The sequence below is a fragment of the Pleurodeles waltl genome, chromosome 7 (assembly GCF_031143425.1).
Source record: "Pleurodeles waltl isolate 20211129_DDA chromosome 7, aPleWal1.hap1.20221129, whole genome shotgun sequence".
Taxonomy (NCBI): domain Eukaryota; kingdom Metazoa; phylum Chordata; class Amphibia; order Caudata; family Salamandridae; genus Pleurodeles; species Pleurodeles waltl.
Window position 1 is genome coordinate 1,372,867,300 of NC_090446.1, and position 72,089 is coordinate 1,372,939,388.

Here is a 72,089-nt window from a genome sequence, read left to right on the forward strand (position 1 = left end):
TCCAGCTCCACTTGACCCGTGTGCCGCTTCCGCCGTCCTGTAAGTAGCTTTTCTCAGTTTTCTCAGTTGTTTTTCTCATTTTTCTGCGCCTCGCCGCCGGCGCTTCTGCCCCCGTTGTGCCCCCCTGATTGCTGTCTCCCCGATCGTGTACTGTGCCATTACTGTATTTCATACTGTGTGTTTCATATTGTGACTGCCTTTAATTTTGCTCGTTTTTTGTGCTTTTTGCCCCTTGTGCGCTCCCCCAAGCTCTCCGATCCCTGCCGCTGCCTCCCTGCGGCCCCGCCCCCCTCGCGCCCCCATTCGCCGCTCCCTCCCACCTCCCAGCTGCTCCTCCCTCCCCCCTCCCTTCTTAATGGCTGGCGCTGCACGTCGCGAGTGAGCGACCTCTGACCTGTTTCAGGTCCTGAGCTCGCCCCCCACGACCGCAGCACCAACCTGCTGCCTCCTGCCTCTGTCCCCCGTCCACGCCGCTGTTTGCGTGTTCGAGGCCCTCCTCCACCCGCAGGCATCCTGCTGCGCCTCATCCCTGGTGTCTAGTGGGCTCTGTCCAGCTCCACTTGACCCGTGTGCCGCTTCCGCCGTCCTGTAAGTAGCTTTTCTCAGTTTTCTCAGTTGTTTTTCTCATTTTTCTGCGCCTCGCCGCCAGCGCTTCTGCCCCCGTTGTGCCCCCCTGATTGCTGTCTCCCCGATCGTGTACTGTGCCATTACTGTATTTCATACTGTGTGTTTCATATTGTGACTGCCTTTAATTTTGCTAGTTTTTTGTGCTTTTTGCCCCTTGTGCGCTCCCCCAAGCTCTCCGATCCCTGCCGCTGCCTCCCTGCGGCCCCACCCCCCTCGCGCCCCCATTCGCCGCTCCCTCCCGCCTCCCGCCTCCCAGCTGCTCCTCCCTCCCCCCTCCCTTCTTAATGGCTGGCGCTGCGCGTCGCGAGTGAGCGACCTCTGACCTGTTTCAGGTCCTGAGCTCGCCCCCCACGACCGCAGCACCAACCTCCTGCCTCTGTCCCCCGTCCACGCCGCTGTTTGCGTGTTCGAGGCCCTCCTCCACCCGCAGGCATCCTCCTGCGCCTCATCCCTGGTGTCTAGTGGGCTCTGTCCAGCTCCACTTGACCTGTGTACCGCTTCCGCCGTCCTGTAAGTAGCTTTTCTCAGTTTTCTGCGCCTCGCCGCCGGCGCTTCTGCCCCCATTGTGCCCCCCTGATTGCTGTCTCCCCGATCGTGTACTGTGCCATTACTGTATTTCATACTGTGTGTTTCATATTGTGACTGCCTTTAATTTTGCTCGTTTTTTGTGCTTTTGCCCCTTGTGCGCTCCCCCAAGCTCTCCGATCCCTGCCGCTGCCTCCCTGTGGCCCCGCCCCCCTCGCGCCCCCATTCGCCGCTCCCTCCCGCCTCCCAGCTGCTCCTCCCTCCCCCCTCCCTTCTTAATGGCTGGCGCTGCGCGTCGCGAGTGAGCGACCTCTGACCTGTTTCAGGTCCTGAGCTCGCCCCCCACGACCGCAGCACCAACCTCCTGCCTCTGTCCCCCGTCCACGCCGCTGTTTGCGTGTTCGAGGCCCTCCTCCACCCGCAGGCATCCTCCTGCGCCTCATCCCTGGTGTCTAGTGGGCTCTGTCCAGCTCCACTTGACCTGTGTGCCGCTTCCGCCGTCCTGTAAGTAGCTTTTCTCAGTTTTCTCAGTTGTTTTTCTCATTTTTCTGCGCCTCGTCGCCGGCGCTTCTGCCCCCGTTGTGCCCCCCTGATTGCTGTCTCCCCGATCGTGTACTGTGCCATTACTGTATTTCATACTGTGTGTTTCATATTGTGACTGCCTTTAATTTTGCTTGTTTTTTTTGCTTTTGCCCCTTGTGCGCTCCCCCAAGCTCTCCGATCCCTGCCGCTGCCTCCCTGCGGCCCCGTACCCCTCGCGCCCCCATTCGCCGCTCCCTCCCGCCTCCCAGCTGCTCCTCCCTCCCCCCTCCCTTCTTAATGGCTGGCGCTGCGCGTCGCGAGTGAGCGACCTCTGACCTGTTTCAGGTCCTGAGCTCGCCCCCCACGACCGCAGCACCAACCTGCTGCCTCCTGCCTCTGTCCCCCGTCCACGCCGCTGTTTGCGTGTTCGAGACCCTCCTCCACCCGCAGGCATCCTCCTGCGCCTCATCCCTGGTGTCTAGTGGGCTCTGTCCAGCTCCACTTGACCCGTGTGCCGCTTCCGCCGTCCTGTAAGTAGCTTTTCTCAGTTTTCTCAGTTGTTTTTCTCATTTTTCTGCGCCTCGCCGCCGGCGCTTCTGCCCCCGTTGTGCCCCCCTGTTTGCTGTCTCCCCGATCGTGTACTGTGCCATTACTGTATTTCATACTGTGTGTTTCATATTGTGACTGCCTTTAATTTTGCTCGTTTTTTGTGCTTTTTGCCCCTTGTGCGCTCCCCCAAGCTCTCCGATCCCTGCCGCTGCCTCCCTGCGGCCCCGCCCCCCTCGCGCCCCCATTCGCCGCTCCCTCCCGCCTCCCGCCTCCCAGCTGCTCCTCCCTCCCCCCTCCCTTCTTAATGGCTGGCGCTGCGCGTCGCGAGTGAGCGACCTCTGACCTGTTTCAGGTCCTGAGCTCGCCGCCCACGACCGCAGCACCAACCTGCTGCCTCCTGCCTCTGTCCCCCCTCCACGCCGCTGTTTGCGTGTTCGAGGCCCTCCTCCACCCGCAGGCATCCTCCTGCGCCTCATCCCTGGTGTCTAGTGGGCTCTGTCCAGCTCCACTTGACCCGTGTGCCGCTTCCGCCGTCCTGTAAGTAGCTTTTCTCAGTTTTCTCAGTTGTTTTTCTCATTTTTCTGCGCCTCGCCGCCGGCGCTTCTGCCCCCGTTGTGCCCCCCTGATTGCTGTCTCCCCGATCGTGTACTGTGCCATTACTGTATTTCATACTGTGTGTTTCATATTGTGACTGCCTTTAATTTTGCTAGTTTTTTGTGCTTTTTGCCCCTTGTGAGCTCCCCCAAGCTCTCCGATCCCTGCCGCTGCCTCCCTGCGGCCCCGCCCCCCTCGCGCCCCCATTCGCCGCTCCCTCCCGCCTCCCGCCTCCCGCCTCCCACCTCCCAGCTGCTCCTCCCTCCCCCCTCCCTTCTTAATGCCTGGCGCTGCGCGTCCGCCCCGGAGGCGCGCCAGAGGCAAGCCCGTCTGCGCCCGTCCGCGCCTGGACCGCGCCCAGCGCCACCCCCCCTGGTCCGCGCGCCCCGCGCATCCCCGGCGTCCGCTACTCAGCCAACGCACTCCGCACACTCAACCCCGGCCCCTCCGGTGAGTGCTTCCTGGCGTCCCCGAAACACACTAAAGGACCTTTTTCCTGCCGCACCTGCAACTTCTCCTGCGACAGAACGTCAAAGCCTACAACTAAAACCTCCAACACTAACCACCTGAACTGCATCCTCATCAACACACGCTCCGCACGAAAACACGCCATCGAGCTCTGGGACCTTCTCGACACCACGGCCCCTGACGTGGCCTTCCTGACCGAAACCTGGTGGAACGACTCTTCGGCCCCGGACACCGCCATCGCCATACCGGACGGATACAAAATCACTAGAAGAGATCGAACCAACGGAATCGGCGGCGGAATAGCCATCGCTCACAAAGCTACACTCAAAATCCACACCCACACGGACGACACCCTCAAGACAGTCGAACACCTCCACTTCCAGATCCACACGGACCCCAACACGACCCTCAGAGGAACCCTCATATACCGACCTCCAGGACCAAGAGCCCCCTTCAGCGACACCGTCGCCGACCTCGCAAGCACCCACGCCCTCGCTTCCCCAGACTACATCCTCCTGGGAGATCTAAACTACCATCTGGAAAATAACAACGACGCCAACACCGCATCACTGACCTCCAACCTCCTCAACCTCGGACTCCGCCAGCTAGTCAACACTCCCACCCACATCGCCGGACACACTCTTGACCCCCTCTTCACCTCAAGCAACCACATCTCTTTCAGCCACACCTCCGAACTCCACTGGACCGACCATCACTGCCTCCATTTCTCCTATAAGAAAATCACCGAACAACACCGCATCCCTCTACCTCCTCACCGCCGCTGGGGAAAAGTCACCCAAGACCAACTAACCAGCACCCTCGTCAAAAACCCTCCACCCGTCGCTGCCGCCATCAACCTCCACCAATGGATCCTCGACTGCGCCAACACCTTAGCCCCACTCAAGAAACCCACCGCCAACCAAGGAAAGAAAAAAACAGCCTGGTTCACAGACGAACTGACCGCCTCCAAAAGCCTCTGCCAGAAGCTCAAGAAGAAATGGATCTTAGAGCGCACACCCGACAACCTCGCCTCCCTCAAAGACGCCAACCGTGAACACCACCAACGGATCCGCGTCGCCAAGCGCGCCCACTTCACCGAACGCATCAACAACAACGCCCACGACTGCAAAGAACTCTTCGGCATCGTGAAGGAACTCTCAAATCCCAACGCCAACTCCAACGACATGCCGCCCTCCCAGAAACTCTGCGACGACCTCTCCACCTTCTTCCACCAGAAAATCAAAACCATCCACGACAGCTTCAACACCGCTCCGCCACCAGGCCCCACCCCTGACATCTCCGCCCACGCCTGCCGCCTCACCGCCTGGACCCACGTGGACGACGCCGAAACCATAACAACCATGAACACCATCCACTCAGGCTCCCCCACGGACCCATGCCCACATCATGTGTTCAACAAAGCCAACGACACCATCGCCCCCAAACTCCGCGAGATCATCAACCTCTCCTTCAACTCCGCCACCTTCCCGGACAGCTGGAAACACGCAGAAATCCAACCCCTCCTCAAAAAACCCAAGGCTGACCCCAACGATCTCAAAAACTTCCGCCCGATCTCTCTTCTCCCTTTTCCAGCAAAGGTCATCGAAAAAATCGTTAACACACAACTCGCCAACTTCCTCGAAGACAACTCCATCCTAGACCCCTCGCAATCCGGATTCAGACGAAACCACAGCACCGAGACTGCACTCCTCGCCGCCACAGATGACATCAGACATCAAATGGACAACGGCGAAACCTCGGCCCTCATCCTCCTCGACTTATCAGCCGCTTTTGACACAGTCTGCCACCGCACCCTACTGACCCGCCTCCAGGTAGCCGGCATCCAAGATAAAGCCCTCAACTGGATCTCATCCTTCCTCTCCGACAGAACTCAGAGAGTCCGACTCTCCCCTTTCCGCTCCAAAGCCACCGACCTCATCTGCGGCGTCCCCCAAGGCTCCTCCCTCAGCCCTACGTTGTTCAACGTCTACATGGCCCCCCTCGCTAAACTGGCCCGCCAACACCACCTCAGCATCATCTCCTACGCCGACGACACCCAGCTCGTCCTCTCCCTGACCAAAGACCCACTCACCGCCAAAACCAACCTCCACGAGGGACTAAAATCCATCGCCGAGTGGATGAACAACAGCCGCCTGAAACTCAACTCCGACAAGACGGAAGTCCTCATCCTCGGGCGCACCCCCTCGGCCTGGAACGACTCCTGGTGGCCCACTGACCTCGGACCCCCACCCACCCCAGCCAGCCACGCAAGAAACCTCGGCTTCATCCTGGACTCCGCCCTCACCATGTCCAAACAGGTCAGCGCCGTCGCCTCCTCCTTTTCAACACCCTTCGAATGCTCCACAGAATTTTCAAGTGGATCCCAACAGGAACCAGAAAGACGGTGACACAAGCCCTCATCAGCAGCAGACTTGACTACGGCAACGCACTCTACACAGGCATCCCAACTAAAGACATCAAACGACTCCAGCGTATCCAAAATGCATCCGCCCGCCTGATCCTTGACATACCCCGCCGATGTCACATCTCCCCTCACTTGAAGGACCTCCACTGGCTCCCCGTGGACAAGAGGATCACCTTTAAACTCCTCACCCACGCTCACAAGGCTCTCCACAACAACGGACCTACCTACCTCAACTCCAGACTCAACTTTTACACCCCCACACGCCAACTCCGCTCTGCCAATCTCGCCCTCGCCATCATCCCCAGAATCCAGCGCAAGACATCCGGCGGAAGATCTTTCTCCTTCCTCGCCGCCAAGACCTGGAACTCCCTCCCCACATCACTACGCCAGACCCAGGACCTCCTCACCTTCAGGAGACTCCTCAAGACCTGGCTCTTCGACCGCTAAACAGCTCACCCTCCCCCCCCCTCCCAGCGCCTCGAAACCCTGACGGGTACATAGCGCGCTTTATAAATTTATGATTGATTGATTGATTGACTCTAGCCCAGTACAACCCACTGCACTCTAATCCAGCCCAATCCAGCTCACTCACATCTAACCAAAACCACTCTAATCCAGAGGTCTTCAAACGTTTTGATGCCAAGACCCCCACGTCAAACCTTTTGAGCATAAGGTCCTCCTCCTGACAAAAAATTCTAAAACCTTGTACTCCTCATCATCGCCAACCATCACCAACTATAAACGCCCCCAATTCCCATGGCAAATCATCTTTACGGTGGAGAAATATTATTAAACAGCGTTTGGCAAACCAAAGGTTAGTATGTGACTGGTTCGATGTAAGAGGCTTACTACACAGTTCAAACAAAAAGTTTTCAGAAACAGTTACCCCAAAATGCACAATAGTACGTTATTTGTAATAAACACAACATAATTTGCCAAAACTTATTTGGTTGATAACATCTTCCTGAACTAATGTCATAGAAGTGCCTGTTTTTCTCCAGCGAAATGGTCAATCTATGGTTGCACCTCATTAGTACCAGTTTAACACCCAAATATAGCAATAAGCAACAAAACAGTGACCATTCTAGCTTTGCATAGTGACGTCTACTGTGCAGCAGCATGTCACTCATTTTAAGTAACGTTTGCACCGCTTCAGCTATAAACAAAATGTTTTTTGTTAAAACCAGCAGATTATGTGGCAGATGAATTATGTGGCAATTGTGGCAAAGCTATAATTATGCAAGCATCGCTGCAGCCACAAAATCACATAATTTATTTGGTCCTGTGTATAATGGCTGTAACGCATGGGCTGCAACTTTAGTGCACAGAATCCGAGGAGAACCATACTATATTTCATAGGATGCTGACCACTTGGCTTTCACAGCTGCATGGAACTGGAGGTTGCTGAACATCATCATAATTAAAACATACCATTTACAATCATTGATAATGAACAGTAAGGTCCAAGTAGGGTGCTTTCTTTAATTCCAAGGGAGGAAGTGGTCTCTTAATTTTCTTTCACACTGTTTTTCTGAAAAGCTTTATATTGTTACCATTATTAAAAAAGATGCTTCTATTTGAACAAGAACTGACTCCCGGTTCTATTAGTTTGGTGCTGTTGTTGATTTTAGTTTTTAGGTCTTTCACCATCAGGTACCAACATATAAAACATCGGACAGCGTAAATGGAAAATACATTTTTAAAAAGTTGTTACTTAGTAGGAAATGCAATTTACGTTATGAACCCTCCATTAATTAATGTACTGCAGAGTTCTGTGTGTAACCAGAGAGCCACAGAATTAAATCTTGGTTGGTGCAGTGGAGAATAGCGAGGTGTATGTTTAGGGCTACAAGGTCACACACAGCCTGTGACTGAAAGAACTGTGAATATGTAAGTCATTATTTTATATTTGCACTACACAAAATATAAGATAGATTGCTACAAAATGTTTTACGATACAATGGTACTTCCAAATATAGATTTTAGTAATACCCAGACCCAACGTAATAACATAACTGTCCCTTCAATCCCTCCTCTGGAGTAGTAGGCGCGATGTAGATACAATTAAAAGCACACACTTCGTAGCTTGGTTGGTAACTCTTTGCACCACCACTTGAAATTAATAAATCTTTGTCATTACAAAGTTTCCTTTGATTCGATCAGTTAAAGCCAGCACGCTATCCCTTTACATTTTCAGATTACACTTTACATTTGCAGAATAACTCATAGCACACATTTGCATTTCTTTGAGGCAAGCAGGCACCCTGGCTCAGCTTCGGTTTCACAGCACACTCCCTGAATGATACTCCACGTAAAGAATTTTAACATTGGAATTAATCGTCCGGGACGGTTGTCTTTTGAAGAGCAAACGTTTTGGATTTCAGGCAGAAGTGAGGCTGGGAAATGCGCACCCCCCTTTCAATGACTCCACGCCCCCGAAGGTCACGCCCCACAGATTGAAGACCTCTGCTCTAATCCAACCCACCCCTACTCCAAAACATACACCACGTTTCAATGCAATACAAATAATACATTCATTCAGAACTAACCCACCCCAATCAAATACTCTGCTACCCAATCCAATACACTCCAATCAAATCCACCCACTCCAATACAATCCACTCCAATTAAATCATCCCACTCCAATACAATACACTTTAATCCACCTCACTCCAATTCTGTTCAGTCCACATCAATATACATTATTCTATTACAGTCTGCCCCAATCTAAACCAACTTAATCTACACCACTACAATCCAATCCACTCATCTCCAAATAACAAAAAAAAACAACATTCCAAATCACTGAACACCAGTAAAATCAACATAACTCCAATCCATCACTCTTAAGGCATCACTCGTAAAAACATCACTCTTTAGGCTCTGTGGCCTGCTCTCTCTTCTTCCCCTCTTTCTAACACATTAATTTTGCTCCTCTATCTCAATATCAATAACCACTACCTACACAAACTACCTATCTCTCTCCTTCTTCCTTTCTATTCTCTGCCGCTCACACTATTATCTATTTACCATGCAACATAATTCTACTACACAAATACACTACACAACACAGAATCCCTCACCACACAAATAAACAACTGACAAGTTCAATACAACACACATAATTTCACTACACACCATATACATCAACTACACTACAAAAAAACACATTGGTAAAAAGCATTATCATTTACAATGACAATAGCACACTACAAAATAAAACATATAGGCCAATAACTCTCAATTCTCACAAATGTGAGACTGATTGCATTGTAAATGCTTGTTCCATCTTTGTCTTCTTCCCTCTCCTTTTTCCAGTTTGTGTTTTTATCTCTATTTCTCATGGTCTGGGCTGGCTTTAGGGGAGTGCACCTGGTGCAGCCGCACTGGGTGCTGACCTGGAGGGGGAGCACATAATCTGGGGGGGGTGGGGAGGGAGCACTGTGTTTAGTAATAATCTACAATTTAAAAGCACTTGCTGCAGAGTTCCTTGTGCATCCAGCTTTCAAGCAGCAATAAAATTGTCAAGATAAAGCATGTAATTAATGTTCCTGCTACAGAAAGAGATTGATTTTTGGCTAATGGCAGTTTTGACTCGCCACAAATTAGCGCAGAGGGCTAATATGCCTGCTGCAAATAATAGATATGTATTTTATGTGGATAGCTGAGAGGATTAGTAAAGACAGCCTTTACCACCACTTTAAAATAAATTAAACGTATGTGAGAGAAGGACTATAGAGATGAGGGGGGCACTTTTGCTGGGTGTTAGCGAGGGCATCCGAGGAGAAGATCATTGAGTGGAGGCAAAAAAGATTGCTGCGCCAAGTGCCCCCAATCTTAAAGCCAGCCCTACTCAGGGTCAATATTTGACGAGTAAAGTAAGTGCCGGTGAACCCTACCAGCAACCACGGCTCAAATTAAGCACTGCCTATAACTCACCTTTAGCACAGTTCAAATCACATTTCAAATCACATTTCATCAGCATAGCCCATTATCAAAGCCGGTAGTGTACCACAGTTAATACGCTTTGTGTAGTAACTGATTCTTCATTCCTCCTGATGGCTGACTCAGTCCCATGTGTACTAAAGTAGGCACTTTAATGCACCAAACGTCTTGCGTACACAATTCGTCGCCCAGGATTCAGTGTTGCTTGGCAGTAGGTCAATACTGCTTTAAAAATCCCTGAGACTGACAAGTGGAAGGCAGGCAGGAGTCTGAAGCATGGTGGGAGAGTGGGAGGGGGAAATGGCAAGGAGGGAGGTCAGTGGAGAATCACATTTGGGAAACAAAAACAGACAGTGCAAAGTAGAGGAGGTGAACGGCACACGTTGGAAATGACGGCTGAAAGACATGCACTCTCGTAGAGCGCTCAACAAAAATGAAAAAAATGTTCCAGAAAAATAGAAGCATTCAATGAGAGAGAAGGTAAAGAAGCAATACTCAATGGGAGGGACAAAGATGAGATGGACGAGCTAAAACAAATAAAACAATTGAATAAAACAAGCCAATAGGTCACACTATTGCAAGAGTTATTGGCTTTGCCAATATCTTTTAGCCATGTTGCACACCATCGTGGCTGCTGTTCAGCATGGGTAAAAGCTAGTGGGGTAAAGAAGTGTGTAGTGTTGTGTCATAAAGTGGAGTAGAGGAGATTATTATGGAGTGGCGTGGAGTGGCACAAAGTAGAACTGTGTAGAGGTGAGTGTCAGAGTGGAGTAGAGTGTTGTGGAGTGGTGTAGAGCAGCGTGGAATGGTGTACAAGGTGTTGCCTAAAGTGGATTAGAGTGTTGTAGAGTGACATAAAGCAGGGAAGATTGTTGTAGAGGAGTAGTGTAGGAGAGTGCAATGGTATACGGTGGAGTTGAGTGGCATAGAGTGGAGTGAGGTAGAGTGGAGTGACATACAGTGGAGTGGAGTAACAGAGTAGAGTGGCACAGAGGGGTATAGGCATAGATTGGAGTGGTGTGAAGTGGGGTAGACTAGAGTGGCATTGAGTGGTGTAGGATGGCATACAATAGAGTGCCATAGAGTGGAATAGAGTATTGCAGAGTAGAGTGGAATAAAGTGGCATGGAGTGGCATAGAGAGAGGTGCATAGAGCAGTGTAGAGTGGACTAGTATTGTAGAGTTGCACTGAATGGAGTACAGTATTGTAGAGTGTGATAGAGTGGAGAAGATTTTAAGGGAGTAGAGTAGTAGTGTTGTGGAGTGGACTACAGTGAAGGGGCGTAAAGTGGTGCAAAGTGTATTGGAGTAGAGTGCATTAGTTTTGAGCAAAGTGGTGTAGAGTGCATTGGCATAGAGTGCAGTGACATATAGTAGAGTGGTGTAGAGTGCAATGGCGTACAGTAGATTGTTTCAAAGTAGAGTGAAGTGGCATAGAGTGTAGTGCTTCAGGATAGAGTGCAGAGGTGTGGAGGGCAGTGGCGTGGAATGCTTTGGTGAAGAATAGAGTGGAGTGTAATGATGTAGAGTGCAGTGGCATAGCTGGCAGAGTCAAGTGGTGCAGAGAGCAATGGAACAGAGTACAGTGGTGCAGAGTAGAACAGAGTGGCATAGAGTGCAGCGACGTATAGCACAATGGTGTAGACTGCAGTGGTGCAAGGTAGAATGGTGTTGAGTTCAGTGGTGGAGAGTGCAGTCTTTTGGAGAAGAGTATTGTAGAGTGCAGTGGCACACTGTAGAGTGTTGCAGAGTAGAGTAACACAGTACAGTGGTGCAGAGTAGAACAGAGTGCTGTAGAGTGAAGTAATGTAGAAAGCAATGGTGTAGAGTGGAATAGCATACAGTGTTGCAGAGCAGAGTGCTGTTGAGTCCATTGGCCAGGAGTGCAGTTTGGCAAAGTAGAGTGGCATAGGGTGCAGTAATGCAGAGTAGACTAGAGTGGCACAGAGTGCATTGGTTTTGAGTAAAGTGATGCTGAGTGCATTGATCCAGAGTGCAGTGGTTAACAGTAGAGTGGTATAAAGGGCAGTGGCATAGAGTAGAGTTGTACAGAGCAGTGCAAAATGCATTGGCATAGAGTCCAGTAGCACAGAGTAGATTGTTTCAGAGTAGAGTGAAGTGGCATAGAGTGGAGTGGTGCAGGGTGCCATGGAGTGGTGCAGTATAGCCCGCAGTGGCATACATCAGTGTTGAAGAGTGCAGTGGCATAGAGTGCAGTGTTGCAGAGTAGAGTGGCATAGAGTGGATTCATGTAGAGTGAAGTGGTGCAGAGTAGAGTGGAGTGCCCTAGACTGGACCGGTGTATATAGTGCAGTGCAGAAGAGTGCAGTAGTGCATAGTAGAGTGGGGTAAAGTGCACTTGCATAGTGTAGAGCGGTGCAGATTATAGCAGAGAGGCATAGAGTGACGTGGCATACAGGGTTGCTCCAGATGCCAGCAGTGCTAAAGCCGACCCTGCTGGTAGGCCGTTGTTTCTTCAGTGGAACATGTTCACCTATTTCATTGTTGACAATATAAATCTATGGGCCTCATTAGAGGCTGGCAGTCTGAGGACGGCAGACTCGCAGTGACAGTTGGACTGCCGCACTCCAGGCGGTGTGACCGCCACATTACAACCCTGGCAGCCAGACCACCAGGTGACTGCTCTCACCACCAGGAACGTGGTTCCTGATGGTTTGATGGAGGTCTGAGTTGTGCTCAGCCACGGCGGCACTGAACTCAGCGCCTCTGTACTGATTACAACTCGGCTTTCCGCCATGCTTTCGATGGCGGTCACCCCTGAATGAATTGAGTGTTCACAGGTTACTCGTGATTTCCTAACTGTGATACGAATGGGCAAACCACACAATACGGTTGACTGTGGTTATTATTGGCACCGCATGGTTCGATATAAATTGAAAGTGACATTCTGTTTTAGCAGAGCATGTCCTATCAAAACAATTGTTCATCGGTTACTGACGGATTGAACCGCAGCGGGTCTCTTTTATGTTTAATCTTTGAGACTGCTCCATACACAAAGAAGGGACTTATAACAACAAGAGAAGGTTTTGTCTGAAGCCTTCCTATATTTGCATAGGCTTTCGTTTTTCGGTCAGTAAACCTCCAGAGTACTCCTGATCATGATATTCTCTCCTCTAGATATGACTGAGTGACAGGGTAGCTGTATCATTTTTATAGATTATCCTGTTGGGCATGGGCATATAAACTAAATTTTTCTCCTCTGGCAACATATACGCCAACGTGCCTGTGCGTATTAAGAAACTATCGCTTCAGGGGTGTATATATAGTTTATCCAGCTTAGACAGTTGCCTCAGGTGACACCATGCTGCTATGAATCCGCAAGTGGCTAGGACTGGCTAAACCACACACCCGAAACCGGATCTTAAGACAACCTTCGGAAAACATCTTGTATCCAGAAGTTTGTCTGACTTTAAATAATCCCTAATGACCATGGAGTGTTATGCCATCCTCCTGAATAAACAAAGGCCCTCATTTCGACCTTGCGGTCTTTTTTTAAAGACCGCTGAGGTACCACAGTGCTGAAGACCGCCAGTGCAGGCGGTTTTCCGCGCAGCTTATTATGACTGCTGGCAGCCCTCCGTCCATTTTCGGACGGAGAGATGCCAGCAGCCATACTGGCGGTTGGCGGGGAAGTGGAGATTGCTCCACCTCCACGGCCACGTCATCAGAACACCGCCCACCGAATCACGCCCCATGATTCGGTGTGGTGGTGTTCTGGTGACGGGGAGCTGGCGGCGGAGCAGCCCCCATGGATCCCGTCCCCTCCCGGAGGATCAACGGACAAGGTAAGTTGATCATCCGTTAGGGGAGGGGGGTGTTGTGTGTTGTGTGCGTGCATGGGGGTGTGCGTGTGAGTATGTAGAGGGGGTGTGTGAGTGCGTGTATGCATGCGGGGGTGTTGTGTGTATGGGAAATGTGTGCGTATATGTCTGTGTGCATGTGTGCGTGTATGTGTGCGGGTATGTGTTGTAGGGGTGTGTGTATGTGCATGTTGGGGGTGGGGGTGGGAAGGGGGTCCTGCCACCTTTGGGGGGTGGCAGGGGGGTGGGAGGTGTGGGGGGAGGACTCGGGTGGGGGAGACCCCTCTCAGTGCCAGGGAAGGAATTCCCTGGCACTGATAGTGCCTACCGCCATGGATTTTGTGGCGGTTCCAAACCACCCAAAATCCATGGCGGTATGCAGGGTCCTGATACCGCCGGCGGTCTGGTGACGGCCGCTGGGCTGGAGACCGAAGTCTCCAGCCCAGTGGTCGGAGTGGAGAAGTGACGGATGACCATGGCGGTAACCGCCATGGTCATAATTCAATTTTTTTTTCCGCACTGGCCTGTTGGCGGTTTTACCGCCACTTCTCCCCCACAGCCAGTGTCATAATGAGGGCCAAAGTGTTCTTCCACCTTTATTTCCTGTTTTTCGAAGTATATGACTACAGGAATTACCCCCCTCCGGAAAGACCAGCGGGGCCTGTTCCCCTAAGGTGTAGGGTAAGTGACTGCACCACATAGATGTGCCCACGTTTGATACACAAGTGTTATTTAGTTTGCTTCACATGTGAATAGCACTGTTTTTGACTGACCAACACAATCCACTCAAAGCAAGTGGCATGAAGTCCTGCTAACCTCACACAGATAACCAGATGCATGTAATGATGTTCTGTAGTTAATTTTTTGGACAATAGGTGGCTGTTTCAAGACGGACCAGTTTGGTCAGGCCTATTCTTACATTTTGACTGACTCAGGACAATGCGTATGTACGGATCCTGTTACCACTGATGAAGGCCCAAGACCCCTCTGGGATATAAAAGGGCTAAAACATGTGGGCTGAAGAGATGAGGGAGAGATAGCATCCTCACCCAATGATATTATTTTGATCCTGCCCAGTGTTCTTTTGCAATAAAGAGGTATTTTGGAGGGCTAACACCAAAGTAGTTTTATTACTGCATTTGGATACCACCTCTATCCAGAAAAGATTTGTTTAGGATCTCCCTCTCCTAAGAGGTTAAGCCCGCCTTGGTGGTATCATCTTGGTGGTACAATCAAACCAAGATGGGACAGAATCGCCTTTGATGAAACATGCCACAATAATATGGGTGAGGCTTTTCTGTCCATTTTTAGAATGTTCTCGTGCTTTTGGATTCTATAAAACCTCTATAGCATTGAGTTCACTATTGTACATATTGAGTGCATGGTATGGTATGTCCTGTCATTGTATAGTATGTTGTGGAATTATATAGTATGACCTCTCATTGTATTCTATGCAAAGTATGGTATGGCCTGTCATTTTATCTAATGGTATGGCCTGTCATGGTATAGCATGGTATGGTAATCTTTGGTATAATGTACACATTAAGCTATGGGAATGAATTACAAAAGGAACAGCCAAACAAGCAAAAAAAGCACTTGACAACATAATGGTATTTTCACGCTAGAATGTTCTATTCAACCCATAATCGTGCATATATATATACATATATATGTAGCAGTTTAAAGCTCTGTTTTTGCATAAAATATTTTAATCATGCCCAAGACATCCTACTAATCATGAAACAGGTTCAAAAAAGCACTTTGTTACAAACTATTCATTTTAAAATCATTTTTAAAAGCAACACTGCCTGTGGGCTGCTGATGTGGTGCACCAAAAAGTAGGAAGGGGAGTGGATGAAAAGTAAAAGGGAACAAACATGGGAAACGAGAGGGTGAAATCCACTCCTATGAAGTGCTGCAAGTAGAAGAAACAAATGGGCCTGGACACAAACCATACTCCAATGATGAGGAAACGCACAAACAGAAAATGAAGCAACCCTATGCTGACCAAACAGGAGCCTGCAAATAAGACACACAATAAGGCCCATGAAAGTTAAGCAATGGGGGGGCTCTAAGCCACCTTCAAGTTAACAAAATGTATCAGAAGCAGCAGTGCGGTCTCAGGCGAGACCTAGAAACAAAGAAAGGCCACAGCTCTGTATCTTCGTCATTCATGCTTCACTTGGGCTGTTAGACATTGAAAGATCCTTTTGAGGCTGCATCGCCGGTTTGCAGCTGTGTAGGAACAGCACTTGGCGCATCTTCACTACTTGTCTTCGGGAAGGGAGACCCCAACCTGTCGGCGCACCTCCGTCATGATGCTGGCCAAGAGCTCGCTGTCTTCCAGGCTCATCACAGGGCTTTCTTTTAAACCTGGAATCACAAATGTGGGCATGTCAGCTGCAGTCTACAAGTGCTCATGCTTCGTGCTCTGCCAGCAGCCTTTGTGGCCTGGCTGCACAACCCCCTGCGTGGTCTGGATGTGCTGCTGGTGGGCATACTTTAGCAGCATTCATTTTAGGCCATCCTACGAGCAGCACGCCGACTGGTACAGGTGAGTAACCTTTTTTATCATCTCTCATTACTCATCGAGTGTGGTAGACAAATGAGAATGCCATAAAATGTATAATAAATCATTTACTTTAAGATATCTTCCACACTCATTTGTTGGGTAAATAAGATGTGAAGATGAGTGAGTATGTTAGATAATGGATACAGTAATGTGCTTTTCAGACGTTGCCATTTGTCTTCACTCATCACTAAAGGAGTGAGGGGTAATGATGATGTGCCAAGCCAGTCTTGCAGTTCAGTAAGTTGCTAAGAACTGTAAGATACCTGCAGCCATTCAGCCTTCCAGTGTTGATAAATATATTTGGTTGTTAGAACTTGTATTAACAGCTGCAGGAAATGACAATTATCGATAGCTGGCAGTCTATGCTAAAACGTTATTATAAATTAAGCTAAAGGCAAGGACAACTCCCAAATTTCCTTTCTAGGGGGAAGTATCTTTGAGCTGGCTTGCAGTTTAATTAGGGTTCTCATATAGTGGCACAGACTGAAAACATAACACACTTCACATTTCTTCCTACAAGTGAACAACACATTTCCCAATTCCCATCTCTACCGGAAGTGACATCACTGTTTTTGTGTAATGGTTTTTCATTTGAACGGTGAGCATTCATACGTTGTTTTATTTGCGATCGCTGTTACAGTCGCACTCAATAAAAAATCGACTACAATTAAACATTGGCCATAATACCGCTGTGATGAGTCTTCATATAGTTCCATCTAGGCGGAATGATCGTACTTTGAACCGAAGCACTACGGGTTTAACGCGTTTTCACATATCAGTTTCATATCAGTTTCAGCGGCTACGCACAGGGTTGTGTTTGCTTCCAGGTGTTGCTATCAGTCCTCACACATTTCGCTCAGTACGTGTGCCTGAAGGATGGTGGGGGGTTGCCTGCTGAGATAAGAGGTACAGGAAGCTACAGTTCCAGTTGTGTTGAATCTCGGGGTGTCTGACCAGATTTGTGGTTGCAGTATGATAGGGTCTGTTGTCATCTTTTTGTCCCAGGGCATGACGCTCCCCTGCCCTCGCCTGCCATTGGTGTGTGAATATAGCCTCATTTTCCACACCAGTCCGCTTAACTAGTCACCACCACCTCCCCAGTTGTGGACTCACTGTTGACTTCCAGGACATGGTGATTTGTCTCTTAGGTATTGGTGGTGCTCGATCTTGGAATGTATTCTCCAGTTTCCCTTTAGGAGTTCTTTTGTTTCAGCTCAGCGTGCACATTTCCAGTTTGCACGGTTTAGATTTGCCTGTGAGTTCTGAGGGAAATTCTGTACCTGCTTTGCAATATTTGTCCACCAGGAAGACCCAAAGCATGTGCTTGAAGTCTGCATTGCTAGCTGCGTATTTGGGCAGGTGTCCACTGTATTCACATTTATCTTATGTAATTGTTGGGATGTCAAATAGAACCGCCACTGCTATCCTGTGGTGCAGGAGGTATATTACAAAGTACTGAGAACCACAGTGAGACAGGCACCCACGGACGGAAGAGGAAGTGGCGATGAAGAGCATATCCACACATGAGCGAAGGCGTACTCGTGTATCATGACGTGACAGGAGTGAGCGGAGTGATGGAGCGAAGGAAGAGGCGTGTTAAGGTGGGAGGGGAAGGAATGCAATGGAGAGAGAGGAAAGACTGTAGGGCGATAGGCTTCCATGAATGGGAGGTGCATTTTAGAAATGTAGGGAACATAATGTGAAAGGTACTTTTTAGAGATGGAGGGAACATAACATATCACACAGATGGGTGCGCACAGAAGGGGTCAGACTGGGACACAAAATAGGCCTGGGCCATACATGCCAACATTTTAGAGCAGGCAAGTGGGAGATTTAAAGAAAAATAGTCAGGAGAATGTCTTTTCACCATTGTCTTAGACTGAAGCAGAGGCAATCTGCCTGAATCGGGTCAATTGGCATGTAAGGTGGCAATCAGCATTTCATTATTAGCAGTTTAGTAACATAGTGCAAACAAAACTACAGCTCTAGACACTGTTTTTGTATGTGTTCTATAAAATTGCCAAAAATAAAATGTCCAGGTCTTTCATGCTCTAATCTCCCTCTCCAAGAATGAATTGCAAAGCTCTAACCTTTTTTTTTTTTGGGGGGGGGAGGGGGAGTGCGGGGCAAGCATCAGCATTTCACTTTTGCCTTGTTTCCAGCAGCTCATAATTCAGAAACCTGAACCGGCGTTCTGCGTGCAGGAATCAGGAGGCGGCAGACTAGCTTTGAAATCGGTCGTCTCCCGCCTGGATCGGGAGGGTTGGCATTTATGCCTGGTATCAAAATAAAAGTTGTCCTTGTAGCAAACCAGAAAGCTAAACAACGTGTCTCATATTTGCAAATCAGGCCAATTTTGTGCACTTTGTATGGGTATCGTGCAAGAAGTGAGGACTGCATGCATTTGTGTTTGCTGCAGGCAATGCATGTGGTAATATTAGGGAAAAGAGCAGTAAAAACAGGCCTTCCAGGCCATAATCAGGCACATAAACTGCTGAAACACTGTAACACCAACCCATCAGGCTCTGCCAGATTACCCCAAGGGCCAGTCCGAGCCTGCGTACCGAAGAGAAAGGAGAGTAGAGTACTGGTAAATCAGACACCCCGTGAGGGAGGAGGAAGTAGGGTGCAATATGAAGGCCAGCTGTAGAGTAATACAGAAGCAGACTGGGAGCCCAGGGGCTAGTTTTCTGTCGAGAGAGGATATTTGGTTGAGACATTCACCCATGAAATAGGTGAAGTTTGGGGGGGAAGAGGTAGTGTGATTTCCAGGAAGGGAGAGTACTGAGTACAGCATACTTTGCAGTAAAACAGCCTGAACAGGAGCAAATAAAAAGAAACGCTTGGGAGCATTAGTGGATTTAAGCTTTGAGATGATGGGACCATGTTCTACTTGCAATTACATTCTGCTGAACCATCGTCCACAGAAAGCACTGCCCACTTCTGAACACTGATTACAGGACCACTATGACTTGGTAATCATTTGCCAAACTGATTTATTGCCTGCAATATTATGGTTGCAGGGAATCCCAAAAGCTGTTGTATACATACTGTGCTCACATCTGCTCCCTGGCGGCCCTATTAATGAACGTGTGAGGTGTGAGTGGGGTAAGCACATCAGGTGACAATAAAAAAAAGAGCTAAAAGCGCACCTCTGTATGCTCACTTCAAAACCCCACTTCAAAACTGTTACACCTCTACCACAGATTTAGGTCAAGCAGCAGGGATAAAGACGTCAATTCAGAAATATTTGACCGTAGGTAGGAAGACGTAGGTTCTGAATACAAGGTGGTACTACAAAATTCACACACAGCTGTTAATCTCCGAGAGGTATTTTTAGTGCCAGGCTTTAGGGTACCAGAAGACTCTGTGTCACCTGGGACACACTTTTCCAGTCCTTTACGAGTTTGTTGCATATTGAGAGTTGTAGTGCTGCTCAGGGGCGGCTCTTCCGCTACGTCGGAGGAGCGTTGCCCCCCCCCCCCCGCCAGCAGCAGGAGCTGCGAACCTTTAAAAATAAAACAATAATAAACAATGCTTATTATCGTTTTTTTTAAAGGGGCGGGGCAATGGGAGTGACGAGCACCGAGGGGAGTGCACCGAACACTCAACTCAGTGCGCATGTATGTTTGGCCGGCCGATGGCAGTGTACCGGTTACATCCAGAGAGATACATATGTTTTGGTTGATGTGGGGATCAATGAATGGAGGCATAATCTTTGTCCTACTGAAGGCAAAATGTTTAGTGGAAAGGGTTAATTGTGTGGAAAATGATTGTATCAGAAGAGCTGTCCTAAGTGGTTTATGTTTGAGTGATGCTTTGAGATCTTTGTTGTTGACATGATGCAATATGCCTCATAATCTGATTGGTGCACAGGACTTAAAACGTTATTTAGCGTATACTTAATCACAAATGTGAAGGATATTCCACCCTGTATTACTACTGACTATTCTAATACGACAGATCTGCTATCCGCCATGTTTTCACAGAGTATATCTCATCTTGGTAGATAAACAAAGCCCTCAGTGTGTCCAGCATGTGTGAGAAAGGACAGCATTGTGAAACATAGGAAAGGAAGCTCACAACAAAAATGGAGATATAATTAAAGGAAGTCAGACAAAAAGTAAGATATGGTACAATTCTTGTACTGGTCCACAGCACAATGTCATCCAGAAGGGTAGTTTGGTGCACATTAAATTACATGAAGGGAGCGAGGAAGGTGGAGTTCACCTTTGGAGAGAGTTCAAAGGCTAATGAACTAAAGCGAAATGCTGTCAGATTGAAAATAAAAAATGTTGGAAAGGTGCTAGAATTATAAGATTCAAAGACAGGAATAATTCTGAATCCAGGAACACAAAGATAGAGGGTGTTGCAGTGATTATTCAAAATTTTTGTCTTATATTATAGTTTTATTTAGATTTTTTTTTCTTTTTGGTGAGTTATTTTCCTTCTAGATGTTTCTGATTTGTTCTTTCTTGATGTGATCTATCATTGTTGGGTGTTTGTCTTTATATCTCATTTACGGTTGTTCATTGATGTGTGTTGAGGTAGATTGAAATGTTGTAGTGTATTTGGTGTGATAGTTTGTGTTGTCTTTGGTTATTTTGGGTGAGCAGAGATGATGTGGTGTATTCTTGTACTGTAGTTAATTTGTTTGTTTTATTACTATGTTGAGTCATTTGGAATGTTCTGGTGCTGTATACAAAGGTTTGTACTCAGAGCTTTGATAGTTGTTGTTGTGGCTTTTTGTTGAGGCCTGAATACATTACTTTTAATTCCTTCAGTGTGCTGGTCTTTAGTTCAACAAAGAGTCACTCCAACGTTTGCAAAGTGTGAATCACAACAAGGCACCTGATAGGAAAGAATGTAACAGAATGCAGTCATCTGCTCCATTTTGTAACAGGTCGCTGATTTGGAACTTTTGTGGGTACTATATATATCATTTGAGAGGAAGTACGGTCAGTTGATAGTAGTTTTCTTCTTTAGAAGAGTCAGGACACTCTTCACATGGGTCAGGACTCTACTCAAATGGCCACAGTTCACTTTATAAGACCAGCTCTCTCTTTAGAAGGGCCAGGCCTCTCTTTAAAAAGAAATCTCTTTAGACAAGCCAGAGTTCCTTCAGAAGAATGGGGAGCTCTCCAGAAAGGCCTGGTTTATCTTAAGAAGTTCTTTCCCAGTGGCACACAGGTCTTTTCAGATGGCCTGGAGTCCTCTTTAAAAGGGACAGGACTGTTTTCAGACAGGGTATCACAGAATGGCCTTAAGTGGACATGCCTTAAGTGGGCATCCCTGGAAGACACTGTCCAACCTGTTGAATAAAAGAAAGCAAACTCCAGGGGTGGGATGATGAATGTTTAGTACAGCTAAGGCTCGAGCGCCTTGGATCAGATTGTTAGGTATTGAGAGGTTTATGGGACATAGTCGAATATTGTTTATAATCAATATGCTGGATGAATGAAGTATACATCTATATCTGCAAGGCCAAGATGGCTTTATACCTGTTTATGGTGTGAGATGTTGCATAACGTAGGCCTTTAGTCTTACATATGCTTTATATTCTCATGTTAACTCAAATCTTCGCTAAGTCATTATAAGTATCTTTGGAGTGCGTAAGGATTCCCTGCTGCAGAATCTTACCTTTTAGCAGGCACTGCCGCACATGTTCAGCCTCGTAGCTCAACCCCGTGCTGTGGTGGAAGTTCATGGTCTTGGTGGTGGGTGGAAGAGGGAACTTGGTCTCCTTTCCATTCACTATGAGGGACGTCGGACACCACATGAAGCCTGGAATCTAAGGGAAGAAATAAAGGTGTTGTAAAGAAAGAGGCAATGAGTGGGGGAAGAGATTACTCTGATTTGTTTCAAATCCATCTCTTGGGAAGTTCACCATTTAAAGTTAGACACATCATGTCATGGTTCACTGGCCATCTTGAAGAATGTGTGACACTGTTCCGCCATGAGTCGAGCCAGAACTTTGGGGAAAGTGTCACACCATTAATCCACGCACAATGGCTCTTCTGCCATCACCCAGTCCTGCCTTAATTCTGTCCTGGGGACATCTGATCAGGTGAAGCAAAGCAAACCACATATGTAACAGGGCCAGGACAGCAGAGAAATAATAAACATCACATACTTGTACGTGGGTTAAGGACATCACTTGAACAGCATACACCATACAAAAAATGCAGCAAGTCTCCAAGCACAACTGGGCCTTGGGTGACTCAATTGTGCCATAGCTTAAAGCTATCCCTGGGAAGTTACACCATAATTCAGATTCTTCTTCAACACATCTCTTGGCTCGGGTAACACTATTCAGGCCTTTCTCACAGCTACCATTAGATCAGGTGTGATATAATTTAGCAATTTTTCAAGGCACCTCATCATGGAAAAAATACATCATTCAGCTACGATCCTGGATAGTCTTGTGAATAGCTGGTGGTGGTATAGTGCAGAAAGAAACCACAGGTAGCACCGCTCACCTTTATTTCCAAATGCTCGCACTATGAACCAGCAGTCTTTTTGTAGGAGCCAGTGCAACTGAGTTAAGCAGACTATGTCAGATCTCTCAATCCCCTTATTTTATTTCATGTTATCCCAAGACCAGTACTGCTTTATCGTTCTTCTTTGGCTCATCCATGCTCCTGCACACACGCACACGCATGTATCCACATACACGTTAAGAAATCTCTCCATTTATTTTTTGTATCTAAGCTGCCTTGCTCATCCTATACGCCCTAGCAGAAGGTGTCTTCGAATTATTCAGCAAGCTTGTTCTCCATGCATGTGTGTGGATTGAGCTAACACATCCCCACTTATATGGCTCTCCATTGGCTCCTGACTGGAGATCCACAAAATGAAGGTGTTTTTTATGTGTGAGCTTGTTATGGCAATTGTTTATCTAAGACACATTCAGTAGCTAGTGTGTTGGCCTCAACCCACACCTGTGGCTCAAACTGGAGATCTCACAGTGAGATATAATACTACAGAGTTGTAGGAAGAGTATGTGTATCATCCGGCTAAGGTGACCCTGACTTACAAAGTTGGTTGGGCACATTCATCATACGTTTACTGCTATTACCACACATACGGGGGGAGCTCAGGTTGATGCAGAGTATGGCAAGATGATGTAACTTTACATAGCCACCAATGACAACCCCTCTACTCCAAGAATCAGCAAATCCCTAGGTTTGTAACAAGTTCGGGGAGGCAAAAGAGGGAAACCAACCTGGCCCCTCGACAGCCAATGACAAAGCCACACATGATGTCACAAATAAGCACAATAGATATTATGTATGTTCCATTTATAATTAAAAAAAATAGCTTCCATATTTGTGTGTAAGTCTAAGGTTGTAATGTCTTTTAACAAGTCTGCTGCAGTGTAAGAGGTTTGTTGCAAAAGGAGGAGATCTGTGCCAGACTTGAAGAACCACCAACCTCCCAAACACCGTGGATAGTAAGACCCTGCCGTTAGTCCCTTTAGGTGAAAGTGCTGGGGGCTTCAGTGGTGCGTTCTGCAGATGCCCAGATGTAGATTTAGTCAGAGCTACATACATTAATTCAGAACTCATACAATTCGCCTCCGGCTCACCCTGTGACTCTTTCCCTCCGCAGTACCTGTATGATTCCCTTTGTGCCACAGATTGCTGCTTGGTTGGGCATGGCAGCCATGATGGTACAGGTGAGGATCGCCTGTCGCTTGCCGGAGTACTGCAGGATGATTGTCACCGTCTCCTCCACTCCTATGGACAAGATGATAAAGATAACAAAGAACTCTTTCTGCTGCTGTGCTCTTTTAGTTTTACTTCCAGCACGCCCACCTCCCATGAGTATATCAGCTTTCAAATACACTAGCATGCCACAGCCATTTGAAAGTCTGCCCGTGCAATTGAAAGTCACTTATTCGCAATGTTCAATTATGTTGGGTCTGATTCAGAGTAAAAGGCGATCAACAGTGTTCATGTTCCCAAATTCATGTGAAATGAACCCTTACATAATTACCCCATGCACCTGCTCTTAGAGGTTGCTTACCCGTCTCGTAGAGGAACCCTTTGGCTGTAATCGACTCTGGCTTCTCGCCGCCAAAGACCATCATGGCAAACTGGATGCAATAGCAGCCAATATCCAAGATGGCTCCTCCCCCGAGTTCCTTCTCCACCAGCCGGGGAACATTGTAGATGCTGGCCCCAAACTCACCCCGGACTACCTTCACCTCCCCCAGAGCCTTCTGAGATAAAAGGGTGCGGATCTGCTCATAGACTGGGAAAAACCGGCCCCACATGGCCTACAAAAAAAAAAACAGAAGAGGTCAATATGTTTTGAGGCTAAGGATGAATATTCTTGAAGCCTTAAAAAAGAAGAGAAAAAGGGGCACATTCTTATCAGGAAATGTTCATGGATTGCGAGTTGTGATCATAAAGAAGGTGATGCTTGTGACTGAGGACAGTTCTAATCAGTGGTTGTTTTTATTGCAGGAGCTATTCTAGCACAGAGGGACACGGTGGTGCTGTAGAGAGATTATCCTGTCAGTGGGTTCTTTCTATAACCTGAACTACTTCCAGCAGGCGGGGAACACTGAGATTGTGGTGAGATGTTCCGATCAGGGAATTATGTCGACAGGAATCACTTCTATGGGACTGGACAGGATAACCCACCGGGGAGATGCTCTTGAAACAGAACTGATACCCCACCGGGGAGATGCTCTTGCAACAGAATTATCTGTGGACACATGTTTGCAGGCTCTAAGGGGTGGCACCTACCTCCATGAAAAAGACATTCTGTTTGCGGGCGGCTGAGGTGAGCTCTTTCACTTCCTTGAAGTTCAAGGCCAAGGGCTTCTCGCAGACAACATTCTTGTGGGCCTTCAGGAAGAGGAGCACCACAGACCTGTGCTCAGTGTGCAGAGCTCCAACGTACACAATGTCTGAGAAAAAAATGTATAAAATGACTGAAGAGAGATAATGACATAAGCAACCCCTATTCCCGGAAGTGGAACATGTCATGTGACTGAGGAGAAAGTTTACGGTAAGCATCCGCTATGCAAGAGGAGGTTTGTACGTGTTCAATGACTAAGGCAACAGTACACCAGAGACATCCACCATCCCAGGAGGAGGGCTGATGTATAACATGACTGACCAGAGATTATACCACAAGCAGACACTATCCAGGAAGGAGACCCAACCTACATGACTCATGAGAGGAGACTCCATGCTGAGCAGACATCCCAGGTGTCTTAACTGGTTTTGGGGGTCAAGGAGCACACAGTGGCTATAGAGCACTAACTGCGTTCACTGAATTAGTTTACCACTGATGTCCCGTAGCAGTCCCACTGAGGACACGGACAACTGAGCACTAAGTAAACCCCTTTAGCACTTGAGGCTCTGAGTACTAGAGCGAGCAGTCATAGGCTTACTCAAGGAGGTGGAGTGGGTTTAGAAGCTCGGAACTCAACAAGTCATATCTGAATAACAAATACTGTAGCTGCTGCTTTTACTTTAACAAGAAAAAGTGCTTTATTCTGCCACTGGGCAATAATATACAAATGGACCGTGTGGGACACAAGAGTTCAACTGCTATGGTAATTCTGATGCCTATGGGAGTCATCTAAGAAGCATGGGATATCTAAACAGGTAAATGCTCAGTGAGGCTTCATGACTATCTCTCTTTATGGTCACTGACCCAGAAGTTAGTCTCTGTGTGCTTTCATGGTTGTACTGGCCCTGAAATACTGTAGTTCATGTTCACCAGTTGCCTAACCTGGTACTCAAGCTGATAGCAGATTTACCAGGGAAAAATGCAGCAGCCCTTGAGATCATAAGCTGCCACTATCAAATGTGACCACAGTTCCGCGTTGCCCAACCTGACTTCTCCTGGCAGCTTCTGATCGAACCAAATGGGTTGGAGTCAGGCTGGTGAACAGTCGCATATCTTGGGAGTCAGCGGGTGGTCCACCCACATGTCCTTGGCAGAATATGAGGCTTTCGGTAGTACGTGAACTACGGAAGTCTCTAAAGCTTGCACTAGAGAATCCCCAGTGGTACATCAACATGGATGAAGGTTCATGAGGGTGCAAAGGTTAGTTCCAGGGGTACAGTTCAGTCCAAAGCAACAACCGCAGATTTTGTTTACTTTTCTCCAGAGTTTCACTCTTTGCGAGGCACACCAGGACCTGGACAGATCACGAGTGGGTCTGTATAATCGGAGTTCCCCTCAGACCAAACCGAAAACTGCTCCTAGCTCTCCCAGGCAAGAGAGAAGAGGCAAGGAAATCTCAAACCCCTGTTGACACGTGGACACGCAGCAAGCAGTGGGATCTAACCGCAGTCTCTTTACAGTGTTGTTCTCCCTCTTCACTCATGGTGCCGTTCTCACTTCAGTTGCTTGTGTCAATCTGCTTCTCCAAACTGGTCATCCACCAGGCAGCTACGGCTGGGCTGTTCCTCTGGCCAAACTCCCCCTGCAAGGATATCTCTACCTCCCCTCTTTCAGCAAGCAAAGCAGACTTCTGTCCATGGCAGACTCACAGCGTTTCCAGCAGATCATAGAAGACTTCTTCAGGTGATAATTCTCCAACCTCCAGTGAGGTTTCACCTAGACTGGTCGGTGAGACGTTCTGGAACACTGATCTGGAGTTTCATTCCTTATCTTAGACTAGACATCGACATTGAGCTTGGATATTTCATTGGTGTAGCCCTGGGACTCACCCCAGGAGGTTCTGCAACTTTGTGTATCCATTCCCTGACAGATCACCCACACTTTTTCTTTCGGTGATGATGATCATGAGGAGGCAAGGCTTGGAGTCTCCGCTGGAAGAAATGAAAACAAGGGCACAATAAGGAAGGAAGCCCTCACACCTGTTGTAAAAAGCAACTTCAGGAGAATGAAAGGGCAGGTCCTGTCAGAAGGCTAACCTTGCACCGATTCCACACTCCCCAGTCCTACCACTAACCTAACGAGGTTAACACTGTGAAGTACAAAGTTGTAGGACATAGCAAGAGGCTGCATCTGAACTTCTAATGAGACTGCTATCCCCATTCCTCACACACCATGGGCTACTACTCCAAAATACATTTTGTGCAGAATAATTTAATTGGAAACACAAGCTAAATTCCACTGTGATGATAGTCAATCATTACCTAGACATTCCTGGTTCATCCTACCATGCACACCAGTACTACAGACATGTGACCCATCCAAGCATTCGGAACGTAGCAAAGGACCTAATTACCTAAGACAGGGCACTGGTGAAACCAATAGGCGACTCGCCCTGCTGCGGGCAACAGATAACAAAAAGGGCTGTGCTGCTGTTATCAATTAAAACACTGCCACCACTGCTAGTCTTGTGTAATGTGGGGCGCTGATGGTAGTCAAACTCACTAGGGAGGACACATATGATGTGCCCCTCCGGAACACAGAGCCATCAGAGCCTCAAGGTCATAGCTAAAGCAGTTCTCTGCTTAGATCCATAATGATAGTGTCCTCTGAGACCAAACAAATATTGAGATCCCGCCAAAGTCACAATCTTGGGTGAAACAGGGCAGGAGTGCACACTCGCAAGATCGTGCAGGGGACCTTCCCATCTCAGCAGCAGGTATGCAACAGCAAATAAACGGAGATGCACAAGTATCATGAATTGCTATGGGAAGGGCTTGACTACACATTAGCTGAAAAGGTTGTACGAAAACAATCCAGTACTCAGGGAGAAGCAACAGAGTATACAAAGTCTAAAGAGAGGACTAAAACCATCTTGTATTCCATGGCAACGATTTGAAAGGTTAACAGGAAAAAGACTAACATGCTCAATGTTGGAGGAGGATACACAGCAAACATCACATGGCCCAAGAAGTCAAAAGTAGAAACTGGCTGCAGTGCAAATATCAAACATCCTAGGAACGAGCAAACAGTGCGTCTATTGCACATACCAAGGAAGTGCAACTATACATGATTGCAGAACAGAGGACACAGCAAAACATCAATGTATCAGGGAAAGGCAGATGTTCACAAAGGATGAAAAGAGGACCACAACAAACATCACATACCCGAGGAGTAAAAATACATGATGGCTGAGAAGACTGTGCACCGTTCACATATCCCAGGAAAATGTAATCATACACAATGGTTGCAGAGTTATGACACAGCAAGCACCGCATATCACAGGAATGAGCAATATATGCTAATGCACAGAATTGAAAACAAACATCACAAAATTAGATATGCGGAGAGATGACATAGTATAGAACACTGCAAACCTCACAGTGGGCAAGCAAATCTCTGCTAAAAGTCCACATTTTTGGGCAAAATCCTTCGCCAGCGATCGGTCAACCAGCCGCAGATTCACCCCGTTTCAAAACACAGCACTGAACAATGAACACATCTGCTTGTTCTTGCTCAAATCGATTTCTTAAAGAAATTACTTGCTCTTAATACAGAAAGAAATTTATTAATTTCAGAAACAATTTACTTTGTTGTTGATATAAAGCGATTTCAAATTTGTCAATTGCAATCCATGGTAAGAACACTCACGGATCTGCAGCGCGGCGCATCTGGAAGAACAGCGGAAAGTAGCCCCTATTCAGGGTTGACTTCCGCAGATCTAAAGAAAATTAAGGTTGTCAAAACGTTATATTCTACAGTGAAGATAAATAAACACATCACTGGACAAAGACCTTCGGTACGAGAAATCCAGGACAATCGTCCTGTATTTTTTGGTTTATACCAATTGCCAAAGACTTGGTCGAATGATTTTAATAATATGGACGCACAATTGCACATGTGTATCTCTGAGCTGACTGTACCCTGCAAGTGATTTCAAGCACAGGTGTCTCCCAGCTCGGAGATGTCCTCTGGCAGTCAGCCCATACTGCAAACTCATTCTTTGATGATGTCCAAGCTGACCTGTAATGGTGTGAAACTTCTCAACTACTGCTCTGTCCTGATAGGTATGTGTTCAGTCCAGTTTGTTTGTATATCTCTGAGTTGTGTGCTTTTGTGTGCTTCAGTGGGTGGAAGAGGATGAGCTGCTTGTGCTACATTAATGGGTGTACTGTGGTAAATGGAAAGTGTTTACATGTGTCCTCTGGAGTGGCAGTTTCCACCTCCGGTTGAGGTGTGCGGAAATGGGACCCTTGCTTTGAGATTTACATTGTCTTTCCATCATCCAGCACTATTGACTTTTTCTGCCCTTTCTAGGCTAACAGGGATGCAGTACGTTCCTGAACTATGCCCAGCCCAAGGTTTGCGATTGGCTCATTGTGCTATATCTATAGTGATGCTGTTATTTCACAGTGGATCTTTCACATGTTCTCTGCCTGTTGTTCCAGGCCCTTCTTCCTCCAGGCACCTTGCCCACTTCCAGTCCTAGGTGCTGTTCCCCTCCCCCCCCCCCCCCAAAGACACTGTGGCTCTCACCAATATTCGGGTCTTTGGCCAACTCTTGATAGGAACCGTAGGCTTTGGGGATGTTGTGGCTTTTAGCGAATTCTTGTGCACGGCCAAGATCCCTTGCTGCAACAGCAACTGCCTAGAAGAAGAAGAAGAACGGGAGGCATTCGTGAGTGCGGTGCTCATTGAATGGGCCTGGGTCTGGCCTGATCAGAATTATCCACATTGCGTGCACCCACAATCAAATTCAATAAAAGAGACTCCTCTAAGTGCATTTTTTAAATGTCTTGCTAAAAAAACATGCAGCTACTGAGCTCCCTGGAAACCTAAGCCCTCCAGGCGTCAGTAAAACCATAAAAGAAGTGATAGCACCAATGTGTACGGATTTCACTGACTCAACTAGCATGCCTAGATATTCCTAAGGCCTACATAAGGGATATCTAGATTTTGCTCTTTAGGTTTCTCTGCAGTGATCATTCCTATAATGAAAATACTAACAAATAATACCCCCTCCCTTGTTGTTAACCAGTCCTCTTCCTATCTCAAGCTGGCTGTTCTGAATCACGCTTTTCAAACAGTAGGTGACAACCAGCTGTTGCAGCAATCATCCAGGAGGATGGACTGATGCAACCTTTTCTTCAAGAATGGACTCAGATGTCCAAGCTTGCTCTTCACTTTTCAAGGTGTTCCCTCTTGGTGATGGAGTGTTGCAGGGCTTGGTCTCATCCACCTGCCCTGCCTAATGTATGTATTAGAGTTGTGCAAAGTTAACTTCCCCATCCTCGCCAGCGATGGCAGCGTTTTAACAGTTATTTGCAGGTACAAAATCATGCAGAAAGGTTTTGTGGCAGAAAAACTATTTTCTACAAAATCTACTTTTTGCAAGTAAAATTATTTAAAGGCAAGACTCACAATTTCCAAGCCCCCACGTGGCCACTAGATGGTGGGTTTACGTTGCAAGTCCTAAAGGAGGCTCATTAGTAATTTTCCTCTAACTGGATCTATAAAGCATTTGGGTTCTTCCAGTCATGTGGCTATCCGCTCTCACCACAGGCACATACACTTTAAGAAGACCCACCTAGTTTCCTCCAGATTGCTGTGGGCAGTGTCATAGGGGCGGGTGCCTTGATCTTTCTTCTAGGCACGAACAGGACGATTGTGGGAGTTCCATTAAGATGCCAGGTACCTTAAAGATGTTGACCACAGTTTTGGGTCGCAAATTGTCACACTATAGTGTATGTCCTCAGTGGAAAGGAGTTTAAACACAATTGGGCAAAGGATGCCCAGGTGTTTCCTGGCTGATGAGCATGCCAAGGAACAACCGAGTACCATGAGGTCCATGGGATGGTGCCCGTGCGGCTGGGATTCAGGCAGCAAACTGAAACAGGTATCCCTCCATACTTGGGGCATACATCCCCTAGTTCCATATGAACGTCAATGCTTTTCTGGGGTAAAAATCCTGCGAATACTGTAGCTAGAGCTCCAAAGAGCCACAGGTATGTCTGGTGCATGGCCCCTGGCCCTAGATACCGGTCATCGAGCCAAGGTGGCTCTCCTTGCCCTGTGCAGGGTTTCCACAGGCCTAGTGAAAACCCCCATTGTCTTCCAGGATGATAAGATGAGAGCCCAAATTACCAGACACTAATTCGGAGGTGATACACTTCACCCACAATAGAGTTTTACAAATTCAGAAAGGGTCCCTGTGTCTCTTCAGTGTTTCAAGCTCTGACAAAATCCATTAAGAATTCCACGAGGCATGCATGCATACCTGCGACATTGTCCCCAGGTCTGTGCTCCAGCCAACAAAAGCCTCCGTACTGAGGGGAGAGTTCCACACGCCCAGCAAGGACTCGCAAGCTTCTACAAAGTGACAATCTCAACAAAGACCCAAGACAGTACCCCAGGAGACTTACAGGCACTTCACATGCAAGACCTGTTCTTCATTCATCTACCAGAGGGGTTCTTCTTTGCCCAAGCACAATTTGACATGCTGGGGATGATGCCTATTTTCCTCCTGGGGATCAAACTCTATCAAGACCCCAGTCAGGAGTGCATCTGTAGGAGGGGCTCCTGGTTGTGGACTCAAGCACCTGTACCATGGTTTTCTTTGTTACACAGACAAAGTTACACAGTCTCGGCAAGGACTTCTGAGTAGCCACATTACAGCTTAAAATGCAGAAAATAATTGTGACTGTGTGCAGTTGGTTACTAGAGGACGCTAGGTACGAAATATCTCTCTGGGTCTGTCTGCGCACGTGGTCAAGGGATGGTAGGAGACTACTTAGCAGATTATTGTGACCCTCATCTCATATTTAGTTGGCGGGGACTGTCGAGATTTCTGGAGGAGGTGTAGCTGTGCTAATGGTTCTGATCAGGAGCTGCACTGCAGAAGGAAACGAAAACCTTCTTTGTCTCCACCTGCATGCGACCATGAGCTCATAATTAATGCAGGAATTCCTGACTTCATATGTCATATTCTGTGTGCATGATGAATGCAGATCCCTAGACAAAAAAGCTCTATTTGGATCCTTTGACTTTGGGTAAAGACTTTTATTTGTTGTAGAGCTAAAGCAAGGCTAGAATTCTGATTTGAATGTTGACGTCTATGCTGACAGTAAGTCTCTAGAAGCATTTTTTTTTTTTTTAAAGAAGTACTGGTAAAGACAATAGGTGTGGCATTTTAAAGAGACATTGACTAACTGTCTATGTGGAATCAGTGAGTGACAATGGATAAATTGAAGAATCAGAGGTGGATATTTAATGGGTGAATAAGTGAGAGCAAGGATGAGTGGATGGGCCAATGAGTGCATGCACAGATTAAAGAACAGGCACATGTGTGAGTGTTCTTGAGCTTCCCTCTTCCTGTCACACCCCAGAGTGTGGCTGCCACACGATGCCTTGCAATACTGGCCCTCCAACCCAATTTGACCACCTTCCCCGACCCACCACTACAGCTTGCCCTAATGATCCAACAGACTTCTTCATGAGCTTGCTGCAATACAGAGATGCTGAGGGGGGTAGAGATGATGCCCTTTCACCTGTTATGCAAAAAAACTCACACAGCAGGACACCCTCTGACACCATCACTATGTTACTTTCTGGTGATACGTATTACAAGTTACCTTGTAACTACAGCCCAGTAGATTGCCTTTAGCTCTCAGGCAAGCACAGGGTTGTGCCAACTTTCCAGCCTGAGTGGGAGAAACACAGACTGCTATCCACACATCTTCAGCAACTTACCTTGGGATAATGCACGTTGGTAACCTATTAGATGCTGCCACAGACTGTCAGGAATACATTTTATTTAGTGGGATACTGGACTACTTCTCTCCTAAACATGCATAAACACAACAAATCCATATTGCTATTTTAAAAGGCTGCATTGATTTATTACAGCATGGTTTCGCTACAGAATATATGAAAAGGCGCAATTGAAACTATGAACATTACGATGAACAAAATGAAAATTAACAGCACTTTAGATGGCAATGTTTGTTGGAATCCCTTCTTGCCTAGTCCAAGCTAATATCAAATTCAGCATCAAATTCCCGCCAAAATAGGAGGCTTCTAAAAGGCACAGACGGACACGTGCTCATCATATTCATTATCTTTTCAGTGTGTTGCCTGCCTGCAGCCAAAGCCAGTTGTTGTCGCTGTTTTGTTGGTGTTCCCAAGAGAAGCAGACAGCAAGTGAAGACGTGACCTTGAATATGTGAGATAGGTGAGGAAGAAAACCCGGGCAAACGGATCATAAGGGTGCTCGGAAGCAGAAATAAGGCAAAACATATGACACTGGCAGTACAGGCTGCTGCAGATGCCTCTAGCCCATGCCAGTCAATCCTGGCTGCTTCCCATCACTGAAGTAACAATGTGCTACTCCGAGTAACCCACAGCGGAGCACGAAGCATCGTGCCAGACGCTGCTGGTCTCTATTACGCTCTGATGTTGAAAGCTTTAACAGCCAGTTGGTCTCATTCTAGTGAGTTAGATGGTGTACGTGTAACTTCTGTAATTGTGGTGCTCAAGATCTAAAACATGTATTATTCATCTGCCCTGCATTGCATGTCTATCGCCGTAAATTACTGAGCCCCCTGTTTTAAAAATGTCATGCCGAAAGAGGTGCTGCAGTCCTTAATTTGTTTCCCCACCTAATTAAATGTTTTGCGTGAGTTTTGAATTTTTTAAAATTATTACACTTGGTATGTCACCTAATAATAATCTGAAGTTGGTCCATCTAATCAAATGTGTTAACTGCACAATTTATTTTTTTAAATATATAGCTGTACTTTTTTGACTTGTGGTATTTGTATATGTTTGGTCTTCTGGACATCGTGCGAGTTCCAAATCTTGAAATAAAAAAAACTTGAACTCATTGTGCTACTTCTTGAAAACTCCCGCGCTCCTGCTGGGCCACATGTGCTAAGCCAGACACAGACATGGTGACATGTTACAGCAGATACTGACTTGTGTCCATCATTGTGGAGCCTCCTTAGCACAGATGCTACAGTACAGGGCTCGGCTGTGCCCCATCCTTACAGATGACACTGACCTAACACCATCATGTTGCCCCCAGCAGCAGTTCATAGGCTGATGCAGGATCCATATGGCATTGATGAGGGGTGTCACAAAAACTGATGCCGTAAGACGTAGTGCTAGACGGCTCTATCTGTGGCCATCATGCCCGTAATACTTCCCCCATAATACACCCCGCTCTCTCGCTGCACCCCCTAGAAACGGAGTGCTCCCCAAAGCACCAGTACTTTATAGGGCAGCTGCTTCCTGGTCGAGAGCGAGATATTCAAGATGGTGCATTCAAGGCTTGTAGGGCTGAATGGGCTCAGAGATGCTGATCGCGGCTGGAGGGCGGAGGACCAGGCTATCGAGATGGCGACGGAGACCACCTGGTGACTTCTGCAGGCCCCTCCTGGTTTGGGGAGGCCGCGGGACACCTAGGGGGAGGCTGGCACGGCAGGTGCTGCAGCCGCGACAGGCGCTGCGCCCACGGCACGACGCGAGGATGTCCTTCGCCGGAGATTTTTAGGTGATTGTGATAGTGGCGTTGGAGGGAGCCCCACCGCACATTCCTTGTCCAACCACAGCACCCTGTGGCAGAGAACAGGAAGTGGAGGCCCCTGAACAGCCAGTGATTGCTGAGAGGCAGCGCGGCCAGGGGGGGCTACCGGACACCAAATAGGCCCGAACAACATATCTCCTCAACCGACTGCATAATTGCTTGAACAACAGAGGAAGCCCCACCTACACAGCGCCTCTCCTCCAGCTAACCTCCTGAGCCACTGTCCTCTGGCCTCATCCAGGTCATAGCGCTAGCCTTGAGCCTGAATGTTGTGCACACTCTCCAGCCTCCTCCCCACCATTCTGACTTTAGCGCCTCCTGCATCATAACACAGGGGGCCGGGAGTCGTTTGCCTTTGCTTCTGGGATCTGCCCCACTCGCAGGAGGAGCCCTGGTACAAACTATCAGAGATCAAACCAATGCTAGGGATTCACCTATCCGCGTTGACGCATGGTGGGGGCGTATGCCTTTCCGGAATCCCTACTGGGGACTTGCAGGGGCGGGCGGCGCAGGAGGAGCCACGGGGTGCAGAGTGGGCCCCACTGCACCTCGGACCTTCCTTGAGGTGGTGTGAAGGAAGTGAGTTAACCCCCTGCAGACTGGACGCAATCCTGAGGAGTCCGTTGAACAACTGGACCTCATGGCCCTGGGGGCTTGGATTACCAAGGAACCCAACGGGAACCAATTCTGTTGGCACTGGGCACCCCTAATGTGCTGAGCTCGAGGAGACAGGAGCGGGTGACTGGGGGAGCTTGCAGCAGCAGCCCATACTTCTGCAACCAAACTCCTGGGGGGAGAATTGCCTGGCAGATATAATCACATAGCAGGCATAATGGGCAAAGCCTCTCAGAAGCACTCCTGCATTGAGTCGACAGGAGCACACCTGCTTTGAGTCGACAGGAGGCCCCCATTACCTCTTGCAGAGCCACAGAATGACCCTTCCCTTCAGGACATAATGGAGGCCATCAAGGCCTCTAGGGAGGCCATGGAGACTAAGATTGATACATTTGGGGTTGAACTTAGCATCCTAAAGGATGATCATAGACGCTTGGAGGAGAGGGTCACAACGGCGGAGCCCTCATTAACATTCATCCACCCGGATTTTGCGAGCCTGCAGGACCGATTCACCATCGTGGAGGTCAAAGTAAGGACAGTAGAAATGAGGGCTGAGGACGGCAAGAGCAGATCAAGGAGAAACAACATTCGGGTTACAGGCCTACCTGACCCTACGCTCTGAGGGGCAGAATATCATGACATTTCTGGAAGGCTGGTTAAGGGAGGAGGTGGCCCCAGAGGGCCTCTCCATCTTCTTTGCCCTGGAGCAAGCACACAGGGTTCCAACCCGACCACCCCTGCCTGGGGCACTGCCGTAACCTGTGGTGGCTCATCTTCTTTACTACAGGGATCGGGATCACATCCTTGCCGAAGCCAGGAAGAGAGAAGACCTCAGGGTGAATAACCACAAAATCATGTTCTTTCCAGACTTTACGATGGAAATTCAAAAACAAATGGCCACGCTTGTTGAAGCTAAGCATCAACTGCGACAAATGGGAGTATTCTAAGCTGTTTCCTGCTCGCCTCTGGGTTATAACCTCATAAACGGTTCTCTTCTTTCGCACACCACAGGAGGTATGGGACTGGATGGAGGGGAATCCGGGGCAGGGACAAGTTGGGATTTGCCTTGGAAAGTTCAGAAGTTGAAGAGGAGAGCTCAGCGCAGAAAAGAGATACGAGTGGGGATCCCAACTAAAGCAGAGGCACAAAGAGAGCAGCAGTGAGCAGTCGAGGAAGTGGCGGCGTTGAGTGGCAATTCTCCTTCAAGCGTCTACGATCATCCTTTAGGATGTTAAGTTCAACCCCCCTTTTTGGCATTGATGTGTTAGCTGCATTAAGAAAAAAATAGTCATCCATTGAGTTTTCTTATTAAAAACATATTGCAACAGGAGAGTGGGGCCCCTGAATACATAGGGCCGGGGCAAAGAACCCCAGTTGCCCTCTCCTTGAGACAGCCCTGGTCCAACTGGTCGGGTGCCTCTAGTTAAGAGCAAACACAGACAAGGGTATTACATGTTTGGGCCTATCAAGAGCAGGAAGAGCCCAGGGAAAGGCATCTGCTCCACTCCCACCACAGGGAGCACCTACAAGGTCAAATTTAATGTGCTTAGTTCAGCACCCCTCACTATCCCCACAATCGCACCTACAGCAAGACCATACACGCACTCATGCCGCTTCATCACAACATAATGATGCAACCTCATAAATATACCATTATCAACCACTCACCTTCAAACATGCATTCCAGCCCATGCTCAGTAATGTACACTCTGCAGTTCTCCATGCTTCAAAGATTACTGACCTCATCACCTATCACAAGCTTGAAATACTTTATCATAAAAGCATGACTCACTCCACATCCTCACACATCCTAGATGTACTTGTTCCCACAGACTACAGCAACTAGTGTGCTAACTGCACACATAGTAAAAAGGGAGGAGGCCCTCCTGTCAACCATAAGTCCTCCTGACCCTAGACCCTAGGCAAGCGACACTCAACTCCATTGAGCTGGGTAATGGCAGCTCTTAAGTGTGGCTCAGATGACCTTTACACCACATGGACCTGATATGCGGCCCAATCATTGCACATAATTGTACTGGAGGAGAAGATTACGAAGAGATGCCACCACGATCCCTGATGCTGAACTGAATCAGGGGCCCCGCGGAGTCGGCCTATTAGCTGGCATGCAGCAGCGGTGGTTCATACTTACAGGTGTAGGAGGCCCCCAGATATCGTAAAATACGGTGGAAAAGCACTTGAAGCAGTCTGAGAGTGGTATCTTTGAAGGTAAGCCACACACAATTCTCAGCAAACTATAATTGCCTGGTAGTGCTTACCTGTGGCCTATGCAAGTGGTCGAAACAGACGACAGCCTATCTGTGTTGGTTACTGACAGCTCAAAGGGTATCAGATGATAACCACCATTTTGAATTGAGACAGATTGGCAGGCCCATCAATAGAGGAGGCAAAATATCATCAGCCTTGAATCATAGCTCTCCATTTCATACATTATTTGAGTAGCTACAGCCATCTAATAAACTATAATGAAAAAATCACTATAATTTGCTCCAGTTCTCACTTTGTGCTTAAAACAACACTATTTCTCCTGCATGTTCAGGATCATCCCTTTTTAACTCCACTTGCCACTTCTTCTCTACACTGTAATATATTGATCCCTGGGTCTCTGCCCCCGGGAGCAGAGACATACTGCACTAGTCCTGACAGGAACACTCCAACCCCCCCCCCCCATTCGTATACCTTAGATTAATATACAGCATTGATGTCCATGAGTTAACACAGGTGTGCACCCAGCCTCCCTTCGAGAGGCAGCACAGATAATATTGCCCAAACCAGATAGAGATGCCCTGGTAATTGGTTCTTACCGACCCCTCCCATTATTAAATACAGATTACAAGATTCTGGGAGAGATATTAGTTAACCGACTGGTCCCCATAGTCCAATCGGTAGTACATCCAGATCAAAACCGGTTGATACCAGGAAGAAATACATCCCTAAACTTGCGTTGCCTATTCATGCTGGTGGATTGGGCGTTGTCATCGGGCATTAGCCCCTGGGTTGCATCGCTGGACATAGAGGAGTTGACACCTTGGGCTGGGAATATCTAAATGAGACTTCGAATGGGACCCAAGTTCCTTCAATAGATCACCCTGCTCTACAGTATGCCTCTAGCTCGAGTAAAGACTGGACATGTTATCTCAGGTTCATTCACTATAGGATGCAGCATCCGGCAAGGTTGCCTCTTATCCCGGATAATCTTTGAGCTAGCAATGGAGTCTCTGGTCTGTGCGCTCCGAATGTGTTCCTTCAGAATGGGCGATCCGAGCTGTGGGAAGCTGGCATATTATCTCATTGTACGCGGATAACTCTTTCGTTTCTTTCTGTGACCATGCCACTATACTTCCCCGCCTCATGGCATTACTGAAGCAATTCGGCATGGTTTCTGGTCTGAAAGTGAACTGGGACAAATCAGTTGTTTCCACTGACGGCCCTTACAGAACTCCAACAAGGAGAGCTTCCACACACCACGCTCACCTGGTCCTATAATTCTATGAATACCCTGGGGTCAGAATATATCATTCAGGCAACCACGTGATAGATAGTGATATAGGCCGGGCCCTTACAAGAGCGAGGTCCTCTCTTTCGTTCTGGATGTTACTGCCCCTCTCACCAAGCAGGGTGGCTAGTCTTTTTTACCGCCCTCCTGCTGCTGTTGCCCAGTAGGGTACTGCAAACATGAGAGCACTCCAGTCAACATCAATATGGGGCAAGGACAGCTAACAAGTGGCACTTACTAAATGATATGCCCCCTTGGACCGTGGCAGGTTAGGTGCCCCAAACTACTTACACTACCATGCGGCAGTCCAATTGCAATGGCTGATGCGCTGGCTTGCAAGAATAAATAAATCAGAGCTAGGACATTGGTTCCAGGGAACACCACCATTTTCAGTATTATGTTGGCTGGTGGGCTCTGATGTAGAGAGGCAACACACTTCTGCGCGTAGCTAAGACTTGCTGGTCTACATATGTGACAAAAAAGCTTGCTTGTCTTCTGTACGCACCTGAATTGTCCCTATGGGCACTGCCGGGAAGTCATGTTTTACAAATGCGACCAGACATGACTGCCTGGCTCGAAGCAGGGCTGAGTAACTGGGGTGACTTGTTCACCGATAGGATCCTAAGTACATTTGAGAACCTGGCAGACGACTATGGTATTCTATGGGGCTCATTCCTCATCTACGCCACTCTCACACGCTACATGCATGTGACCTGGGGGAAAACACGCAATGAACCTGAAACCTCCCTCTTACAAACATTATTGGCACCTGGAGGCGCCTGCAAAGCCATTACACACCTCTATAACTCTATACACATAGCCAACAAGGCTCCCCTTCAATCCCTCCAATCTTATTGGGACACTGCTCTCAATGACACGCTGACAGATAAACAGTTGACTCAGTGCCTCGAAACACCGGAATTGGTCCCCACGAACGCCAGACTGAAGTATACACAGTTCAGTTATTTGAATCACACAAACCTTACACCAGAATGCTTGTCGCAAATGTATCCGGGGTCACTGATGTTTGCCACACTTCTCCTGGAGACTTTACGCATATGGGCCCATAATTATACTTTCTTTGCGCCGCATTTGCGTCATTTTTTGACGCAAAAGCGGTGCAAACTTGCAAAATACAATTGTATTTTGTAAGTCTGCGCCGTTTTTGCGTCAAAAAGTGACGCAAATGCGGCGCGAAGAAAGTATAAATATGGGCCCATGGTGTGGTATTGTCCCCAACTTATCCACTACTGGGACGAAGTTGTGAAAGTAATATCAGAAGTTTCAGGGATCCCCCTGCAGGGAGAAGGTATATGTTACCTGTTAGGCGTCCCCTCTTGCATGGCCGAACGCAACCCGGTTAAAAAATGTATAGTCCCTGCACGTGCTGGCAAAAAGGAGAATAGCCATGTGCTGGAAGTCGCCCATGCCTCCCCCCAATCAATTGTGGCTCACGGACTTGCGAAGTTGCCTTCTAGCGAAACAACCTGCACTGCGTAAAGGTGGACCAGGCCGCTCGGTGCCAACTACACCCCCAGACGGCCATCAATATTTGGAAAAGGTGAAAGCCAAATCCGATATCGGGTCCCCCTTACCAACGCCATCACTTATTTAATCCTCAATATACCTCCCCCTCTGTAGAATGAGTTGGCAAGCACGACTAAGAACGATTCGATTCTGGTGACCTCAATGCATCCCCACAGATCACCACTGGCGCCTGTCCTGCCTGCGTGTACACCTCGGGGTGACACCCCCTCCCCGCGACCCCCCAGCCCCACCATATCAATATTCATGTCCCCCCTACATCAGCACTTACGGCCCCACCACAGATACCATGTGACTTAATGCTACTGATTACCTTATTTCCTATAGAATGCGAGCGTTATCGCAATTGTGCTCCCGAATGTCTAACGTGTACATATATATTATATACACTAAGCTGTTGCTGCGCACCTCAGGTTGAAGATGCCCACCACAATGTAAACAATGGTTCATTAGATGTTATGAGGAACAGGGCTCCGCAGTACTAAATATGAATACTGTATCAAGTGGGACGTTCGGGACAAATGGCTGTTGTTTTGATTTGTTTGTTAAAACAATAAAGATTTTTTTTTTTTTTAAACGATAGTAACTATAAGTGGTCAAGCTAAAAATTTCGGGACCCTGCGGAACTGGGACAATGGTTGGAAAATGCAAAGGCACACCACATAAACTTAAAAGTATTGCAACCCCCTCTTCGATGTAGAAAAAGTAAACACAAAAAAAAATCAGTAAGAGGAAAGGGGCTGATAAGGAACATATCCAGGAGGTGCGCTGTCACCAGAGGGACAGGTATGAATCCCGCTCCTGTCTTAAACCATAAAGCCAGATGGAAATGTTTCTGTTTACTGAATAGGTGGCTACCCCCGGCACCACTTTGAGACTCTACCCCCAATACTGGAGGAGGCCTGCTTTAACTGTACTCTCTAATACCTGACCCAAGGGATGTTTTTAGGCCTCAACAGAGGACCTCAGGTTGCAGAACTGATAACCTTGCTTTACTACAGACAAACCCTCCTACACACCACTGCCCTTATTCTTCCACTAGATCTCACTGATAATGATACCTGCAGCAGCCACACGCCTATCCCAATTCTTCCTTGACTCCGATAGAGCAGAGACATAACGCAGCTCTAAATACATGGTCACTCAATGTCAACACCATGACCCATGTACTGAACATAAAAAGACTCTAACCTTCACAGGATCTAAAAACCTCATATTGTACTTGTGCAAGAAAACCATCTTAACTCTGTAGAACAGTGGTTCCCAACCTGTGGTCCGGGGACCCCTAGGGGTCCACTAAGCTTCCTCAGGGGGTCCGCGACTGCTTAGAAAACTACACAATATTAACAGATCAGTTCCCCAGCTTTCAATAATGGTTCAGTGGGAGGGGTCACTAGATTCCAATGATGATTCAGTGGGGGTTCCCAAGTTCCAGTAATGATAAAGTGGGGATCAACAGAAGTCAGAAGGTTGGGAACCACTGCGCTAGAATCTGCTAAATTTAAACGTGACTGGGTAGATAAGGTCGTCTGCTCCTCAGGCTCAGACAACACACCCAATAGGTCTTTAGGCTCATCAGCTCCGACTAGGAAACCCGGAGTGGCCATATACCTGCACAAGAGGCTCCCAGTGCAGAAACAACAAACATGGACACATAACAATGGACTCTGTATCTTTGCAGGCTTTAAGATCTTGCATCAGACCCTGGCCATCAGATCTACCTATGCTCCAAAAGTGAATATGTGGCCTATTAAACTGAGCCATCTGCTGATGGAGATTGGCTCCACCAAAATAATAGTTTTGGCGACTGGAACATTGTCTTAGAACCAATATTGGAGTAAACTGGCAGCCCTGATCCGAGACGTAACAATGACAGGGTTAGCCTCAGTGATATTATGATCGACTACTTTCCACACTATCTCTGGCATCTGATGCTCCCTATGGGGGAAGGAATACACTTACCTGCTACCAGCCCCACGGCTCCGAGTCCAGATTCGAATTTTTCTGATAAATGTGGCAGCTCCTCCAAAACTCGTACCTGTGAGGTTATGGTGGAGGTAATTCCCGAGCTACTCACCTTCCATTTACGATTCATGCATCCTAAAAACATGCACATGGCTTTTGGATCTTGCGTGGCTTAAATCTCCAGAAGAAAAGACGGAACGAATGACCCTATTCAACAAATATTTAGTACTCAAATGACCTATTACCAACTCGAAACAGCTGCTGTGGCCTTGCAGGGAAATCCGACCTACAAGAGATGTTAATGCGAGAACGACACATAGCGCATAAAACAACTGAAGGTAAAAAACTGAACCTGGAAATGGAAATAAAGCTCTTGCAGGATGAATGTAGTGAAAGCCCTTAACCGGAACGCTCCTTGATGGCAAAAAAAGTTTGAACTCAACACATCCAACCAAAAAGGTGCTGATGCGGATCAAATAGAAGAATCATTAGAACATTGGAATGTTGGTAGCTCCATTAAAAACAATGGAGTGCTGCGGGCTTTTACTGGCCGGTAAAAGCCCGGAGCGCCAACAATCCAATATTCTCTTTGTTCACAGCAACAGCTGTGAACAAAGCCTCACAGAGCCCGAGGGGATTTTAATCCCATCGGGCTTCGTGAGGAATTTGTTTTATTTAATAGAACATTCTGCCCTCGAGTGGCAGAATGTTCTAATAGCCTTAGAACCCACCTTAGCGGGCTCTACCGGCCATTAAAGGCCCTCTCCCTTGTTTTAACGCAGGAGCGGGCCTTTAATGGCCGGTAGAGCCCGCTACGGCGGGTTATAAGGCTATATTAACAGGGCAAGAAAGCAGCCAGACTGCTAGCTTTGCAAGTAAAAGGGAGGGAGAGCAGGTCTGCCATATCAGGTCTTCATGATAGCTGAGGCACGATTGCATCCCAGCCCTCATAGAGTTCTTGAGTTCTCATCTCCCTTTGCAGCAGCCTACACATCAGAATACCCAGAGGATACAGGAAGAGCAAGAGAGGAAAGCATATTCATGTCACAGGTCTGCCTACCTACGCGACCTGAGCGATTCCAGGCTGCAACAAGAGACAACAGAGCAAATAAAATTGATGATGACGGGAAAAGGAGAGGATGGCTTCCCACTGGAATTTTACAAAATCACACCGACAAAAGTAGTACCGATCCTCAGAAATGTATGGAGAGGCCAAAAACCTCTGGATCTCTGTGTGCAGAATTTAACACAGCACACATTTTATTTACCTCTAAACCGGACAAAGGTGTTCTAGCCTGCGCCATTTATTGTCCCATTTCACTTTTGAACTGCAATATGAAGATCCTAATGAAACTCCTAGCATCCAGGCTGGGTAAGGTGATCCATTTTCTAGAACACAATAACCAGGTTGGCTTTGTGTCACACCACTCCTCTGACAACCAGTGGAAGACCCGTCACTTGCTCTGGCAGACCGGATCTGATGTGGATGATAAACTGCTCCTCATTAGATGCTGAGAAAGCATTTGACCATATTGAGTGGTCATACCTTTTCTCTACTCTGAAATGCTTTAGCATTGGTCAGAACATCTGGAAGATGGTACAGTGGCTTTATAACGCACCGTCGGCGTAGATTAGTTGCAACGGCTTCCTCTCAGACTTAATCAAAATTAAACAGGGAATGAGCAGGGCTGTCTGTGTCACCCCTGCTTTTCTCCTAGCCTTGGATCCCCTAGCTATTACCATCAGATTGTCAACAAAGGTATCAGGTCTGAGCACTCCAGCTATCACTGTAGGGCTGGGTCTAGACTGTCAAGATGGTCACCTCCCCCAGATGTAACTACATATTTGGTATGCTCCCATTCAAGATACCGGCTGGAATATTATGAAACACTGATGCTGCCACTGGTAGGTACAGATGGAGTTCTACACAACCAAGACTAGCTTCCATCAAACTGTATGCAGCCATAACCTCAGAAAGGCTTTGCCTTCCTCACCTACAGTCCTACTGCAGGGCACAGTAACCTAAACCTGCACAAAGAAATACCTATGTGGGTTAAAACTGAGTGACAACTTTATAAAGGGGTGCAAAGGCCCCAGTGATATACGCAAGACTCAAAGCTTCCTCGGACTCTCATAATCCGAAGCTGTCCGAAATGGATGGTGTCTGGATGTCAACACACGATCTCGTTAAGGATGATGATCTTCTGCACCCCAAAGCCCATTTTCATATAACGGAGCCATCATAATTGTGCAGTACCGTTTGTATGGACAGACTGGAAACTTAAGGAGATTGCCAAGGTAAACAGACAGACGGATCAATTAAGACCTTTGCAGAACTTTCCAAGAAACGTCATCTTCAAAAATCCCACTTCTGCGGGCATCTACATCAGAAATCTCGCAAATGGATCCAAGAACCATGTTCACTGCACTCTTATTTAGTACAATTGGGTCACTATAAAAAATTTATCACAGGGCTCTACGGTCTCTTAAGAATAAAACTTTTCTCTTAGAATCTACACCTGGGTTTTGCAGACAACACTGCCATGTATTTTCATTATTTAGGCTGGTCTTCACCGTTGGCCTCCCATAGAAGCTGTGAAATCTTAGTGCAGCATTTACAGTCAACCTGGGCTCCTCTACCCGCACAACTTTGTTGCCATGAGTGTTTTCTACCACAAACGACCCCACTGAGGAGTCCTGCCATATTTGCACCCAGACTCTCATGCTTGCAGTTTTAATTGCATGCTTAAATTAGAGCAACGCCCTACATTGACCTCTTGGCTTAGACAGGCAAAGGTTTCAGAACTATGCCACTCCACTCTACTCTGACCACTCTATGCCACTCTTCTGCACGCTACGCCACTCTAATCTACTGTTCACCACTGCGCGCTGACACTGCATTCTACGCCACTTTACTCCGCGCCTCTTTACTCTGGACCACTCTACGCCAATGCACTCTAACCCACTCTACGATGCACCACTGCACTCTATGCCAGTCTGTACCACTCCACTTACCCACTGCAATTAACGTTGCATCTCCTACTTTATGCCACTCTACTCTATGCCATTAGGTTCTCTGCCACTACTGTATGCCACTGCACTCTACCCTGCACCACCCCACTCTACAACAATCTACTCTACGCCACTCCACTCTACATTGCACCACTCTACGCCACTGCACTTTATGCTACCCCCTCTACTCTAAACCACTCCGCTCTATGCCAGTTCACACAAAACCAATGCACCCTACACCATGATACCTCTGCTAATTACTTTGCACCACTGCACTTTACACCACTATACTCTACAACATTCTACTCGATGCCACTGCACGCTGTATCACTCTACACCATTGCACTCTATGTCAGTACACACTAAGCCACTCTATTCTACTCTGCACCACTTTACTTTCGCCTCCCTGCTCTCTGCACCTCTCTACTCTGCACCATTCTACTCTGCAACACTCTACAACTTTTCACTCTATGCCACTCTACTCTGCACAACTCCCTCTACATCACTGCACTCTATGCCACTGCACTGCACTCTGCCACTACACTCTACACCACTCTTCTGCGCCACTGTACCACTCTATGCAATGCACTCCACCACTTCACTCTGCATCACTCCACTCGTGCCACTGCATTCTACCCAGCACCTCTCCACTCTACCGTGCACCTCTCCAATCTACCGTGCACCACTCCACTCTATGCAACTCTACTCTGCATAACTCCCTCTACATCACTGCACTCTATGCCACTCCACTGCACTCTGCCTCTACACCACTCTTCTGCACTCTGTGCCACTTTACCACTCTATCCAATGCACTCTACACCACTTCACTCTGCATCACTCCACTCGTGCCACTGCACTCCACCCTGCTCCTCTCCACTCTACTGTGCACCCCTCCACTCTACTCCGCATAACTCCCTCTACATCACTGCACTCTATGCCACTCCACTGCACTCTGCCTCTACACCACTCTTCCGCACTCTGTGCCACTGTACCACTCTATGCAATGCACTCTACACCACTTCACTCTGCATCACTCCACTCGTGCCACTGCACTCCACCCTGCACCTCTCCACTCTACCGTGCACCACTCCACTCTATGCCAATTCACACTACGTCACCCTACTCTACAGGAAAATTATTTATTTCACTAGAACTCCTTTTTTCTTCATTATCGCGCATGACAGCACTTCCAGATATGTGAGTGCAGACTACCAGTTGTACAAAAATAACACTTTAAATAATATAAATACTTCCCAAAGCAGTACTATAATGTGCCTATTAGTGTCAAAGCTTCCACGTTAAAGAAATACACTTTTTTTTAAAGTTTGAAGAGACTATCGTATTCTAAGTCAAGTTTACTCGGCCTCGCCCACTTCACTCCCATCACCTCATTATAACAAGCCGTGCCAGAATAGCAGAATATCCTTAGCTTCAGCCCGTGTTACGGACCTGGGCAGAACACATTTGCACCTTTAGACGCATCACATGGTTGGTTCTCTTTCTCTGTTATGTTATATATGAATATTATGCAAATATAAAGTGGTACACTGTTCCGAAATGAGTTTAAGAAGAGAGAGAGAAAAAAGAAAAGGAGTCCTGAAATTCAGGAGCAATGGTCCTCACACACCTTAGTTGGTGTCATGCTTCATCATCGGACAGCTCCTCGTCAGACCGGCGCTGAAATGTCGGACGGGCACCCCCCGAAGGGGGGCTCTTTGCCGGAGATCTCTCCTCTCTCGGATCCATATTAGGTTCCGCGGCATCATCGAGTATACAAAAGATCTCCGGCAAAGAGCCCCCCTTCGGGGGGTGCCCGTCAGACATTGCAGCGCCGGTCTGACGAGGAGCTGTCCGATGATGAAGCATGACACCAACTAAGGTGTGTGAGGACCATTGCTCCTGAATTTCAGGACTCCTTTTCTTTTTTCTCTCTCTCTTCTTAAACTCATTTCGGAACAGTGTACCACTTTATATTTGCATATTATTGGGAGAACGTACACTGGACCGTCCAATCCTCCCTTTTCCCCCCCTTTTGTATTGAAATATATGAATATTAGACATATGAACTGTTTATGTCTACAATTTTTGCTGTGTGTGCTGTACAAAATATGGTGGGATTTATATATGGATCTGTATGTAATGACGTTGATATGCTTTCTGTAAAGTGTCGCAACATTTGAATACTCAATAAAAATGGTTAAAAAAACGTTTGTTGTATAATTTACATAGCAAATATTTTCAGGGTTTGGCTCGTGCATGGACCCAAAGAACCGAGCCAGACCATTGGCTCGGCTCGAGTCCAAAGCTATTCAGGTTGCTTTTCAAAGACCGAGATCAAATCTCAGATGCTGTTTTCGAGTGCGCCACAAGCTTGCTACAGTTTCATTTAATTATTTTAGGTTTTGTAATGCACTGGGTAGTCTGATTAATTTATTAAATACTCTTCCATGGCACACTTTAGTTGAAAAGAGCGCCTTTAGGCTCCGTCTAGGCACTGCACATGGTAAAACCTGGTTAATAACAACTATTAAACACAACGCAAAATTACAGTAAGTGTGTTGATACCACAAAGAATAAGACAAATTCATCCAGTATTTACTTGCACATTTCCCGAAAGACACTGCAAAAATAATCAAGTAACATGCATCATGTCACTCCTGCCATTAATCAATATAGGTTTGTTTTCATTGCATCACCGATTGGTGCAGTTATTGGAAGCATTATATTAATAACATTATTTGTATTCATCGTTTAAATTTGTTTAGGCTGCAGACTTTCCCTATCTGGGCATAAATGACATTTCCAGTGTCCATTAAAAAGCACAGGAGCCCAACCTTGGGTGTGTGGCCGTTCACCAGTGGCAGGTGAAATACCAGTAGATGTAGCACTCAATAGTAATGTGCTGCGTGGCTAAATACTTATAAGGTCCCAAAGATGGGACCAACTGGCTATGCCAATGCTTGTTTATCTACAGGGACAATCTGACATCTTAGGGGCAATGCTTTAAATGGGCAGGTAATGTCCAGTACGGAGTACCAGCACTTGTTTATTTTGAGAGAGAGACTACCTGCACTTCTCAAGAAACAGTTAATGCTTTTCATTGGAGAGTACCGGCACTTCCCAGAAACAAGCAGGTACTCACGTTCAGAGTACCTGCACTTCTATTTTTCCATTTCAAGCACTGCTTAGGGGTAGCCAGCCAGTGCACCTCCGCCACGAATCAAAATCTTGGTCGGGCAGGCACGGTGCTTTTTATTAATGGACAGGCACTGCCCGGTACTGAGTAGCACTTGCACTTCTATAATCCGAAAGGGAGAGTGTCCGCTCCTCTCATCCCCGTAGCCATACATTTAGTGGGAGAGTAACGGCACTTATCAGAAGGAAGCAGGTATTCTAAAAAATGAGTTCCTGCACTGCAGTGTTCCCATTTGAAGCACTGGGCAGGAAGTTAATGCCCTCCTAGTTCAGAGAAGGTTTTTCAGATGCCACGAACTTTCTCTTCCTGGCGCGCGCTCCTTCTTATTCCACCAATTCCCAAACCCTCCGCCGTCCTCTCGACGCCTCGTGGCACCCCACGCTTTGGCCCTCGCATCCTCTCGCCAGCCCCTGCTGGGAGCCCCCCTCGTGCTACTGACTGTGCCCCGACGCGTACCCCTACGCACCTGGTGGTCCTGGGCTGGCAGCGTCTCCAGAGCCACCAGGAAGTCGTGGCAGATCTTCCCTGCGGAGCAGATGCCCCACCTGGTAGCCATGGCCGGGAGCGGAGGGCAGGCGGCGAAGAGGGCGAGGAAGGAGCTCGGCAGGGGCCTGAAGATAGCCGGGTAGCGTGAAGGCTGCGGCAGGGGCACCTGGCGTCCAGACGGTATCCCGGCTCCTTTTATACACCGCTGGGGTGGATTCTGAGGGCAAAGGTCCCTGCTGCTGGTTAAAGTCCCAGTAAACGTCTCACCAGAGGGCAGGCGCCAATCTGTGGGCAGAGCAATAGCGCCACCCCTGGCTGCCACCAGGGGGCGCACAGCACGTTCAGTCCTGCAGGTCTTGTCAGGCACAGAAAGGGAGCCTACGAAGGGACGCTAGGCGCTTAGCTGCCTGGCAAACGATCGTTCCCAACGTAGATGTATGTAACACAGGCAATATTAAAGCAGTTGTTATTACAGTTTCCAGACAGTACAGTTTAATATACGGTGTATGCAAAGTGCGCAAACTGGCAGGCTTTAAGCCCTAAATGTGATGGATGAAATGACACAGTTGAACAGTAGTGACAATCAGTGCTTGAAATGGAAAAAATTAAAGTGCAGGTACTCTGTGCCAGAGTACATGCTTGTTTCCGAGAAGTGCCGGTACTCTACAATTAAAAGTATTAGTTTTTTTTTTAGATGTGCCGGTACACTCCCTCTCAAAATAAACAAGCTTTTACAATGCAACGGGTCTCGCGTTTGCTCATGTTAGAGCTGGTCGCGTTGTAAACTCCTAACCCGACTTTTCACCTATCGGGCAAAAGTGCATTTAATGTACATAACCTGAAAAAGTGAAATCAAGTATGTAAAGCGCTCGACTTCTGCCAAGCGAGATCGCGCTCGTAAATTAGAGAAAAAGAAGTCCACGAGCCCTATGGAAAACAGCGAGCCTCGCATGTTTTCTGTACTTGGTCGCTGCGCTCGAGGAGGGCTAGCCACCGGAAAAGGCATGACATATGCGTGTGATGAAGCAGAAAATGAAGGTTTTGATTTATTTACGCTTAAACGTAGTACTGCAATAATCATGTGTGACTTTAACCACATTAATAAAGATTGTACGGGGACAAAATGTGCCCTTAGAGTAGTTTGCCAACATTTATAAGCGTGCTTTATATAACGTGATGTATTAGAATTGCACTAATCCGACATAATCATAAACGTGTGCTACGATTTGCTTGTTTGAAATGTTTTAGCTTAGCATAACTTTAGCGGAGGCTTTGGCCTAGTTGCCTGGTCTCACGGTTTAGATGCTCGTATTTTTTTTCCAATGTGCTATTAAACGTGTATTTTTGCTTGAAGCTGTACTTTTCCACTGAGATTGTTCACATGCTTATCTTAAGGTTTCGTGCCAGCCTGGCATATTTTTCTCTTTACTCCAAGGTCGATCTGCAGGTGCGGACAATGGAGTCTCTGAAAGTGAGCTAATTGGTATAAAATGTTGCAACTTGCGTACCCATCTCCAAGGATAATGTATGCTTAAGTAAAAGCTTGAGAACTGTTGTTTTTGATTGGACAATTTGAAGCTAACCTATGAACCCTCCAACGGAAGACCCTACTGGATTTGAACTGTTGTCTATTTAAACCAGGTGCACGAGAAGAAAGTAGCCATTACCAGCTATTGCCAGACATCGCGTCATTCCGTAGCTATTATGGCCCACTTTGCTGCGACGCCATTTTGAAAGAGACTTTGAAGCTTTCTCTAATCGAGAGAAAGAGATTTAAATGATTCTTGCCCTAGAGACTTTAACTTTGATCCCTTGCATGAAGTAGTAGTTTTACTTTGCCGCCGTGAGGCAATTGCCCCGTCCACCCCTGCCCCTTTGCCCCGTCCCATGCTGATCGAGAAACGGTACCTGTGAGACGAAGACTTCCTTGTATGCTGATCGTAATTGGTAAATATGAAAGGAAATTGTACAATTGCATTGTGTTTCTTTTAGGTAACCAACTGCTGATTTTTGATAAGAGCCCTAGCTAGGAGTTTTCTAAATTAATGTTGCTAAATTGTTTTGCATGAAGTCCCACATGCCGATGCAAATTTGAGGTTAGATGAGGATTCTTTTGTTGCACGATGCAATTTGAGACCTTGTTATGCTGACTAAATGTATGCAATTAGTTCATTACAGATTATCGTATTAGTGATTTGCATTGCTATTATCGAATGCCTTGTTATTCAAATGCTGCATAGATTGCACTTGTTTCGCCGCTATGGACAGCTATTAATGTTCATTTATGTTTATCATTTGGTGTTGAGACACATTTATATTGTGCTAGCTTTATTAATATAGGGAAATAAATTCACTAACTTTGAATAAACTGGTGTGGTTATTCCTGACTGAAAGGTCAGGGTTCGCCGAAATGTATTCTGGATTAATTGTTAAGTGTTATGTTGATCAAGGTATTGCTTATGTTCGTTATTGATTATTGATTTGATTAAAGTGACCGATTAAGAGTGCGGAGAGTCCCACTTAGCCAAAAGATTCATCGGCCTAAAGAGCGTCCGAATACAGGCAAATTATTAGTACGGACCGCTCTATCAGTAGATGGTAGCAGAGGACGGTTTCGTCTTTTGGGACCCTGTACTCTTAAAGTACATGGTGTTGAATTAACGGTTACGCCCTTTGAGACCCCACTCGAGAAGTTGAATTCGATTTTTCTTGGATAAAACTGATTGGGAAAATGATGATGGGCTAGGTCCACCGCGACTTTCCCGGGATCTCGGAGCTTGCGAATGGAGAGAACGGAGGTGTGGAATCGGCGTTGGCGGTACTAGTGATGGTATGAGAGAAGTTAGGGTTTTGCGCTTGCACAGCTTATTGCCGCAGATTGTGTGAGAAGGTTGCGAGGATTTTATTATTTTTTTAGAGGATATCGGAGGTGCGACTCCGAGTGTAGAAGTAGAGAAGTCGTCGAACTTCATAGAAATAGCGGAGGTGCGACTCCGAGTGTGAGAGTAGGGAAGTCGTCGAACTTCATGTGCGTGTGGCGCTTTGTGCATAAAAAGGTCCACGTGGTTGTTGTTGTTGAGACGGGCCCTGCGAGGTCAAGAGACTCCGGAGTATGTTGTTTTATGTTGTGGTCTGGGCGGTTTAGTAGGTTGATCGGGCGTGGTCAACGAGTCGTTACGTGTGTAAGGGAGTGAAAGAAACTTCGACTTCGGGCTTTGACAAGATTCTAAGTGCACTAGAATAGATCATTGACAAGTTGAGAGTAGGTCTGCGGGTCAGATTTGCTTGCGAACGTGGGGACCGAGAAAGACGGAATAACTGCCGAGGCTAGTGAAAAGTCCCTAAGGTCCTGAAGCGACTGTGTTACCCTTCCTGTAGTAAACCGACAGATCTGTTTTAGTTTTTGTAGCTCGCGATACATGCAAGAAGTTGTTACGAGAGGAGCTGAGTGAAGGAGGACTAGCCGCGAGGCTTTGTCAGCCGCAGTGTGTGTGAGTGTGACGTCACTAGGAGCCGCGCTGGGATAGGTTGGTTGCAGGCAAGGGTCGCGCACGGATTGGACGCAGTCCGTGGGGCTCGATTGGAAGGGGAAAGGCAAGCGAAGAGTATTCCGGGAATTAAAGTCACCTATTGATTACAAACTTTGTGAAATAAAAGACGAGAAAATGAATTTTTTTTAAGCATTAAGGAGTGCGATGAAGGGGGAGTCTTACATTAAAGCGAGCGTAGGAGAAGAGACGCCACCCGAAGGCACACCAGCTTACATTGTAATGGAGGAAAGGGGGGTAGCTCCGTGCCTTTGGTTAAAGCAATGGCACAAGTTGACAGAGAAACATGGGAGCGTAGCATTCCCGATCCACGGGACATTCAATATAAGGATTCTGGAGAATTTGAGGTTCACGATGTACGACATGAAGGTGCCTCCAAGGCCAGCCCAGTTTGAGGCTCTAGCGATTTGGGAATTAATGGCTAGACAGCAACAGAAAAATAAGTTTGAAACAAGGATAAGGAAGGTAGAAAAGACACTAGCGGACGCTAGGTGGGATAATGCACAGAAGGTGTGGAGGTCAGATGTATTGCAGGGGATAAAATTGTTCCCCGCAATTACTAAGGGAGAAGAGGAGACAGGTAAGAAAGCTACCTGTAAGACAAACAGGAGGTGTTCCAAGGATAGAGAGGACGAGGAAAAATTGAGAAAAGAAGAGGAGTTAGAGGATGAGGAGCTAATAATGCAATTGCTGAACGACCGTCCACCACCTTATGCAGAGAGTGGACAAGGTCCAAGTACCAGTTCTGCCCCTCCGGCACCGGTACAGAACAGTGAAACTCAGAGTTCAGGAGCATCATCGGGGTCTAAGGACCCGAGTTTACTGTTCACCCCGCAGATACCGCAGGTTAGGAGAATATATCCAGATGTGCCTATGTTGAAACCAGCAGAAAATTATCAGCCGCAGGTCCCAAGATATTACAGCAGTGACAACAGTACGGGAATGGTTCTAGACCCGACTGTAATGGGAATACAGAATGGTCACAACCCAACATTGGCACAAGCTGAATCAACCCAGTTTTTGATGCCTCAAAAGCAGATGCAGGGGGGAAACGCACATGCTCAGATGACGGGGAGTCAGATGGGCATGCCGGCAATGATGACCCATAGTGTGGGAATGAACGTGCCTCAGAACGTGGGAAATGGACAGAACCCAGATGCGATATCACTACCCATTACTGTAGGTCCGCCGGTACCTCTGTACAGTCAGTCTAATTTGGGTATGAGTGGTCAGGGATCAATGCTGCAGAATGGGACCGAAAGAAGGTGCATAGAAAACACTCCAGGGATAACTCCTATAGCGGCTCAGCCAAATGGATCTGGGTCCTTGATGGAGTTTAGTCCCATATGTGCTCAGTCGACACTGGTGAGGTCGAGTCCCCCACTGATAATACCTCTGTCATCGAACACTGAAAAGTTGCCGCAACCATCAATGGCAGTCAGTGTGAACGCTACACTGATGGGGTTGAATGCGCAACAGCTGACACAGTGTTTCAACAGTTTGAATTCCACACAAAGCTCAGACAGTGGGAAGGGAGAAGATTATATGAATAGGATGAGGTTGAACATGGAAGCACAAGAATTGGTGGAAGGGACTATGGGCGTGAATAGGTTAGAGTCCTACTCGGAAGAAGAGCTGAGATACCTATGCCCAAGGATTACGAAAGAAGTGTATAAGGTACATAAAAGCTTGCAAGAAATAGCTGACAAAAACGGGGTGGATATAGACAAGACAAAACACTTGAGCAGGAGCTATAGATTGGATTTTGGGACCACAGATTTTGAACACATGAGGTCAGCAGGCATCAAGGCGCACCTTAGAGAATTGTTGCAGAGCGCACAAGTGTGGAGGTGTTTAGACAAGTGGGAAAGCAGGTGGGTAAAGAGAAAGGAAAAGAGGAGGGACAGTGCTACAGAGCACAATGCGAAAAGACCACAGAGTAGCGAGGCAGTAACAATGTTACCAATGAGGGAGACAGCAGGGGGAAAATTAATACATGTACCATGGCACAGAAGTGACATTCAGTCTTTTACGGATGATTTTCCCAAACTGAGAGAGAAACCGATTGAATGGTATCAACAGACTGATAGGTTTGTGAAGCTTGCAAAATGTCTTTGGGAAGATCTAAACACTCTCTTTGAGATTGTGGTTCCGGCAGATTTGTGGGAGGATTGCAAAAGAGCTGTAGGTTGGCCGACGAGTGAACCCGAGAGAGACAGGGAGACGGGTGCACCGTCGCCTATGGTGATGAGCCTGTACTATAAGGTGATTGAGCATTTGAAGACGAAAGTGGCCGCGAAAAATGTGGATTGGCAGAAGATTGATCGAACTGCCCAAGAGGCTAAAGAGTCGATTCATAGCTACTATGAGAGGTTGTTGAAGGCGTTCAAGAACTACAGCGGCACGGAAACAATAGAGGCGAAGGACATGCTTCATTTTGTGTTTAGATTTGTGGAAGGGCTGAGACCAGAGATAAGTCAGATGATAAAGTCGCATTTGATTTGTTGGCAGTCGAAACCTATTGATGAAGTATTGAATTATGCGAAATACTGTAGCGACGAAATTGAAGTGAAACAGAAAAGGTTGAAAGAGAAGGTGATGATGATGCAACTTAAAGCAGCTCAGACAGGTTTACAAGGTTTGCAAGGGATGCAAGGGTTCCAACAGCAGGTACCGCAACCGCAGCCGCAGTTGCAGGGAAACATGGCGTTTCAGCCACAGGCCAGAGGCAGAGGCAGAGGAGGTTTTGCGAATAATGGTCCGGATTTGAATACTGTTGTGACTGGTGTGCAGGCAATGAAGAAGGTGATGCCGTGTCACGTGTGCGGAATTGTCGGTCATTGGAAACGCGAGTGCCCGATGGTGGTGCAGGAAGGTGCAGGTGCAGGTGTTGGTCAGCAAAACAATGATGTCAATGCATTTCAGACAATGAGGGGACCGAAAATGAGAGGTCCAAACCCAAATTTTCAGACCGTAAATCAGTTGCAGGGATTACAGCCCATGCAGCCGCAGCAAATGCAGATGCCTCGTATGCAGATGACGCAAATGCAGCCAATGCAACAGCAGTTACCAATGGTACCTAATCAGCAAATGCAAATACCTTTGGCACCAATGAGTCAGCAGCAAGTGATGGTTCCTCCACAGGTCTCGGGTCAGGTAATGAGTACAAATGGCACCGTACAACAGTTCCCATTACACAGTGAGAGTGGAATAAACAATGTATGGGAGAGTGAAAGCTCAGAAGAAGAAGGAGATTGTGTGCTTGCAGCATCCTTGGAAGTTGATCAAAAGGGTCTGTACGTAGAGGGAAGAGTAATGGGTCATCGTGTTTCATTCTTGGTTGACACAGGAGCCACACGTTCAACTGTTAAGAGCAGTGAAGTACCAAATTTGCCACTCTCAGGGAGGACAGTTCAAGTGGTGGGAGTAACAAACAGGCACCTGACGAACCCAATAACAGATCCGGTACCAGTCAGCATCGGTAACTATCAAGGGGTGCATCAGTTTGTGGTATGTGACTCAAGCCCGATAGCACTGTTAGGGAGAGACCTATTGTGCAAATTGGGTTGTTCGATCATGTGTTCGAACGAAGGAATAACAATCCAGACGAGCAGTGATGGGGAAGAAGAGGACAGTGTAGAGGGGGATGAGATGGAAACTGTCGATGAAGAGTATCCTCTGATTTGTCTTTTCCCGATGATAACTGAAGAAGATATTCCAGCCGAATTACGGGAAACAGTCGGAAAGGAAGTGTGGGACATGACAGGGAAAGAGGTGGGATTGATGAAAGGAGTGGAACCAGTGAAAGTGACTGTAAAGCCCAATGCAATCTTTCCCCAGACCCCACAATACCACATGGCACAAGACACCCTCATGAAAGTTGCTCAACTTATTGACGAATTTGTAAAACAGGGGGTACTGAAAGAAGTGTTAAGCAGTCCATGTAATTCACCAATAATGGGACTAATACAGGGAGTGCAGAATTATTAGGCAAGTTCTATTTTTGAGGATTAATTTTATTATTGAACAACAACCATGTTCTCAATGAACCCAAAAAACTCATCAATATCAAAGCTGAATATTTTTGGAAGTAGTTTTTAGTTTGTTTTTAGTTTTAGCTATGTTAGGGGGATATCTGTGTGTGCAGGTGACTATTACTGTGCATCATTATTAGGCAACTTAACAAAAAAAAATATATACCCATTTCAATTATTTATTATTACCAGTGAAACCAATATAACATCTCAACATTCACAAATATACATTTCTGACATTCAAAAACAAAACAAAAACAAATCAGTGACCAATATAGCCACCTTTCTTTGCAAGGACACTCAAAAGCCTGCCATCCATGGATTCTGTCAGTGTTTTGATCTGTTCACCATCAACATTGCGTGCAGCAGCAACCACAGCCTCCCAGACACTGTTCAGAGAGGTGTACTGTTTTCCCTCCTTGTAAATCTCACATTTGATGATGGACCACAGGTTCTCAATGGGGTTCAGATCAGGTGAACAAGGAGGCCATGTCATTAGATTTCCTTCTTTTATACCCTTTCTTGCCAGCCACGCTGTGGAGTACTTGGACGCGTGTGATGGAGCATTGTCCTGCATGAAAATCATGTTTTTCTTGAAGGATGCAGACTTCTTTCTGTACCACTGCTTGAAGAAGGTGTCTTCCAGGAACTGGCAGTAGGACTGGGAGTTGAGCTTGACTCCATCCTCAACCCGAAAAGGCCCCACAAGCTCATCTTTGATGATACCAGCCCAAACCAGTACTCCACCTCCACCTTGCTGGCGTCTGAGTCGGACTGGAGCTCTCTGCCCTTTACCAATCCAGCCACGGGCCCATCCATCTGGCCCATCAAGACTCACTCTCATTTCATCAGTCCATAAAACCTTAGAAAAATCAGTCTTGAGATATTTCTTGGCCCAGTCTTGACGTTTCAGCTTGTGTGTCTTGTTCAGTGGTGGTCGTCTTTCAGCCTTTCTTACCTTGGCCATGTCTCTGAGTATTGCACACCTTGTGCTTTTGGGCACTCCAGTGATGTTGCAGCTCTGAAATATGGCCAAACTGGTGGCAAGTGGCATCGTGGCAGCTGCACGCTTGACTTTTCTCAGTTCATGGGCAGTTATTTTGCGCCTTGGTTTTTCCAAACGCTTCTTGCGACCCTGTTGACTATTTTGAATGAAACGCTTGATTGTTCGATGATCACGCTTCAGAAGCTTTGCAATTTTAAGAGTGCTGCATCCCTCTGCAAGATATCTCACTATTTTGGACTTTTCTGAGCCTGTCAAGTCCTTCTTTTGACCCATTTTGCCAAAGGAAAGGAAGTTGCCTAATAATTATGCACACCTGATATAGGGTGTTGATGTCATTAGACCACACCCCTTCTCATTACAGAGATGCACATCACCTAATATGCTTAATTGGTAGTAGGCTTTCGAGCCTGTACAGCTTGGAGTAAGACAACATGCATAAAGAGGATGATGTGGTCAAAATACTCATTTGCCTAATAATTCTGCACTCCCTGTAAAGCCAAGTGGAAAGGTCCGACTTGTGCAGGACTTGAGGAAAATAAATGACATCATAGTCAAGTGTTGCCCTGTCGTACCAAATCCAGCTGTGATAATGTTTCAAGTCCCTTGCGATGCCGAATGGTTCTCAGTCATCGACTTGTCACAAGCATTCTTTTCTGTGCCTCTTCATGAGGACAGCCAATTTCTCTTTTGTTTCAAATTCTTAGACAGAGTGTACAGTTGGTGTCGAATTCCTAAAGGGTTTTCTGAGTCACCGTCAATATTCAATAAGATTCTAAAGAAAGATTTGGAAGCATTAGAATTGCCATTCGAGTCAACCCTAGTACAGTACATTGATGACTTGCTGGTTGCATCAAAGACAGAAAGTGGCTGCACAGCCGATACCATTGCTCTGTTGAACCATTTGGGAAAGAATGGACACAAGGTGTCTCCTTCCAAATTGCAGTTCTGTCAGAAGAAAGTGAAATACTTGGGTCACCAGATAGAGAAAGGGTCACGGAAAATAATGAAGGAAAGAATAACGAGTGTACTTCAAATGAGTCCACCAAAGACAAGGAGGGAGGTGAGGAAGTTTTTGGGAATGGTGGGCTATTGTCGCCAGTGGATTCCCAACTTCTCGACCCTAGCAAAGCCTTTACTGGAACTGACCCAGAAGGATGCCTTGGATCAAATTGAGCTGAAAGGAGATGAGATGGATGCTTTTATTGAATTGAAAGAATGCATGTGTAGGGCTCCAGCTTTAGGTATGCCTGATTACACAAAGCCTTTCACATTGTTTTGTCATGAACGTGATGCATGTTCTTTGTCCGTCTTGACTCAAGCCCATGGTGGCATAAACAGACCAGTAGCGTATTTTTCAGCTACTTTGGATCCGGTTGCAGCAGCACTCCCAGGGTGCTTGCGCGCCGTAGCAGCAGTTGGTATCAGCCTCACTCAGAGTGAAGGAATAGTGATGGGACACCCAGTAACAGTCATGGTCCCTCACTCAGTTGAGATACTTTTGACCCGCTCCCGAACTCAACACATGACTGGAGCAAGACTCACAAGGTATGAAACGATAATTCTGGGCTCACCGAATGTGCAGCTGAAAAGGTGCACCACGTTGAATCCAGCAACCTTGCTTCCTGGAGAGAATGCTGAAATTGAGAACGCTGAAGACGTCGAGCATGACTGCCTTCAGGTGACTGAATTTTGCACAAAACCTCGACCTGACATTAAGGATACTAAGCTTGATGAAAATGACCAAATTGTTTTCGTTGATGGTTCATGTCTAAGAGATGGGATGGGAATTTTGAAAGCAGGATATGCTGTATGTACTGTAACAGGTGTCTTGGAAGCGGGGTGGCTTCAAGGAGTCTATTCTGCACAAGTAGCAGAACTTGTAGCCCTTACAAGAGCATGTCAACTGTCTGCATTGATGAAAGTCACCATTTACACTGATAGTCAGTACGGGTTTGGAATTGTGCACGACTTTGGACAACTATGGTCACAGAGAGGTTTCCTGACTTCTTCAGGATCCCCAGTGAAAAATGGGGAAAGGATAAGGGAATTGTTACACGCCATTCAAATGCCAGCCGAAGTTGCAGTGGTAAAGTGTAGTGCTCATACAAAAGGACAGGACTATGTTTCTCTGGGAAATGCATATGCGGATCAAGTCGCAAGATTTTGTGCCTTGAACTGTATATTACTAAGAGATGAATGGAATTCGATAAGTGAACCAGAACTCGAACCAGCTGAAGCATTTGCCTTAAAGGTCGTAGATACAATAGATGAACTAAAAGCATTGCAGAATAACGTCAGGGAGGATGAAAGAGATTCCTGGATTAAATCACAGTGTATAAAGAGACCAGACGAGTTATGGGTTTCGAATGAGGGAAAATTTGTTTTGCCAAACAGTCTCTTATCACAGCTTGCGCGGTTCTATCATGGGCAAGCTCACCTAGGGAGAGATGCCATGATAAGATTGTTCAAAACTGATTGGTTTAACCCCAGATTTCGTCAAGCTGCAGAAGCAGTTTGCCATCGATGTGTCACTTGCCAGCAGATGAACCCAGGAAAGGGAACAGTTGTGAACGCCAGCCACATTGGCAGGGCCAGTGGCCCATTTAGTCGTATGCAGATGGACTTCATTGAGATGCCTGTGCATGGAGGTCTGAAGTATGTGTTGGTGATTGTGTGCATTTTTAGTCACTGGATTGAGGCATACCCCACACGTAGAAATGACAGCCTTACAGTTGCAAAGCTATTGTTGAGGGAGTTAATACCACGTTTCGGATTCCCGATCTCTTTAGAATCAGATAGGGGAAGTCACTTCAATAACGAGGTGATAAAGTTACTCTGCGAAGCGCTGAACATTGAGCAAAAGCTGCATTGTAGCTATCGCCCTGAAGCGTCAGGACTGGTGGAGCAGATGAATGGTACACTGAAATCAAGAATGGCGAAAATATGTGCATCGACAAATTTGAAATGGCCTGACGCATTGCCCTTGGTGCTAATGTCAATGAGAAACACCCCTGATAGAAAGACTGGATTGTCTCCGCACGAAATTCTCATGGGCAGGGCTATGAGGCTTCCTGCAGTTCCCGCAAACGCGCTTTTGAATATTACAGATGATATGGTGTTAGACTACTGCAAGGGTCTGGCTGACGTGGTTCGCTCTTTCTCTCACCAGGTGGAAGCAACCACCTTGCCACCGATCCAAGGTCCAGGACACGCACTGAAAGCAGGTGACTGGGTCGTGGTAAAGAAGCACGTGAGGAAGTCGTGTCTGGAATCCCGTTGGAAAGGCCCTTTCCAAGTGATCCTGCTGACAACTACCGCTGTGAAGTGTGCGGGGGTTCCCAACTGGATTCATGCCAGTCACACAAAGAAGGTGTTGTGTCCCACAGATGAGGAAGTTGAAGCGCTGAAACTGCCAGTGCCTGATAAAGCAGTGCTGGGTGCTGAGACAGAGCAAAACCGAACTGAAAGCGAACAGGCAGGAACGGAAGAGAGAGAGATATTCTCTGAGGACGAAGAGACCAACTCACTTGGGGAAGACCAAGGAGAAAGTTCAGACAGCGACGAAGCAGCTGAAGGTGACAAAGCACCTGAAGCAGCTGAGGGTAGCAAAGAGCCTGAAGCAGCTGAAGGTGACAAGGAACCTGAAGCAGCTGAAAGTGATAAAGAGCCTGACGAAAGTAACGGTGACGAAGGGCTCGAAAAGGGTGAAAAAGCAGGAGAGCCTGATCAGAGGAGGGCTTTCCCAGAAGCAGACGATACAGAAAAAGGAAGAGAGAACGTGATTGATTCCCCAGAAGGAGGGGACAAGGCAGAACAGAACGAAAGGGTTCAAGCTTCCACAGAAAAGATCGCAGGTCCAACAAATGGACATGGTGCAAAGAGGAGACTAAGTATATCACCAGTAAAACAAAGGACTGAAGAGAGTTTGAACGACGGAGGAAGGCCAAAAGTGAAAGAGAAAAGAAAGGAAGTGTCTGTCGTGGTACCACCCCCGAGTGAAGACAAGGACTTGACAAAGGTGGAAAGTACCAGCGAGGCAGAATCGAAAAGAGAAGCAAAATTGAAAAGGAAAAGGATACCGAACAGAAGATATTCCGGTCCTGAATGGGCATATGTAGTTCATGACGATTGGACTGACGAGTTTGTATCTCTTAGCCTCGAGAACGAAGAAGAAGAGATACCAATAGAAAAGAAAAGTTTTATGGACAGTGTTGATTGAAAGGGTGATAAATGACATTGCCTGCTACAATCTAAAGTGATAAAACCAGCTGAGTTATTGCTAAACCGGATGAGACATTTGCTAAACCGATAAAAGACTGAGTTATTGCCGAATTGAGACAAATGCTGCTAACCGATAAGTGACTTGGCCTCTTGAAGAAAACGGTGTGAACATTGCGCTCGTTCAGCTTTGTAACTGAATTGCTAAATAGTTTCTTTATAGGTGCTTCTAGCTCTCTGATTCTATACAGATCATGACGCAAAACAGTAGAAAGAAATATTGTAATTACGTGTGTATAGGCTTGATAATTGCATGTGTACTAATAATAATGGCAATTGTACTTGGAATGCATGGTAAGGGTGAGAATGAGAGAATTGATGCTTCTACTTTTGCTCCTGTTACTGTCACTGAACTAACCGCATTGAAAAGATTAGAATTGGATGAGAGACACTTGCATGATAAGAAAGAGCTTTCATATAACGTTTTCTATCGCTTGCTAACAGAATATGTTGAGACTATGGATGCGAAAGATTGTTATGTGTGTACACAGATACCGACATCAGTAAAGGAAGGGGTGACTTATCACCACATGCCTCTTACATACGGGATTACATGTAGTATAGTAATGTCTAGATTTTATGGTCAAACTAACATACAGTATTTTTACTCAAATTATGATGTTACCTTTGCATATGTTCCTATAATAGCGCAGCTAAGCCAGATTGCTAAAGATTGGGATGCTAAAATAATGAGGGAATTTTTCGAGCCAATGCAACCTTTTGAAACGGCTCACGCTCATAGGGAAAATCTCACCTGCTCGCTCTCTGCAGTAGAAATAAGCTTTTTAGATCGCACAGATGATAGAAGGGCACAAATGAATGCGAAATTAGAAAAAGAGCTACATAAGAGGACTTCAGTAGATAATTATGATTTTGCCGCAATAAAAACACAAGGGAGAATAGCTTTAGATGCTTGGCATGTAGGGAAATTTTGTATATATCGAGGTGAATCTTATTATGATAACATTTTTGTAGGAGCGAGTGAGTGTAAACATACGTTTATCTTTAAGGCCAAATGGACATTCATGATGAACGGACTTGACCCTGTCATTCCAGGTGTATATTACATTTGTGGGTATAATGCCTATTATCGTCTTCCAAAGGGATGGTGGGGGAGATGTTATTTGGGTATAGTGTTCCCAAAGGTTTATCAACTGGATGACCTATCGATGATTCAAAAGACATCTGGATCCCATCGTATCCAGAAAAGAGAGACCGCAGCTGCTGTGGTAGGAGATATATTTGGAGCCATGATTCCTTCATTGGGGGTTGTGTTGAATTCCATCAAAATAAGAAAGTTGTCTACTATAGTGGATAACATGTTGACAAAGTTTTCAGGTGCTATAATCCTGATAGATGCTGAACTTGCAGCGGAAAGAGCTATGACTCTTCAAAATAGGCTTGCTTTAGACATTCTTTTAGCAAAGGATGGTGGCGTTTGCAAAATGCTTGGTGCACGACACTGTTGTACGTATATTCCCGACAATAGTGTGAAGATTAAAACAATGCTTGCTAATCTAACAAAAGAGAGTGCAGACTTGAAGGAATTGAAAGAACCAGGAGTGTGGGAGAAGGTTGGAAAAGGACTTGCTTCAGTGGGAAATTGGATTGGTGGAATTTGGAATGGGATACTGCTAAAAATAATAGAGGGAATTATGATAGTTATAATTTGCGTATTTGGAATTTGGGGAATAAAAAGGGGAATAATAATGATCATGGAAAGAATTAAAAGAAGGAAGGAAGAGAAAATAATGAAAAGAATGGCAGAAGAATACAAAGCGAAAACTAGGGGAATTAAAAGGAAAAGAGAACTGACAGAATTTTAATGGAATAAAATTTGTGGGCATAATTTGGTGTGATGACAAGTAGTCATCAGAGGAGGGATTGATGAAGCAGAAAATGAAGGTTTTGATTTATTTACGCTTAAACGTAGTACTGCAATAATCATGTGTGACTTTAACCACATTAATAAAGATTGTACGGGGACAAAATGTGCCCTTAGATTAGTTTGCCAACATTTATAAGCGTGCTTTATATAACGTGATGTATTAGAATTGCACTAATCCGACATAATCATAAACGTGTGCTACGATTTGCTTGTTTGAAATGTTTTAGCTTAGCATAACTTTAGCGGAGGCTTTGGCCTAGTTGCCTGGTCTCACGGTTTAGATGCTCGTATTTTTTTTCCAATGTGCTATTAAACGTGTATTTTTGCTTGAAGCTGTACTTTTCCACTGAGATCGTTCACATGCTTATCTTAAGGTTTCGTGCCAGCCTGGCATATTTTTCTCTTTACTCCAAGGTCGATCTGCAGGTGCGGACAATGGAGGCTCTGAAAGTGAGCTAATTGGTATAAAATGTTGCAACTTGCGTACCCATCTCCAAGGATAATGTATGCTTAAGTAAAAGCTTGAGAACTGTTGTTTTTGATTGGACAATTTGAAGCTAACCTATGAACCCTCCAACGGAAGACCCTACTGGATTTGAACTGTTGTCTATTTAAACCAGGTGCACGAGAAGAAAGTAGCCATTACCAGCTATTGCCCGACATCGCGTCATTCCGTAGCTATTATGGCCCACTTTGCTGCGATGCCATTTTGAATGAGACTTTGAAGCTTTCTCTAATCGAGAGAAAGAGATTTAAATGATTCTTGCCCTAGAGACTTTAACTTTGATCCCTTGCATGAAGTAGTAGTTTTACTTTGCCGCCGTGAGGCAATTGCCCCGTCCACCCCTGCCCCTTTGCCCCGTCCCATGCTGATCGAGAAACGGTACCTGTGAGACGAAGACTTCCTTGTATGCTGATCGTAATTGGTAAATATGAAAGGAAATTGTACAATTGCATTGTGTTTCTTTTAGGTAACCAACTGCTGATTTTTGATAAGAGCCCTAGCTAGGAGTTTTCTAAATTAATGTTGCTAAATTGTTTTGCATGAAGTCCCACATGCCGATGCTAATTTGAGGTTAGATGAGGATTCTTTTGTTGCACGATGCAATTTGAGACCTTGTTATGCTGACTAAATGTATGCAATTAGTTCATTACAGATTATCGTATTAGTGATTTGCATTGCTATTATCGAATGCCTTGTTATTCAAATGCTGCATAGATTGCACTTGTTTCGCCGCTATGGACAGCTATTAATGTTCATTTATGTTTATCATTTGGTGTTGAGACACAATCATATTGTGCTAGCTTTATTAATATAGGGAAATAAATTCACTAACTTTGAATAAACTGGTGTGGTTATTCCTGACTGAAAGGTCAGGGTTCGCCGAAATGTATTCTGGATTAATTGTTAAGTGTTATGTTGATCAAGGTATTGCTTATGTTCGTTATTGATTATTAATTTGATTAAAGTGACCGATTAAGAGTACGGAGAGTCCCACTTAGCCAAAAGATTCATCGGCGTAAAGAGCGTCCGAATACAGGCAAATTATTAGTACGGACCGCTCTATCACGTGCCTTCGACTAATGAAAGCAAGCAGATTTTATTAGGGAAGCCCACGAACCAATAAAAAACACTGACGTGAAGTTGACAGGGCTCCGAGCCCTTTTCTAAATACAAAGAGTCTCGCTGCGATAGCATGCGCGAGCGCATGCAACGCAGGCTCGACCCTAACAAGCATTTACAATGCAACGGGTCTCGCGTTTGCTCATGTTAGAGCAGAACGCGTTGTAAACTCCTAACCCGACTTTTCACCTATCGGGCAAAAGTGCATTTAATGTACATAACCCAAAGAAGTGAAATCAAGTATGTAAAGCGCTCGACTTCTGCCAAGCGAGATCGCGCTCGTAAATTAGAGAAAAAGAAGTCCACGAGCCCGATGGAAAACAGCGAGCCTCGCATGTTTTCTGTACTTGGTCGCTGCGCTCGAGGAGGGCTAGCCACCGGAAAAGGCATGACATATGCGTGCCTTCGACTAATGAAAGCAAGCAGATTTTATTAGGGAAGCCCACAAACCAATAAAAAACACTGACGTGAAGTTGACAGGGCTCCGAGCCCTTTTCTAAATACAAAAGAGTCTCGCTGCGATAGCATGCACGAGCGCATGCAACGCAGGCTCGACCCTAAAAAGTGCTGGTACTTAGTACCGGATGGTACCAGCCCATTTAAAGCGATGGTGACAATGGAAAACATGCTTGTGAACAATAGCACAGTTTGGTAAGAGAAGAAGAGTAATGAACCGGTGGAGTCACGAGCAGCTGCGTTATGGGGCAGAGGCATAAAAGCAAAATACCTTTATGTCTACGGGGCCCTTGGATTCGGACCACTGCAGCATTTCAGAGGAGGGGCTCCGCTTCTGCAGAGCCAACACTGGCCAGTCTCCTGCTGTGCCCCTGCACGCTGCAGCACATACGCCATTGTGTCACACAACTGCAGGTGCTGTGATCTCTGCGCGTGGTGTGGTGCACTACTTGCCTCGAATTCTGACATCTTGTAGAGTAGTTCAGGGGAATTCTTGAAAAAAATGGGTCATATAGTGCATTTGAAGCACAACTTTCACCTACATTTGCTCAAAAGCCATAGGCTGTGCATGGCTAGTCATTAAATATTCTAGTGCTTCAATGGTGTGCAAAAGCGCTTCACATGAGTTTATCCCATTCTTTTGGATATGTGCACTGGGTGCCCTATATGTCAATAACTAGCTTATTGTGCCAGGGTCAGCATTTTTCATGGGTGGTCCTCATTTAAATGGGTGCCCCATTATGCCAGGAATTACATACAATATGCTGGTATCATAATTTTTCCAATGATAGCACAGATATAACATGGGTGACCCATTTCCCAAAAATTATCTTCGGATTGTCAGGGCCAACATTTTGTCGGTTGCCTCTGACTCCACCACATACGTCATGGATGTCCTTCCTCATGCCAAGAATTGCATCTATTATGCCCGCACCAGCATTTTGGCACAGGCGCCCCATAAGCCAAGAATTATCTCTCAAGTGTCAGCACCAACATTTTGCCATGAGCACCTCGAATGCCAAGAATTACTTCCAAGATAGCAGTGTCAGAATTTCACTGAGTTATCCCTTAGGCCAATAATTACATCTGTTATTCAAGCACCACCATTTTGCCATAAGTGTCTCATTTGTCAAGACTTACCTCTGGTAAACCTGCTACACAAATTAACTACGGGTGCCTATTATGCCAAGAATTACCTCCAGTGTGCCAGCACCAGCACGTTGCATGGGTGCCCCTTAAGCCAGGAATAACCTCTAGTGTGCCAGTGCCAGCAGTTTGCAACAGGTGCTCCGTAACTAAAAAATAGCTCAAATATGTAAGCTCCAGCACTTTACTGCTGGTATCCTATATGTCAAAAATTACCTCCAGTGTACCAAGGCCAGCAGGAGATTTGCAAACACATCACATTCACCCAAACACTCTCACTCATGCTCACTTACATTTATTCACTCACTCACATTCATTTTTACCCACTTACTCTCACTCACCCACTTATGCTCAGTCTCAGCCTCACAGTCTTACTCTCACTTAGCCTCTCTCACTCATTTTCATTCACAGCTTTACATGCTCTCACTCACTCTGCCATCCTCATCACTCACTCCAAATCACTCATTTTCATTCACACACTTATGCTCACTAACACTCACTCTCATTCACGCTCTCATTGATTCACTCATTCAAATTCATTTTCACCCACTTATTCTTACTGCCATTCTCACTCACTCACTTATGCTCACTCTCACTCTTACATAGTGTCATTTATTCTCACTCACTAATTTTCACTCACAGGCTTACATACTCTCACTCATTCTCCCATCCCTGTCTCTCATTGACACTCACTCATTTTCACTCACACACAACCTCAGGATCACTTACATTCACTTACTCATTTAATCACATTCACACTCATTCTCATTCATTCATTCACTCTCTTACTATCCCTCTCTCTGACGCACTTGCATTCCCTCGTACTCCCACTTAGTAAATTTCAGTCAGTCTCACTTATTCTCCCTCATTCTGACTCACTCATTCTCACAGTTCACTCACTCTCACTTTCCTGCCACCCAATGTTATTCACTCACTTTCACTCTCACATGCGCTCTCACATGAACACACATATACAAGCTATTTCTCTCGCACAGCCACTCTCTCTCTCTGTCACAGGCTCACACACAAGAATCAACACAATTCTTTCACTTATTTGGCTTTTGATGGCTGCACCAGCCCACTTCAGCTCTTCAGCTACTCGTGCAGGAACAAGCATTAACATTTAAGGTAAAAAGGGGAGACAAACAGATACCCATTTAGTGGCTGATTTTGTACAAAGGGAAACCAGAATACCTGGATTAATGGTGGCCTCTCTTTTTAACCAAATTGTATGGTCTTGGGCAAATATTTTATTTTACCGATCCTCAGTAGTCTTCACTATCGCAAATGAAAGCTCGCTCAAGTATATCATTTCAGAAGACTGACTGCACAAAAACATATTGTGTTCAGTGGTGTAACAAAGGCCCTGCGGCCCCTGTGGTGCGGGGGGGGGGGGGGGGGAGGTGTCCCCTCCCCGAGCTCCAGGCGCACCCTCAGCACAGTACACTGTGCACGGCAGGCCTCTGACTCGGTCCAGCGGGGAGGGGGCACCCTCCAGGTACTTTGCGGGGGGTGCAAGTTTCGTCGCACCACTGGTTGTGTTTGATTTAATAGGCCATGATCCGTAAGAATCTGTGCCTCGTAAAGGGCTCACGTGGCCACTGGTTTGCCTCTCAGTTCACCAGTGGCACTGTCTGCAAGGTGTGGGCTGGGCCAGGAATGATTTTAAAACTGATGTCACAACTTCCACGTAGAAAATGTACTTTTTTTGAATGTTGAAGGAACTTTATCAATTATATTTGTTGTATGATTTAGATGGAAAACATTTTCAGGGCTCGGCCAGAGCAGGACTCCAACAGGCAAGCCAGGCCCTGGGCTCAACTCTGGCTCGGCTCTCCACGCTAATGTGTTGCCTCGCCTACCTCTGTCGAATAGTAGACAGCCGCTGTCACAGGCTTATAGCTCGTGACTAGTGGCCGCTGGAGCATAGTAAACTGGACTAATGTCGTCTGCCACAGGGGCACTGACGAGATACTAGGGCAGCTCTTCACACCACGCCGAGCATCTCGTGGAAACACCGTGAGGAGATCTTTACGCATAAGCGGTGGTTGGTTTGCTTGGCACGGACGGTACTTCCTGAAATAACATTTAGCCCAATGTCTGCCTTCGACTGAGAGAAGCAGACACATCAGCACTGAGGTTGTCTCCTTGTATATTTCTGTCTGGCTGCCAGGCCCGGTTCCAGGAATGTATATCTGGATAGGCCAAGAGATAGACTGGGTGTGCCCAATTGTGCCCAATTGTCGACAGTTCTGGAGGTAGCCTACAACCTGGGCTCCGGTGCCACTGCACCTGCTGCGTCATTGGCAGGTAAACCCCTGTCCCCTCTTCCCCAACACACACCTCCCCACTGCAGCTCGCCTCAGACGTGAGCTCAGCTCGCCACCGCCATGTTTTCTTTTCGCGGGCAGGCCCAGAGGTTTGTCTCAGGGAAAATCCTCTAAAGGTGATATTTTTCTCCCTATCAGTACACAAGTAAAACAGCTATTATTAAAACAATGCACTATCAAATGTTTTGTAGAGATTTCCCATTGGCTCCTGAATGATAATTAAAGCAAACAAAAGTGAAACTAAAAATCACATTTGCTGACTTGGAGGAAGCACTTAACAGGTGCTTTCTCTGTAGTCTCTTTTACTCTTAATGGGAGGGCCAAAGGTCATGTCCGAGTGGGCCTGGCCCACCCACTAGAACCGGGCCTGCTGGCTGCTCTCGCCATTACCGTAGAAACATTTTTCTTGCCTGCATTTACCAGCAATAAAGAACTGACAGGCATTCAAAGTGTTTTGTAATGTGTCATATGGCTCCTAACTTCAGGGCACATCCTTGATTAAGTCCTGATTGCTCGGCCAACTTCCCTGCAGCAATCAAATGCTAAAAGAGAGTACCTTATTTTTCATGTCGGAATGAAACTGTATTGTTTCCCCAGAATACTAATAGTAAACAAAGCAGGTAACTGATGTTTACTGCCCTGGAACCCTCCACCTCTCACGAAAACAGGTTTGACAGAATACAATATGCAACTTTAAGAATGGAATGCAGCAAACAATGGGCCAGATGTACAAAGGTTATTATTACTGGTCGCAAACTGCTCATCAGGCCATTTGCGACCAGTAAAATGCCTTCTGGCATTTACCATCCCAATTTTGCGAGTTGGTAACCTATTACAAACTTGTAAAATGTGTTTGCGACTCGCTATTAGGAAGGGGCATGCCAAAGGCATCTCTTCCTCATAGCAACTCGCAGGGGTGTGTAAGAATGTTTTGTGACCAAGAATGCAGTTGCAAAACATTTGCAGTTACCACCAACTCCAAGTTGGTGGTAACCCATTCACTCATGGTAGCAAAAATGTTTTTTTCAGAGCAGGAAGTGCCACAGACCACTGCCTACTCTGAAAAAATGAAAAGAAAACTTTTCATTTTTAATTTTGAAATGCAGCCCGTTTTCCTTTCTACATTTAAAAAGCACTCACAGACATGGTGGGCTGCTGACCCTAGCAGGTCACCATCCCTGTGAGTGCGGGCATTCCTAAATGGGTCGCAAATTGCGACCTACGTCATGAATATTAATGAGGCAGGTCCCTTGGGACCCATTTGGGAATCGCAAACAGTGGGGTTAACAATGTTGTACATTCTGTTTTGCGACTCGCATTATGCAATTTGCGAGTTGCAAAACAAAGTGTTGTGCATCTGGCCCAATGTCTGTTGTCCCTCACAGGCCTCTGTCTGTCCACCTGTAGCTGGACACAATGATTTGTAAACATACTCCTGTCTTGTGAAAAGTAACAAGAAAGGATTCCTGAAAAAACTTGCAAACCAGCCTCATTGTGCTGTGCCAGATTTCTGTACAATGCGGGAAATGATCAGGTCGCACTGTGAATGCTGTTTGAACACAGCACTGGAACAAACCCTGGGCTGCCCCGTGATACATCTCCAGCCTGGGGAGCAGAGGACAGGACACAGCATGCAGATGTATCAGCAAGTGGTTAATATTCCCCAGCCAGATGACGAAATTACTTCATCTCTCACTTACCTCGCCCTCCAGGTTCGAGGCATAGCTTGTTTACAGTAGCAGCAGGTCGAAACCGGACCTGGGTTGCTGTGTTCCGGTTCAAGGAGGACCTTGCCTGGCAGTTTGATCTAAACTGTTCCCATGAGGAGCAGGGTCAAGACTGATTTGCATATGGCTGGGTCCAAACTGAGGTGACATGGTGTGCAAAATAACAATGGATATGGGATGTGGCCTGAGTCATTAATGGTAGCTGAGATTAATTCAAGCATTCCATCCATCTCTTTTTTGTATATTTTAGAGTCCAGAGTCGTGCTTGGGAATACTTGCAAGGTCTGTTGTAAAACTGGATTTAGGGACATAGTTCAGCACCTCTGCACCACCGGTGCTGGAACAATATAATACTGTTATCATTGTTACATCCCTGAAGATATAAGGATTGTGGAAAATCCTAGATTCCCACGGTGTGGTAAATGTATTCAGCAGCAGAGTGGTAAGAGTGTACTTTGCAGCTGGTGGTGCTGTGGAGCACACTGTCTCAAGCATATTACTAAAGTATTATGTGGTAGTGCACTGTCATTTACAGACAGCAGAAATGGCCACTAAATATCCACAGACACACAGTTATACTGCTAAAACTATATAGCACACAAATGGTAATGTGTGGATATTGGGCTTCAGTGGATATTTATCATTTGTGCATCGTCAAGTAAAAGTGTTTTAATTTGTTTTGATCCTATTAAAATCTTTGTTTCCATCACGCAAAAAGTGCTTAATTTTTGCTTTCCAACGTCTGATATACTTTGAAATATGTGTACTGTTCATTTAAAGGTCCTTACATTTTGTTGTTTGGTACAAAAAGTGGCATCCTACAGCCTTTCCTTTCACACTCCCTGTGGCCCTGCAAGATAGTCACACAGTTTGCTTTAAGTACTTCTCTCACTTTGCAGTCAGAGAAAGTAAAGTAAATACCAACGCCATGTTAAAAGCATAATCAACAATTTGACAGAAGACATAGCCTGACGTTTGACCTGTCTTTAAAGCACAATAAATGTGCCAAGATAAATACAAAATGTAAAGGCAGGATTTTCTATAGCTCTTTTGCAACCATCCAGATATTGGCTGACAAGTCACCCATGGTTAGAGACCCACAGTTTGGAAAACACTTGGATAGAGATTAGATTGGGAAAATACAGAAATCAGAAACCAAGATGAATGCCCCGGACCTAGAGGTGTGTGAATATAGCAGAAACATTTTCACTGAGATAACAA

At 46.4% G+C, this 72,089-nt stretch overlaps 1 protein-coding gene across 1 annotated transcript; it reads right to left on the reverse strand.

Moving 5' to 3' along the window:
- Nucleotides 1–15,083: 15,083 nt before the first annotated feature.
- Nucleotides 15,084–49,158, reverse strand: DHDH (dihydrodiol dehydrogenase). The gene is made up of 7 exons (XM_069200839.1): nt 48,812–49,158; nt 29,452–29,563; nt 24,804–24,967; nt 24,076–24,328; nt 23,662–23,786; nt 21,688–21,838; nt 15,084–15,848 (listed from the first exon to the last, which is right to left on the reverse strand). The coding sequence occupies exons 1-7, from the start codon at nt 48,899–48,901 to the stop codon at nt 15,742–15,744; spliced, it is 1,002 nt and encodes a 333-aa protein (XP_069056940.1). The 5' UTR covers nt 48,902–49,158; the 3' UTR covers nt 15,084–15,741.
- Nucleotides 49,159–72,089: the final 22,931 nt, after the last annotated feature.

Bases quoted from the DNA above. Each gene is read 5' to 3' on its own strand.
- DHDH (XM_069200839.1), bottom strand. From the start codon at position 48,901: ATGGCTACCAGGTGGGGCATCTGCTCCGCAGGGAAGATCTGCCACGAC. The intron at 29,564-48,811 runs GTGCGTAGGGGT...TTCTTCTTCTAG, and splicing joins TGCCAGCCCAGGACCACCAG to GCAGTTGCTGTTGCAGCAAG. The intron at 23,787-24,075 runs GTAAGCAACCTC...TCTTGTCCATAG, and splicing joins AGGGTTCCTCTACGAGACGG to GAGTGGAGGAGACGGTGACA.